Raw genomic sequence first — 72,089 nt, 5'->3', positions numbered from 1 at the left:
GGCCGCACGCCGCCTATGCTGCGGCCTACCTAGACGACATTGTCGTCCACAGTGACACCTGGCCGCAGCATGTGCGGAGGGTGGCTGCTGTTCTGCGGTCCCTGAGGCAGGCGGGGCTAACGGCCAACCCGAAAAAGTGCGTGATCGGGCGGAGGGAGATCCGGTATCTGGGGTACCACTTGGGACGGGGGGAGGTGCGACCGCAGATTGAAAAGACTGCGGCTATCGCCGCCTCTCCCCGGCCCAAGACAAAGAAGGAGGTGAGGGCCTTCCTGGGGCTGGCGGGATATTACCGCCAGTTCGTACCGGGGTTTTCAGAGCTGGCCAGTCCCTTGACGGACCTCACCCGGAAGGGGGCCCCGGATCCGGTCCAATGGTCGGGCCAGTGCCAGGGGTCGTTCGAGGCCCTTAAGGGGGCTCTTTGTGGAGAAACGGTCCTGTATGCGCCTGATTTTAACCTCCCTTTCTCCCTACAGACGGACGCGTCGGATAGAGGGCTGGGAGCAGTGCTGACCCAGCGCGTGGAGGGGGCCGACCGGCCGGTGCTGTACCTGAGCCGTAAGCTGTCGGAGAGAGAGGGCCGGTACAGCACCGTGGAGAAGGAGTGCCTGGCCATCAAGTGGGCGGTCGGCACCCTCCGCTACTACCTGCTGGGTCGCGCCTTCACCCTCTACTCCGACCATGCCCCCCTCCAGTGGCTCCACCGCATGAAGGATGTAAACGCGAGGATCACCCGGTGGTACCTCGCGTTGCAGCCCTTCAACTTTTCCGTCGTGCACAGACCGGGGGCGCAGATGGTCGTGGCAGACTTCCTCTCCCGGGCAGGGGGGGGGGAGTAGGTCGTCGGCCGTCGGGTCCCCGGCCTGTGTCGGGCGGTGGGGGTATGTGGGGGGACATGCAGCGTTCGGCCTGTAGAGGGAGCTACAGGACCGTGGCCGGGGTTGTGTCGGCGAGACTTTTGTTGCACACCTGCTGCGAATTAAGTCTCGCCGGCGAATGTTTAAGATGGGTGTGCTTCTGCCATTTCAGTAAGGGAGCTGAGCTGGAAACGGCGAGACAGGCGAGGAGAGCTGAGAGCGGAGTAGAGAGAAAGGGCGACTGGAAAGTCGCCGAGTGTGCTCAGAGACTGAAAAGTCGAACCACCGAACTTTATGAATAAACGGGAAAGTTGTTCCTTTAACCCAAACGCTGCGTCTGCCTCTGTGTACAACGGACATTGCTACAGTGACCTTTCTCTCCAGAGACCTGTTGACCTTGTGGTTATTGTTTCCCCCGTTGTTCACATTCTATCGCCCCCCCCCCCCCCCCCCCACACACACACACACACACACACTTTACATAAGAAAAAGCACCTGCCCTTATCAGTCTGTGCATGCCCCTGCCTGAGCATCTCAAACGTCTTGCAGTGGATAACTGTGATTCTAATCTTTGTAAGGATATATGATTTGAAGGTATTTTGTATGTGGTAATTGGTTTTATACTGTATCATTTAATTTAATCTAATACATTTTTAAAATTAAGAGTCAAGGATGAAAATGGTGTTTGTTTACAAGCCATTCATACGGAGGATTCCAAGATGTTTCCTAATACAGATTTACAGGTCAAAGATCAATTAACCTGAGCATCTCAAACATATTGCTGGTGGATAGCTGTTATTATATAAGCTTTCCAATGATATATGTTTTTTTTATATTTTGTATGTGTTAACTTGTTTTATAGGGACAATATGTTTCAAATGTATCAATTCCAGAGGCATAGACCTATGAGACATCTCCAAATGCTACTGACTGACCCCCCCTGGCTCATGGACTACTTGCTTGCTCTTCACATTCTCTTCAAAACGTACCCCTGTTCATGTGCACGAATATCAGCCCATTCTCTCTATCATTGTACAAGGATTTCCTATGACTAGATGGAGAGGCTAATGAGCCCATACTGTACATGTGGTATAGTACATACAAATAAGCATTTTGTTAAGGGGAAAGTCAAATTGCTCAGGACACCATATCATGGTATCCCAGTATGCGGTCCATTCATTCCCAGTTAGGTAATTTCAGTTATAAAATGTTCTCAGGCCCATATAGTTTAAGAAGCTGAGCAAAAGCAATAGGTTTACCACCTGGGGAGATGCTCTTAATAGATTTTGAAGCAAAGTATGATTTATGTCCCCCTTGGTAAGAGAGGAGAGTACGTGCTGTGTGGTAAAATGGTGCTGTCTCCCGTACAGCAACCACAGGTACAGAATAATCCTGAAGTGAGTGGTGTGCAAAGTGGGGGGAAGGGGGCACATTGTGTTGCCAGGGAACAGTCATGTCCCATTTTCAAATATAACATTAATGTAACATTTTCCTATCTTTTGTCACCATCTAGTGGACAATTAGAGACAGTAAGTAGACATATTTACATTGGGTAGAAAGTATTCTATTCAGAAAGTTGCTGAATGTCCTTTTCTACAGAATATTCTCATCGTTAACTCATTCATCACTGTAATTATTAATGCACAGTGAGGACAGTACAGATTTCATTGTCTCATTCATACAAGCATGCACACATCTTTTGATAAAAAAACTAAGTATATTTAACAATGCAAAAGGACAACCCTCTCCAAGGTCCTGAAATTGTGAGGCTTTGGTTATGGCTATGGCAAACAAATATATATAACAAAAAGATCAGTTAATTAAATTAAATTCAATATGACTTAATAAATTAACAAAGGGCAATTAGAGGGTCATAGTCAGTGCAGGCAAAATCCACAATAGTCCACAATACACCATAATACACATGATCCAACAATCCACAATAAAACAATAATCAAAAGAATAGCTACACTTAGCCCAGAACACTCAGATTTTTAGTCCAAAGACTTTTTGTCTTGCTTTCACATCACTTTTAAGAAAGGGGACAGGGAGAGGAGGCCACCTGAGAGGCCCGCCTTTTTGATCTACCTATTTAGCATAGAACCCCACTATTATCGCTATACCCCTCTTTAAACAAATATTAAAGGTCTTTTTTAGGAGTTAATCTACTGGACTATAACCTTTGACTATCTAGACCAGCAGTTCCAAAACATGGGGTCGGGAGCCCATGTGGGGTCCATTGATTTCAAATTGGGGTCCCTTGAGAAAATCAAACTAACCTCGATTTGATAAAAAAAAGACACAAACATTTTCATTTTGTCTGTGTATTGCACCTGTAGCCTATATTACAGTGTTTTGGGGTTCATATTCAACCAGTTAGAGCATATTTTAGGTGATTAGAATACACTTGATGCCATTATTATGTTTTGGCATAAACCGCAATTACGTTTTTTGGGGTCATAGGAAATGATTCATGTCAATTTGTGGTCGCGAGAATCTGTTTTCTCTGAACGACAATCACCGGCAGTTCCGACAATAAGACTTCCGGTTTCGTTTTCGCGATTTCTAAATAAAAGGGCGACGTAATAGATCGCTGTAAAGTGTATTCACAATATTTAATAATATTTTTCATGAATTAAGGAAATATTACGTAACGTATAGATTATACCATTTTATAAGCATTTTTGATCATTATAATGTACATATTCGTGTAATTACATGTAATTTTACATAGGGCACATATGACTGTTACACAAATAATTTTCCAAGGCTAAACATGATTTTTACTACCACTCTATTCAGCAGCAGAGTTTCAACCATGAGGCGTTGATTCATATTCTCGAAGTCCTGCTGAATAGTGTGGTAGTAAAAAATCATGTTTAGCCTAAGAAAAGTATTGGTGTAGAGTCCATTACACAGTCTTTCATCAGGGTAATTAGGTTATTAGAAGAATTACAACCCCTTAAAAACAACAATAATACATTGAGAGGATTCAATGTTTATTTCCAGATATAGTTTAATACAATGTGTTGCATAATGTTCCTTTTTCCATATTTACTATTTCTAAATGGTTCAAAAAGTTTATCGTGGGCGCTTTTATTTTGAAGAAATCCTCATTTACATGCACCCGAGATAGGTGGGCGGAGTTCCACTATTATCGATCACAGAACACAGATGTCGCGAGACAAAAAAGTTTGCGAACTCCTGATCTAGATCACTACAGGGGTTTCTTTCTCTATTGTGTACAGTTCTGTCTAGTGTTTAGGGGGGCGTGGTATGGCTGCTAACAACAACAATGTGGCGGGATCACAAAAAATGGGAGAACAATAGCTGGGTAAAGAACGGTAGATAGCTAATCATGATGTTATTCGGTTTCTGTCTGCCGTTTTTGTGTGAAATCATAGCTAGCTAGTTATGTGTAGCTAGCTAACGTCTGCTACTTAGCTAGCTAGCTATCATAGCTAACATTCGTTTGTCAACACAGCTAGCTAGCTATAGTAGCAGGAGCTATCTCACCTTGCATCACAAGATACTCTGTAGTGTAGTAGCCAGACACTATACACGTGGGCACATTTGATTATGTATCAACAACTGGCTAGGACTAGCTACCTTAATTGGTAGTTTATGTAGCTATGGCTATTTTGATACTGTGTCTAGCACTGACTTGCCATTGCTTGCTCCATCTTCTCAAGAGGATGTTCCAGAGCTGTGATAATGAACGGTAAAGTCATCCCCCATACTCCTCTGGCCGTGGACGTCTGGCAGGTGCGGAAGTGTCAGCATGTCCGCTTGTTCTTCCTCTCACACATGCACAGTGACCACACTGCGGGCTTGACATCCACCTGGACCAACCGGCCCATCTACTGCTCTCCAGTCACTGCTTCACTGCTGAAACTCAAATTACAGGTGAGAAATAAAGTGTGATATGCTTTAGGCAAAATAAGTGTAGACGTGATTGAAATAGTGTTTTGAATATTCTAGCTAGCAACATTTGATATGCACAGTGTTGTAGTACTCTATGCTTCAATGTATATGACACCCTCCTCTCTTACCACTCAGGTCAAGGAGAAATGGATCCATCCTCTGGAGGTGGGCGAACCATACATGCTGCCACTGGATGATATTGGCAAGGAGAGGTTGACAGTCACACTTATGGATGCTAATCATTGCCCTGGGGCTGTCATGTTTCTCTTCCAAGGCTACTTTGGCACCATATTTTACACTGGTTAGTCTGTCTGTACAATCTCTTTGTACAATCTCTTTGTACAATCTCTTTGTACAGCATGTATTGTTTTGAGGCAAGAGGTATAGGCGACCAGGCTCAGGGCTAACCATCTTTTAAAAATGTATTTCAGGGGACTTCAGATACACTCCATCCATGCTCCGTGAGCCGTGCCTGAGAACCAACATCACTATTGACATCCTGTACCTGGACAACACTAACTGTGACCCCACGCGTACCTTGCCCTCCCGACAACGCGCCACTCAGCAGATCAAAGAGATCATCCGCAGCCACCCTGGCCACAATGTTGTCATTGGTGAGGTGCTAATTTATATTTCTCAAAATATGCACTTCTCATATATGCACAGTAGTGTTGTGCATATATGCTTGTATGTACTCCAAATATCGCAGTGTCTCTTTGCAATGTAAATAGTTACATTCAGAGGAGTGATAGTCAATGTGCTTGTGGTGCAGGTTTGTACACTCTGGGGAAGGAGTCCCTGTTGGTGCAGCTGGCCATGGAGTTTAAGACCTGGGTGGAGGTTAGCTTCGAGAGGCTGGAGACCCTCCGAGCACTGGAGCTGCCGGATGTCTTCACAACCGAGCCAGGAGCCGGCCGGATCCGAGCTGTGAACCAGTCAGAGATCCATACCGCAAACCTGCACTTGTGGAACAGGGTGCACCCCACCCTGGCCATTCTGCCCACCAGCCGGCCACTTGTCTCCTTCCACCCCAACATGCATGTGGTGCCCTACTCTGACCACTCCTCCTACCAGGAGCTGGAGGACTTTGTATTGGCCTTGCGGCCCACCTCCCTGGTCCCCATCGTGGGGAAATGTGTCCCCTCCTTTTCCACCCTGCTGCCTCGCAGGAAGCACCATGACATACTGGTACCCGAGTCTGTCCAGAACTACATGTGCCAGTCTGCAGTTCAGCAGCCCACCGTACCTGGCTACAGCAGCTTGTCCTGGCGACATGGCCTGCCTCCCGCCCGGGGGGTGGTGTTTGAGTCCCCCTCCAGGAGCTCCAGGCCGTCCTCAGTGGACGCATGGGAGACAAGGTCCCTGGAGCAGAACACTCTGGAGGAGGAGGAAGATATGGACACTGAGATGGATGTAAATGATACAGACTGTATCCTAATGGATCTGAGTAAGGAGGCCACTCCCAGTAAGAAGAGAGGGGGGGCTCAGGACCTGTGGAGCCTGAAGGTGGTCCATAATGTCTCACAGGACCTGGTGGAGAATGTGCCATTCACCCAGAACAACTTTGCCCCCATGGAGATACTGAGAAAGACAGTTGTTTCACTGAAGCCCAGAAGGGTGAAAGAAGCACAGAATTTGCCCTATGACAGTGTTGCCGCCTTAAACCCTTGTGCAGAACTGAATGACACAAGTGCCCACAATGGAATCACAGGCCAAGAGGAAGACAGTGTGTCATTATTACAGATGAGCTCCAATGATGGTGCTTGTATGACTGCTAGTAGTTCCACTGAAACACAGCCCGAGCCTATAAGAGACTGTGAGAGGACCCTTATACTGCTGCTGACAGACTCCCTCCCTTTCTCAGATGAGGACATGTCTGGCAGGTGTGCCGTCCTCGACCAGAGCCTGTTGGACAAGTTCAGCCTCTCTCCTTCAAATGTCACCCGTCGACATAATAGTGCCCTCAAGTTCAACTCTGCCGTGGAGAACTTACTCACAAATGACAGACAGGAGCAACGTGAATACCAATGCTGTTGATATGCCTTCATTAAGAGGCCTCTTTTTGTATTGTATTTCTATTTTCAAAAGCACTTCAACTGTACTTAAAGTATGTTCAAGAAAGACCATGCACACAATGTTTGGATTGTTAACATTTTCAATACCATTATAACCATGTGAAACTTAGCATAAAATGCCATGTAGTGTTAACTGTGGTGCTTACCCCCATTGGCCTGCTGAGAGACTGTAATGTTGCTAGAGACACAATGATAGCATTGAAGCATACAAGCGAGTAAATAACAATAGCATTGATCTATCACCAGCATCTTGGTGCCTACTTATGTGTGAATTATACACTTACTGTAATAGCTATTTTTGTGTACACCTCATGTACACAAACACTTCATGGACTGTCTCATCTATTAAGGTGCAGTATTCACTCCTCAACACTTGGACATGCCAGATGGACTTATTTTATCTCCCAAAACGTTCGTGGTGAATAAATGTCACAGCAATGAGAGGATTGTGAAACTTTTATTTTCATAAGGTTTTGAGTTACGTTCCGTAAATCAGCACCTTGAGGGTTCTTTTATTCTTTTTATCTTAATATCTCCTACAATGTGTCATAGTGATCATAGAATCATGTCTTAAATGTGAACGGTCTGTGAAAGACAACATGCCTAAGCCTACATTATGTCATCTATACCGTTCAACACATAATCACAGTTACTGTTAAAAACAAAAACAACTAAAAAATGGTTCCTTGTTGATGTATATGGAGGCAAAATTAAATAGTTGAATAAAGTTTCAGATTTTGATGTGAAGTTGAAATATTGTACAAATGGCCCTTCTTTCTAAATTTGACCAGAAGATGGCAGCAGCTTGTTGATGACATTGTCGACAGAAAATATCAAATGTAGTTTCCGAAGAATGCATGTGTTACTTGTGAGAGTTCAGACCCAGCTTGATTCAGCATGTAGTGGACATGTATAACCAGCATTTGTGTATATATATATACTTGTAAATACATATTTTACCTTCAAGCTCTGCAATAGAGGCTGCATGTCTCCTGCTCCTGTCCTCCAGAGGTGTTATCCTAAACAGGATCTCATCAAATGGAGCTCCACTGCAACAGCTGACACTCATTAGTAATCAAGGCAAAAGGTTCCAACTTCCAGTGGTTACTCATACTGTAAGTGAATTTTACAGTAGACAATTTAACACACAAATGTATAGTGCAACACACAATACAGCACTGTTGTTGAACTTGCTCACACTTATTATAAAACCCCCTATGTTTTTCTTCTTTCCTTCATATGATCCATATGCTTATGATAAATGCTACCCCACCCTTATACTGTAAGGTGACAATTTTGGATTGGACTGTAGGTAGCATAATTACTTGCATCAGTATGTAGCTGTGTGCAGCAGCCTCCACCACAGGAACTTCACAGCCCTCCATGTTTCTCATGTGCCCTGGGGCACAATCCACAGAGAAACACATCCACCAACCACTAATGAAACATGTGACCTTTTCCTCTCAGAGCAGACAGCAGGAGGAGGTGTACTGAAGTACTCAAACTAGAGCGACCTGGAGAGTGTCTTTATCAGTGTCTCAGGATAGAATAATCATTGATGGGGCGCTCAGTGGCGTAGCACACTAAGGCGCATACCATATCATTGCAAGGTCCCTGGTTTGATTCCGGCCATTGACATATCCTGCATGTCATCCTTCCTGTCAATCTCTACTATCTCTATCCCAATAAAGCAGAAATGCCCTAAAAATATATATTTTTAAAAATAATTAAAAAAAAAAAGAATAATAATTGATTATGTGATACTAATATATACAGACACTGCACAGTAAATTTGCTCTATACTCAGTCAGTGATAAGCTTTTTATTCCTACCACTTTGAGAGTAACAGTGTTGTTCTGTTTCATTAATTCTGTGTCATCAGGGCAATAAACGTGGCTCTGTATGGCGCCTTCCCTCTCAGCTTAACAAATCTACACAACATCACGCAGAGGCATCATAAAGTCATCAGAACGTTGTCGGAATTATGTTTAATTTACATGCGGTGCTAGGAGGACTCTCTTGGCTTCATAAAGGGTGAATGACTGGCTCCACCACAGGGACGCTTTGCATGAGGATTGAGGCAGGGCTTCCTGCCTGCCTGTCTGCCTGCCTGCCTGCCTGCCTGCCTGCTTGCCTGCCTGCCTGGGATTAACAATCAGCTGGGGGCTCAGGGACCCCAGCACCCCATGGAATGCTGATGATGTTCCCTCGGCTGGCGTTGATGCCTGACGGTCAGGAAAACTGTGGGGCCAGAGATGTAGAACAGTTTCACAGCAAAGAGGATGGCCCTACACACATGTACAATATATTAGAACAGAACAGCTGCCACTGTATATTGCCCGAATCTAGGACTGTTGATTTAGAGTATGTTGCTGTATGTACTGACAGAGGCTACAACCCAGCTAAGATTGCTACAGTATTTATGCAGCAGAATTCCCTTTACATCTACATATACTGTATGTAATGCTAAAATTGCCATTTGACAATGCAGCCATACAGAGTGAGGTATTGAGCAATGTTCCTTCTAAAAGTGATATGAGTCTACCAAGGCTTTCTGGTGTGTATTAATCCTCAGTATAGCTAACTAAAAACTTGTTTTGAGGAAAATATCTTAAAGGATATAGGATTGTTGTAGCAGGGAAAGGCAGGGGAAGGAAATTAAATAGAGTATCACATCCCCCACTAACTGCCAGCGGGGTATAGTAATGCTCTCCTGGCTCAGTCCATTACTTCACTGTGGATACCATCTAGAGACAACCTGCAAGGCTAACCTTTTACACCAGAGGCTATGCTACATCTAAAAGAATAAGACCCCTATTTGAATTCAGTGGGCCGTCTCTCCAGCAGAGGCTAATATTTACGTAAGAGACAGTGATCTGATTAGCATGCTAATAGGTTATGATATATCTGATCACATTAAAATGTCACTGAGCACACAATGCTCCTCGGTGGACGTGTAAGCCCTCTCACATTCTGCTCAAGAACACCATCGGAAGGTACAGTGTCATCACCAGCTGCTATCCAATACATACTTGAATCATAGAATGCCATTTTGGAGGTTAGGATCATGAGAACTATTTTTAGTTCTGTTTGAGCGGTGGAATTCTACACATACCAGTACAATGTCTAATACTGGCACTCCACATATACAGGATCAACTTCTATACACTATAATTGTCAGTCCTTGTTTCGTAACAAGAACCGAAATACTACCTACTTCAGAACCTTGGACAGCACGATTACATGTTAAACCCTTTTGGATTCTATGTTGAACCATGTTTCCACATGGAACCCAATAGGGTCTACATGGAGCCAAAAATGGTTCTACATGGAACCTAAAAGGGTTCTTCCTACAGTGTGTAGGCCTATTGTCTGTGGGTCAGAGGCCCTCCAGACACAGCCAGTAGTTGTGAGGCTGAGCTGTGTCAAACCTAATGAGAAAGAAGCAGCAGCAGCAGCTCCTGTGTCTAGGAATGTGTCCACTGCCTGCTCTGCTGTGTGTGTGTGTGTGTGTGTGTGTGTGTGTGTGTGTGTGTGTGTGTGTGTGTGTGTGTGTGTGTGTGTGTGTGTGTGTGTGTGTGTGTGCAGGTGTGCAGGTGTGTGTCTGTCTGTCTGTCTGTCTGTCTGTCTTGTCTGCCTGTCTGTCTGTCTGTCTGTCTTGTCTGCCTGTCTGTGTCTGTCAGTCAGTCAGCCAATCAGTCATGGTAGACACAGAGGGATGAGCCAAAGTCAGAAGAATGAAAGAGCATAGCAGTCATAATACAACTAACTCTGTTGAGAGGGAGAGAACAGAAAGGGAGGATTTGAGGAACTGGGCTGAGGATTGCCAGCTTCAAGCATGATCATTTTTAGAAATGTGGCTTACAAATAACTCATTGTTTATATTTTCATGTCCCCAAAGAACATCATACAAAATGATCCAAGTCTTTGGATAATGTTTGACCTCGTTTTAGAAATACAATGAGTTGTTGATGATGTAAGATGTTTAAGATGTTATGCTATTGCAAACTTTTACAGTTAATGTTTGAAGGTTTCAAAAAGTTGTATGTTAACAGTGCAATAGCTAATTTTCAACATCATCTTTCATTATAGGCCTACAGTATCTATTGTAACATAGGGCTTACTTGTGTACGACACAATATATATAGGCATATCATAATGCTGAACATCCAGGTTTAACACAACATTTTCATCCACTTCACTTCGAAGAAATATTAATCAAAACAGTTTTGAATACAATATGAATGACAGCTATTTCTGTTAATGCACAGAGCAGTTATTCATCCCTTTCTCAGAGGAGGAATCCCACAAATCCTGAGGAGAGCAGCTCCTACTCAGACAGACCTCCTCCAGGAGGAGGATGAGTCATCACAGTGGTTCCCCCTGGGGGCTCCTCTCTCCCTTCTCTCCCTTGTCTCCGCTGTCTCCCCTCTGTTCTCTCCCTCCCCTTTCTCCCCTGTATCCCCTCTGTTCTCTCCCTCCCTTTCCTGTCTCCTCACTATCTACCCTTTCTCTCCTCTGTCGCCCCTCCTTTCTCTCCCCCCTCCCCTCCACTCTCTTCTCTCACCCTGTCTGTGATTACCTGGCGGCTCTGCAACAGATATCAGAGGCCTGGCTCTTAGCCGTTGGAGAGCAGGGGTAATCCGTGGTATATGATGGTTCCAGACAGGGAGCACAGCAGACAGAGCAATAGGCAGAACAACTGGCACTGCAGCACAGGCATTATCTGCTCAGAGTGGGAGCTGAACAAAGGCTGCTCAACTGTCTGTCACCTCAGTGCCACCTCCCTGTCTCACCATCCAAACCATGGCAGTCTGTTGCCCCAGCAAGCAGCTGGATGAGCAGTATGGGATTGGATTCTTTCTCTAAAATGACAAGCATGGAATAATTTACCCGCTATGAAATGTTTTATTTGACCGAAACATCAACATTAAATCTCTTGCAGAGGTTGTAAAGCATGTGTGTGGGAGTATGGATTTATTTTTACCTTACGTGTGTTGTCTGCACCAAACAGCCATTTGATTTGAGGTCTGGCCAGCTTATGTCACAGTAATTTATGTGAGCTACAGTACAGCACATGATCACATACTAACCAAAAGCTCCCTTCCTTCTTTGCTTGCTCTGCCTATCTAAGATTGCTGCCCTTACATACACATATTATTTTTACATAGCATAGCATGCAATCTCTCCCTTTCTGTTATGTAAAGAAATCTCAAGTTAGTATTCTAACCAGAACAGGCAATAAATTCAATTCCACTGTGTAATCTAGGTTATTTTCCTTCTCAATGTTTCTATTCCATTGTGGCAAGCAGAATCTAAATGAAATTGATGTTGTTTTTCTGTAATGGGAATTCATCACTATATAGAGCTATTCTTAAGCTGGCGTTGATGCCTGACTCTTTAGATCTTTTTGAAAAATAGAAAAATCTCTTCTTTGACATGCATATTTATTCATGATTTATATCCCCTCTCAGTGTAATAACAGCCATGTTGGTTCTTATAGCAGTTCTAAGTGAGTTTAAGTGGGTGTTTAACTGTTTGGCTCCAATGTAATAATTACCATGAACTTTGGGTTAAATTCAGGCTAATCATCAGTAATGTTTTATGAGTAGATGGCTAGCCCAGATAGAACAGACATGTTTCAAAACATCTTCTCATTTCTCTGGTAATGGAAACTCACCCTCTCCACTCTGGTCCCATCATTGTGTTTTGAATGCTTTGAAAATGCACTTTTGCTTGTATAGTGGTAGCCTAATGGTTCTTTATGGGCATTTTAAGGGACATTATTGAATTGCTGATAGATCCCGAGTCAGTGCATTTGTGTTCAGGACCTAAGCATGACCTGTAATACCACTGCCTGAAATGTTTGTGTAGTCCATTTAACAAGCAGAGTGGAAAGGCTGTGAGAGGCACCGTATTATAGTTAGTAGAGGGATATAGTGAACATTGACGGTGACATTCATTATATCAGATGTGGAGAAAATGGCAGAAAAGAGCATGTCCTCCTTATTGCTACCAAACTCTAGGACCAATTCAATAGATCAGAACACAGTGCTGAATTGACAGTGAGGCAGTCCTGGTTGACTGCCAGGTCAATATTGGGGCTGAAACAGATGCCCTACAGTGAGAGGAGACTGAAGAGTGCTCGGGGGATTTCATCGAATGGGTCAGATGGAGGTTTTTCTCCTGCCATATTAATGCAATATATTTTTATAAATGATAGACTATCCCCTGGCACATTGGTTTCATTGTCAATTGTGGTTGGGAGTGTTGGGCATCACTGGTGTGAGAGAGGTAGTATTTGAAATGTGAGAATGTATCTTTATTGTACATTATTGAATAACTTTGAAATGTGTTGTTTGTTTATCTAAATCTCATTATCTGTGAGTCTAAACGTGAGTAACTACCATATTCTAACAAAGCCTCAAGCAAAAATGACATCCAGGATGCTTTATTTTATATTTTTCACTAACCCTAACCCTAACCCCCCCCCCCCACACACACACACAGACACACAATTCTGAAGCAACACACACTCTAAGGGGACACAGAGCAGCTCACTGATTGGACAAGGAACTCCCAGCAGGATACAACTACAGAAACTACAAATCAATCTGTCTGGATAGGAAATGCCTCAAATAGAAGCCTGAAGATTTTATGACCGTGAGATATCTATGTTAGATATGACTAATGCCTGGTTTTATCTTGGCATGGCCAAGGGGCCAGACAATGGGAATTACCCACTCACTGTAAGATTCCATGTAGGCCTACAGTATGTTACATTTTGTTATTTTAAAGTGTAGTCTTCTCTTCTCAAATGACCATTGAAGCTAACATGTAATCAAAATAAAACTCCTCTTACATTCTGCAAAAGTTGTCATTGTTTTATTAATCTTCAATTAAGGCAATCCTTTACAAAGCATCTCACAAATCACAGTACGACGACATTCATGTCCAACGTCTGGTTTGGAAATTATTCTGCATGCAAATTGGAGACCAAGAGAGGTACGTAAACAACCTGGGTTAAAATATGAATAGTGACAAGCAGAACCCAAAATACCATGGAAGAAAATGAAAGAATAACAGTGGTGAAACATGCTGGGTGACGGCTGTTTCTAAATATCATCCTAAGCAACAAATGAATCACGTAGCAAATGCCTGTCACAGGACACAAGTCAGGTGACATGCGGAGAGATCACTCAACCTGCAGCCATTTTGGCACAAACATGCACATCATCTAGCTAAAGAGGTTAAGTTCAACTGAAAATTATATTTTGGCACTGGATACAAAGTCCACTCTTTATATGGGGCTTATGTACAGTACACAGTTAGTGTTATGTCTGCAAGAATAATAGGTAGTGAATGAGGGCAAGGCTGCAGGCCATTTACAATTTCCTCAAAGCACCACAACTGTTAGAATTATGATACTGTAATTCATTGGAACTATTTACTTGATAAAGTACAAAAGGTTATATTTACTTAATTCTAATGGGAAATTGATACAAATATTAACTTCAAAGCAGAAATTTGAGGCCCATACAGTATGCTCATTTTGGGGAGACTACACCAGAGTAATTGCTTGGGGGACCAACACCAGAGTAATTTTGAACTACTAATGTTTCCTAACACAGCTCTTTTACCAAACACATAATATCATACCAGAATTTGAGATAACAAAACAGCAGAATATCACAGTCCTCAACCACAATTACACAGCTCTTTCAAACCAATCTATGTACTTTGGAGTAATTCAATGGAGTTCCATTATCACAAACTCATATAGACTAAATGGAAAAATATCTATGCACAAGAATGAACAGACTCAAAAACAAACTAAAAACCAGCAGAAAAAAATTAACCTCCTTCCCATATTCACTCATGCCTCAAGGCAATGCAAATAGCTCCAGTTTAAATTGTAAACAAGTGTTGACTTTTTTGTTAAAATTGTATAACAAGGCCTTGTCATACTGCCTACTGCCACTACATTTGTAAAATAGATTTGTGGATCTTTGTTCTCAATTAATACAAAAGTAGCACACTTGTACAGTAGGAACACACAGGATCTGCTGTAGCCACAGTAATCCATGTTTCTGTTCAGTTGGCTGTTGACTGTACATTTGAAGCTGTCTAACATTTCAGACATTATGAATCAAATGTGTTTAATCATACAAGTGAGAACTGCTAACAAAAGAAAACCAGAGTAATTCAATTTGGATATGCAAAAAGGTATAATAGGCACATTTGGATAAAGATATCCGTTTTTTGCTATTTACTAACCTTATTGGAAATAATAGCCATTTTGAATGGTTCAATTAGGATGTATGGGACTGCACTGGCTGTTATTTTCAACAAAAGACACAATACACACTTTTACTGTAGAAAAATACTTGGCAATCAATTCTATGGACAGGTGTTGTCCATCTGGTGTTTGTTACTATGTGAATACAGCCGGTCAGCCTGGGCCGCTCTGCTGTGTGGTTAGGAAACAATAACTGTAATAAGATGCCAATACAGCAACAATTCAAACATAGCAGAATACATCCCTTGCATGCTGCCAGCAAGTTTGCAGGCATCTAAATTAATTGCAGAAAACTGGGCATCTTGTAAACTAGTTAAGTCAAATGAACAGTATGGAGAGGTAACATTTTCAACCATATAAAAACACTGAGATAACAAAGCATGCCTGTTTGTCACAGAACAGGGCAGCCATCTCTAACACAGCAAGTGAATGGGTAAGACAAATTATATATCAACTGCTCTTTGTGCAATTACTGTATTATCGATTCCCTTGAATTACATAGAAACACAATTAATAAAACAATCTCAAAAAGCAAAGGTTAACAGGCATTATCCAATTACTCTATGCTGTGCTGCAAGTTTATTTGATTGTTCAACGTTCCCCTGGGGAGAAATCTACCCAGGTAATGGATGTGCTGTAGTTGACATCAAACTTTGTAAAATATGCTTTTATCAACATTTGTGTGCGATATCACCCAGTTTATTTAATGTAAATTGCAATGTGAGCGAGCGTTAAAGAAGGACCATAAATAATCAACACCAACCACAAGAAATATAATGGAAAGGATCACATACTCTACTGTATATACCAAAACTGTGTAATATCAGCTACAGTACAGTATAGGACAAAGTTCTCTCTACTGTATGGAGGACTTTCAAGACTCTTAGTCTCTGATTATGCAACTATATATATGGCTTGGTGTAGAAACAATAATGTTGCAAGGAAAATGGATTTTAGACATACAGTAGATCTAGATTTAGATTTCACATACACTAACAGAAATAATGCTGTAGAACTGGAAGACATTTAATTTTGCAATCCTTTGCGAAGAATGATTGCATACTCCTTCCCGTTATCTTTGTTGTGGTTGCTGTTGGTTGTTGCTAATTAATTATATATTTCAGCTTATTTATGTATGATGTTTGTGCTTCTTATTTGGACTGTCATTAGTGCATTATTTCCATACGTACAGTACTGGGTGCTGGTACAGTAAATCAAGGTGAAGGTAAACTACTTACAGCTGGTCTTCTGCATAACTGCTACATTTACAAATGTCAATGTATATTTGATCAATGACAACTATTCCTAAACAAATGTTGGATAGGTTCTATACATGCTTTTCTATTACTCTTGAAAGTAAAAATGGATATTATTGTATATAAATGATCCAGAAAATAGGATGGAAAACCATGTGGAAAAAATAGGACTTTGGATCCCCAACATGAATAAATAGTTTGTACAATAAATAAATCAGCATACAGATGATTCCCTATTCCAACATACAGTACACTACTCCAAAAGGTATCATATCCACAAACATGATACTGACTGGCACACATCTAATATATTAATGTCTTCAAACACCCTGTCTAAGGGTATGCTATCCATTAAATCACCACTTTGACAGCTTTGACAGCGAACACCTAACATTCCTCTACAGCTCATCTCCTCTCCTCTCTTCTTCTCAGCCCTCTGCACTTCCATCAGGCGAAAACTCAAAAAGGAAAACTCCCTGATCTTTAGCTTTTCCCCCCCAAAGCCATCTAGCTCCAAACAAAATGGAGTCTTATATCAATTTGTTCAGCATGGCAACCAAATTAATATTTACGAAGGTGCCTTGAAGCGTTTCCATTTTTCAGTGGCTGGGGGGTGGGGTGGAGTGGATTGGTTGGGGTTCCAGACCCCCCTCACCGCCTCCCCCCCCACCTCTCCCTTCCACAGCCCAGTGGGCTCAGATGGGGGTGGTCTCGGTGTGGTCTTGAGGTGTATAGGCTGGTGGGGGGGGGCAGGGTTTGATGCCCCGGGTCTTCATGGAGGAGATGAGCTGGTCGGGGATCTCAGCCAGTACGTCCTTGGCCAGTCGGGCCATGCTCAGCACGTGGTTGCCCGTGCGGTCCATGTAGTCTCTGAATGGGACAAACTAGGGGAACAGAGAGTGGGGGAGCTCATGTTAGGAAGCTATTCCTAAAGACCTCTTCATCCCCACTACCCCCCTGTGCAAGTTTCTCTACTGTAAATAAAATAAATAAATTAAAAAAGGTAATTATTCCTTCTTCTAGCATTGTGACTGCCAATAGACTCTGGCCCTAGCATAGATTACTTTATATTATGATGACTGATGGATAGATGATTCACTTACTTAGACAAATGTATTTGTTGTAAGTTGCTTTGGATAAAGGCGTCTGCTAAATGCCATAAATGTAAATGTAAATGTATTCACTCACAAATATTACAATTATAAAACATAATGTGTCTCCTCCTGGACAATGCAGAGAACATTATTATATTGTAAGGGCATTCTAATTCATGGTCACCATGGCTCAGAGAATCTTACCCCACAAGTGATTATCAGTATTTTCCTCACTGCTGTGAAACCATAGTGTAATAATAGAGGGCAGCTCTTACTTGAACAATGTCTCTCTCTGCCAGCTTCCCTCGTGAGGAGATCCTGATGTCATCACCATCCAACTCCACCATGGCTGCCAAAGAAGAGGGTTTTTCAATATCATGGTGGGTTATGGTTCCTAAATAATTATAACTAGCTTATATATTTATTAGTGCATTTCAAACGCCATAATTAAATAACCAAAGCCAAACCGACACTAGCCATGAAAAGCACACCACAATTAGCGAGCATCAAAGTTGGAACCATATGTTGAAATATTCTAATTGTATGCAACAGCTGTGATCTTGGTGCAAACCTTGCTGGTTGACATCTGCTTATTAACTAGGGATTTCCACCAAACTTGCCAATTAAACAACATCACTCACACTGAAACTGCCCCATATGACCTCTTCCCAAATTGTGCTGCATTATTTGCATCCAATGCATGTGCAAGATGAAGTCTTGAAGCAGAACACTGGATATGTTTAAAAAATATAAACAAGAAGCGTGGGTTTACCCCCATACAAGTAGTCCTGACTACTGACATAAGATGTCCAAATCTTCAAATCACTAAATGATATTGGATTAGGTCTAAGACATTTCTTCTACAAGCACTTTGTATAAGTGGGACTGGTAGGGGATTGAATCTCACCGTCAAACTCAGCTTGGCCGACTCCAACTATGATGATAGACATTGGAAGCTTAGCAGCCTGAGGACAAACAGAGGAACAAGTGAATCTCATGTTATGTCAACATTGTGAAGAGGACAGATCTCAAAAACAAAAGTTGTGACCGTCACAGACAACCTTAATATCACTCTAAGTCAGTGGATAAACTAGGTCATCATTATACAAATACTCTGTATTCTATGATATTCAGTCAGTGACATGGCAGAACCATTCCTTGTTCATCCCATTCAACACTGATCTGCTAATCCACTCACAGGGCAACAGGAGACAAGGACACAGCTGGACAAGAGACAGATAAATATGCATGGCACAGACAAGATAACTATGCACTACACTTGTTGACTAACACCCTGCTTGCTTCTCCCACTCCAGCACATTGCAGTGTTTATTCAGTCCCTGTGCTGTATACAGTAGCCCATCTCTAGTTTGACAGCCAGGGGAAATACATTATAATGGCAAAGCAGAGGGGTTTGTCAATAAGCGGCAGGCTTCTCTGGAGGCTGGGAAATACTTTTATTTAACCGTTTGTGGATGCAAGCTGCCACAATACATGGACAAAACCAAAGCTATCTATGAGGATAACTAGTGATTTGCACCTTGCAGTGAAGCCTATGTAGTTTGTTTGGTGACGTATTCTGAGGATGGTACTCTCTGACACATTCACGCCTACCTCCTGGAGAGTGTTCCTGATCTGTGGGACAGTTGTTTTGGCTTAATTATGGTGAGCATTCTTATACAGTATAAGTCATGTTGCTAGACACTAATAGCAGACTCCATAGGCAAATGTAAAGCCTAGAATCAATACTAGATATTGACAGCTCTGTTATGCCTGCACAAATGAGGTGATGGAACACAACTGACTTACCAGAAACACCTGTCAAGCCAATTTTCCAATACTTTTGGTGCCCTGAAATAGGGAGACTATGTATAAAAGGGATTGTAATTTCTAAATGGTGAAACCAATCCAAAAAAACAACCACATGGAATTAAAGCTGAGAATCTCTATTTTAACCTCATAGTAATTGTTTGATTTCAAATCCAAACTGTTGTAGTATAGAGCTAAAAGAAGACTAAATGTTTCCTCTTTCCAATACTAATGGAGGCCACTGTATCTATGTATCCCACTACATAAATATAATTGACCAATCTATATGCCCCCCATCACCACCTCAATGCAGAGCTGAGGGGGCTGCTGGTGTGTCAGGGAGCCAGCATTAAGGCACTGGCATCAATGAATATATGCCTGTGGTAAAAACACATTATGAAGGGTAAAAGTAGGTCAGGTTTCCTGAAAAACCTCCCAAGGGGAAAGGCCTATCACAGATAAGAGTAAACAGAGGAGGACCCCTCTCTCTCTCTCTCGTTCTTTCGCTCTACGACTCTCTCCCTTTATATATCACTCTCCCTGGCCTCCGCTCTCTCTCGCAGGCACACACACACACACACACACACACACACACACACACACACACACACACACACACACACACACACACTCTCTCTCTCTCTTTCAAACACACATACCTATATCTATAAACAGTGCATCAAAAGTTTATGAAGAGTGAAGTGAACCACAAATGTACATTATTTAGTCTACACTGATAATACCTTTGCCTGTGGCATTGAGTAACCCAGGGGATACCTTACAACAGACTGCTGTTTAACGAACTCACATCATTTGACTCAAATGAAAGTGCACCTGCAGCAACTTTAATACATCTATCATTCTATCTGTACTTGTAATACGTTTTTTTCCTTCAGCAAACTTTAAACATTCATGAGTTTACTTTCAACCTCGCCATGACATATGGTATCAGTCTATAAAGATGTAGTTTCCCCCTCTGTCATGGGGATGAACTGCCAACCCCAAAAATGTTGGAAAAGTGCAGTGGCCCAATTTAATTGTGCTCCAGCTAATTAATTAATTAATTAATTAATTAATCATGCTCCAGCCAATCATGCCAGATGAAACCCTCCTGTATAATTCAGAGCCCCCTGAGTGGTGTGTTTAGGAGAGACGTGTGGAACATCAAAGAGAGGAGTTGAACAAATATTGATACCCAAAGGCTGTCCTGTTAAATAGATGTGTACAGTCGGGCTAGAGGGTTAGAGAGCGAGGAGAGTGCTCTGTAATACTGTAATATTCCATAAAAACAGTTAATGCAACATTCAAAACACATCTGTTGCTAGTGCTACATTAAGCTAAATTATAGTTGCAAGGAAGCATAGAATACACTTTAAAAAGTCCAGTTGACAGGTTAGCACCATAGGGTTGTGTGTGAAGGAAACAGCAGGGCACAGAGGAGGCTTGGCCAAGGCAGATTAGAGCAGCAGACAAGATCTTAAAAGGAAGGTGTGGCTGTTCTAATGGTTTGACTAACAGTCGCAAATTCCCTTTAAACCCAGTCTGCTGGGGGGGGTTCAGACCACCGTGCTGCTCCCATGGACCATTGGACTGGACAGACACACAGTCGTGACTAGGCCTCTGTGTTCCCATGGCGATGGACACACGTCAAAAAACTGGATACATGGGGCTTTTTTATCATGAAAAGCATTGGACAGAGCCATAAACAAAAACACACAGATATATATTTAGATCCACTATCTAAATAAAAAATAGGAAAAAACCTCAAATTAGTAAAACATACAGTAAAAGAACCTCAAAACATCTGTCAAGAACACACCTAGAGCAAAGAATATAACCTAAAAATCCTCAAATATAGTTACAATAGTACCAGTGACTTATATAAACCCTCCTAGCAACACAGACATTGATTTTGGCCTGGAGCGAGCTTAGTTAAAAGCAGAGGAGCTGTGGTGAGTTAAAAGCACCAGAGATGCCCTGCAGGGAGGGAGAGTTGGGAGAGACAGAGCAGAGAGGCAAAGTGCAACAGGACACCATCATTACAGGGTAATGGACATCCAGCGAACCCACTCACGTTCACTATGGCCTCCTTGGTCTGGGCCATGTCCGATATGACGCCGTCGGTGATGATGAGCAGGACGAAGTACTGAGAGCCGTCCTGTACGGCCGCAGCGTAGCTGGGGGACAACCGTGGGATTCAATTAAGGACAGCATTACCCCTGCCTTAACTGATGACAAACAGGTACTACTACTATCTGTAAAATCAAATAAAAAATATATAATAATAGTAATAGTAATATTATGGTACTGTACTGAGTGGAACCAGGTATGTGAATATGTGAATATTTGAAGCCATAGACATTTGACAATGTAAATTGTCAAAAAACATCGACTTCATCTAAAGGGATCTACGGTAAAGTGCCTTTCTACAGTTTACGAGTGAAGACATTAAAAGGCCTCTCTCCTTTCAAATACAAATTCCCTCTCAGCTGAGAGTATGTCACCAATGGCCTAATATAGACATAAAGTATAGTATGCTGCATGTTCTACTCTCAAAGGTCTATCTACCCACTGTTATGAAACACAGCTGAGCCTCCAGAGTGGATGTGGCCTAGATTCATACGCCCATCCGTGTAGAGGCCATGAATAATTTATTAACGTGTTTATGCAAGAAGTGCTGTATTTGTATTTTTAAATATTCTGTCACAGCCTTATTGATTGCTTGGCATTGCAATTGACCCGACCCTCTTGTGAGAGGAGAGAAAAGCGTACAACATGCTTATTATGTCAAAAGGACATCTAGTCTGAACCTACTGTATGGGTCACTGGTGGCTCCTTCCTCTTGCTTTTCAATTTTGCCTGTCAAATGTGGCTCTCTTGACCTTGCATTTTAATTAAATATGAGAGGGGGCCGTCGTGAGAAGGATGAGAGATTACTTGTATTTGAAAGATTAAATAGACATTTTGCTTCCTTATCAGACGACACAACAACAGCGTGAGCACACTCATTAGTGGTCCGGATACGTGACCTGCTGATCCATTCATCTTAGGATGACAGCTGATATTTATTTCCTCTTTATTAGTTCAAGAACATTCATAAAACAACTATGATTACTCTCTTAGTGGCACTAATGGATTGTCTTTGTAATGAAGTGTGGAGCTGAAGGTTTCATTGCGACTGAATAGCTGCCGAGGGTAAGAAAAGGTTGATAAACGTCCTGCTGCAGAGATGGGATTGTGTATCAGTGTCTCTCTCTCACTCTCACCTTGCCACATGATTGACAACTGGAGCAAAGTTGGTTGGTCCGTAGAGCTGCACTGTCTTAAGGCTTTGATGGTACGCTTCTAGAATCCCCTCCATTCCATTGCAATATGGGTTCTCAATGTTGCCATTCTGGAAGACAAAACAATCCGGACATATAGATACTTGAATAAGTTAGTCACACACAGTATAGACCAGCTGAGTTCCTAATGACTCCAAGGAGATACAGAGTTATTCGGGAAGGAAACTGACTACTGTATAACTTTACCGTACAACAAAGGAAGGAAAATACAGCTTAGCCTTAGATACTGTGAGGTTTCCATCGTTTTGTGAGACGCCTGAATCTTAATCAAAATGGTGAGGTTGCTAACAATTTGTGAGACGTGAATCTTAATCAAAACGGTGAGGATGCCATCATTTTGTAAGACATGTGAATCTGAATCACAACGGCGCATTGCATATGATACCCTGCCGATCAGCTCCTCATTAATTCTATTGTACAGCAGCCAGAGCACATTAGCTGGCTGAGAGAAGCCAAATTGATTTAAGAATCCTTCAGGCTTACAGAACCCAATTTGCACTATAAAAGGTAAAAAGGTTTAATTTATGCATGTGAATATCTGTCAAAGGCGCACAGTAACATAAAGTAACTGCACACACATTTACACTCAAATCCATATACACACTTAAATGCACATGGAAAAACCTGCACACAGGTTACAGATAGCATAAACACAATGCACAAACTGTACACATACACACACAAGAAAACTCCACTGGGAAAATAAATTGATATTCATGTACATTTTGTGCAATTACATTAAAAGAAGAGTCGACCCACGCAATAAGGGTTTGAATGTTTGAAGTGGGCTTTGAAGCAGACCAACTAGTATTCAGTAAATGTTCAGAAGCCTTAGTTAGTTACCAGGGGAAACTCATGGGACACCCTTCCATCGGGGGGTAGCTTAGCACCAAAGCCCAGGGCGGGGAACATCTTATCACTATCGTAGTCCTGAATGATCTCCCCCACGGACCTCAGCGCCATGGCGTAGGCGTTCATCTGGTAAGGGTTCATGTAGTGCAGCGAGGTGGACTGGGACGGATTGCCTTCAACACAGGAAGGGGAGGGGTCATGATGAGGCGGAGCAGGCAGCATACTGGACTGACTGATACCTCTCATAGAGAAACATACTAGACCATGGTCAGTCTGGGTAAGAGAGGAAGCCGATGAATTTTAATGTAGAGTTTATTCAAACAGTCTCTTCCATGGCTTTCATTGAGTATGTGAATTGCAAATATAACTTATGTATGGCAGCTGTAGGGGTGTAGAATCCAATCTTCTCATTATCTCTATCAGGTTTGCACTTAAAATTGACCCCAGTTACTTCCCCTAGGCTCCATTCATTCATCAGTTATGCCTCTTCAGTTATGAGCTAATAAGACATGCATTAAGTAGCCTACACCTATGTTAATTTAGTGAGTGAGTGACATTAATGGTAGTTATTAAATATAGATGGCTTCTCAGAAATATGGTTTACTAAATATACCTATCTGTTCTATATCTGTAAATCCTCATCTTGAATCTCTCTGAAGAGTACAGCCATATAGAAGGTAGCAAAGAGCAGTAGAGTGAAGTCAAGTGGAAGGTAAGTTGGAGCCCTTACCATTGGATGCAGTGAAATCAATGGCTACAGTGAAGTGGATCTGGGTTCTGAAAGTAAAAAAAAAAGGAAAGGAAAGAGGACAGGTTAAAAGGAAATCAAACCATCCACAGGACTAGAGCTTAATGAGGTTTCCTACTGTATAACCCCATAGAGAACTGCTAGCCATACTGTAGCATCGCAGCTTAATGAGGTTTCCTACTGTATAACCCCATAGAGAACTGCTAGCCATACTGTAGCATCGCAGCTTAATGAGGTTTCCTACTGTATAACCCCATAGAGAACTGCTAGCCATACTGTAGCATCGCAGCTTAATGAGGTTTCCTACTGTATAAACCCATAGAGAACTGCTAGCCATACTGTAGCATCGCAGCTTAATGAAGGGTGATAAGGTTGAGCTAGTGATGCCCACCTGACTAAAACACCCACTCTTTTCTCATAAAGTTATTGTTACGTCTCAGTGGTTCAGTTTAGAGGCCTAATCCTGCCCATCTGTCTGAGAGAGCACTGCAATTACCCTGGCTTCAGTTTGCTTTCTGCTCCAGCTCTCACCTGGGGAAGCATTGGGCCACTTTTCCTGCTCAAGTGTGGAGCCTCCAAAATACACTTTTTTATCCTCTCCCACCAGCGCAGAAGAAATGGTTTCACAGCTGCCTCCAAGCCTGGTTAGGCAAGTCATTCCAACTACATGCATGGGCAGACATCTGGAAGGCTTACTTCGCTTGGCAGCCACCAACTCATATGAGCTACTATGATTTTACTACAGTAGCAATTACTTGGAACAACATAGCTCCAAAAATCATACAATAGCTCCAATATCAGAAAGATAAGAAAGAGAACAAGTCTATAGATAAAACTTTAAAAAAAGCTAAATTAGGCAATCAGATTTAAAAATCACCTCACCTCACCTCACCTCACCTCTCAGGGGTGAAAGTCTGTGGCAAAAACATTGCTAATGAGAATAGCATTAATATGCAGAGCACATCCGTTCACGGCATAATAAATAACTGTAGTCAAGCTGATCAGAGGCACAACATGTTTGGATCTTGAAAATGAGCAACATATCCATCCAATCACTAAAAACATCTATCAACATGTGAGAATTGAAATCAATTGAGAGAAAAAGGCCGTAATGTGGTAATAAACAATGTACTTTCCATGTACTATAGTGGGTGAAAGTACTAACATTGTGTCAAAGCTGCACTAACAAAAACTCCTCTACAGTCCTCCTCATTATCAGTTGTCTACTTGGTTTCATAGTTTCACTTGGTTGCATGAGCCTCCACACTGTGTACCATCATCATCATCATCATCATCATCATCATCATCATCATCATCATCATCATCATCATTAAGATTCAGCACTGAACCAGGAGTCTGTAACCCAAAGTCCCTATTGTGTTTTGTCGATGGAGAATAATCATGGATTTCCATTCCATACAGTATTTTTACCAGCAATCTGCAAACAGCGTCACACACGCCTAACGAAACACTAAGTGCCATGTTTTATTCATGAGTGGTGCAAGGAAGAATGATAACCAAAGTCCTTGAAAAGGAACTGAATACAGAATAAAAAACACAACTTCCTCTTTCTTTCTACCCATTCCCTAAGGTTAGGGGGGGGGGGGGGCAGAGTTTCAGTAGTAAGAATGGAGTTCTTCCATTATGATGAATAGCGATCGCCTCTCATCACTTACTTCCATTCAGAAAATCCAGCCCACGTTGTATTTCAGATAATGGCTGATTTCTCCTGCGGGGAGCTGCTGACCCTGGCTCGTTAATCTGCATTGAGTTAGAGCTGTGCCTGCTCAGCTGTGAGAGGGAGAGTGCAGCAATGCCTTTCTCTTGAAATGTTCAGTTCATTTCCTTGGTTAGCTCACAAATGTGGCAATGTTTCACAGAGAAGAATGGTGGGGTGAATGGTGGAGATATTCTAAGAGTAACAGTATAGAAGTTGAATAATCTGACTTGATGGGTGGGATATTCATCTAAGCAAGAATGTGTGGTGCATTGAGCCACAAGTCATTCAAAACTAAACAACAACAATTATCTGACAGTATATCTGTCTACCGTAGCTTTCCTGAGGATTTCCTGGATGAGGAGTTAAGGAAATGAAGTGTCTTTAATGGGTGCCATATCGTATTAGACCAAACTGCATTAAAACAAACAGGTAGAGAAACTGACCTGGGGGGTTTTGTATTGGCTGGTGTGCTGTAGGCCATTTCCTCTAAAATAGGACTGATAAGGGAAGTCCAACAACCAACACAAGGTTTCTGTGGGGATTTCTTTCTATACTGTAGGAGGTTGTGAGTGACAGGAGTGGTACAGCACAGAATTGGTTAGAAAACAAAGACATCTCGTAACATGAGGTGTCTAAAAACAGGGACGTCAGTGCATGTCCCTGGTTATAAGACAAATGTGTCACTGGATCAACAAATTGAAGATTAATTTCTAGAAGCTAGAACGTTGTATTTTCTGTAGGACATCACTGACAGGCCTGTTGTTATTTTTTACAGACCCCTTCTTGCCAAATTGGTATTTTTACATTCCATGGCCATTTCCTTTAGCAATACATTTTCCATTTCCAAATCTAAGTGCCTCTGTTAGTTTCAAAAGTTTTTCTTATCAATTTGAGTTGATGGAATTGAGTTAGAACTGCTTAATTCCCTGGATGCAAACTACAGCAATCTAACAGAGATAAATGTTGCTGTTTCTGTGTTAGCTTGTACTGTACATAAACAGGAGCAGCACCAAAACATAAACTCCAGGGAACCACCCAGCACTCATTGGTTAATCATGCAATTTACAACATCCACCCTCCTCTCTGCTGTGGGTATCCAAATGAAATGAATAATAAACCAGTTGGTTATACAAGACAGCACATGCAGTCCCGTACAGTTACACTACAACACCGTAGCCTAGCAGAGCTTGACAGCATCAGTCACTGTGATGTCAGTTATACCACACTGTATTTTCATGTATCCTCTCTTCAAATAAATAAATAAACATTCTGATGACATTTAGGCGGCAACTCAGTCACATTAATTCAACATGAGATACATTACAGCATACAACCTCTTCCGTCTATAGGCTGGCATATTGTATTCTGAACATGGCCCAGATCAAATGAAAAATTACAACCATGAAAAACACCAATATCACATTTTCTCACTTACAGGATATTTTGGCTTGAACTATTAAACATTAATAATACATACAATAAAGGCCTTAAAAAAACCTTTACCCCAGGCAATCTCATTTTAGATTTAATTTAAAAAAACATTCAATATGGCATATGAATGAAAATATGATAAATCTTACATTAACCTCTCCGATTCAGAGAAAGTATCAGTGACTTTTGGCCCTTAATGACCTCTATTAAAATCTCCACCACACTTCAATATTAATGAAAAACCCATTCACTCTCAGACACTTCAGAAAGGGTCCATGCGCCGGGAAGATAAATCACTTTACATCCTCTAGAGTCAGAAATCATATAAAATTAATGTGCCTTTGATCGCCTATTGGAATGTGAGTTCTTGTAGGGCAAATACACTTGAGCAAGCAGTATTTTCATCAACATCAACTTTAACTGTCTGTTTTCCATAACACGGAGTCCTGGATCCTGGGTGGAAGAAAGGGCTGTCACTGAGGACTAGGTCTTTCTCACCCATATTGAATTGGATAACATTGGATTAGTGGTCACAGGGGACTTGAAAGTAAGTGGTCAGCAGATGAGGGGTATGTGGATGAGGAAGACACCAGGGTCAGTGACAGATCTGGGACACTTCCACACTAGGAATGACGCAGAAGGCTGAAACCAGGGCAGCCACAGATCCACGGGGAGGGAAACATTTACATGTGACAAGTTGGGTGTGTTAATTAATTTAACAAATTTAACAAAAAACACATATTTCATCATCATTCATTCATAGTGTGGAGCAGCTGAGAGTCAGACAAGTGTGTGTTTCCATTGGAGAGACTCTACACTGGCATGGGAAATTCCATTTCAGACTACTTAACTAAATGCAATTCTAAACATTCAAGCAAGCATGCTTTCAATGCAAGTTCAAAAACAGCTGGGGGCAGTTAGGAAAACATTTCAGAGAGGGTGCGGTTATAGCTAGCTATAATAATCTAAATCTGGGTCCTGAATGAAGGGGGTTGTGCAGGAGTGCTTGCTCTCTAATATAAATGTCAGTGTTTCTGCATCCAGCAAATCAGCGAGGCAGCAGCACAATACAGTGTGTTGTCATGTAGTCTGCCATCAGCACCTCAGAGCTAAAGTTCAGCCTCTCTACAGCGCTACAAGAACAAGAGAAAGCCCAAGCCTGTATAGCAATGCTGAAAACTGTGGCATTTTATACCTTGCATACAGTACTGTTTTGGGGTTTATTCAGTGAAATAGTGCTGTATTCTATTTTTCATCAGATTTCAGCTTGTTGTTTAGTGTGAACTGTATAGGGCCATCTGAACTCACCCTCCTTTGATGTAGTCCAGGAATGTGTACTCTGACTCCACAGAGAATGACAGCAACGTCACCTGGGTAAAGAAATCCAAACAGGCGGTTGTCCATCATCACCACCACCACCACCACATAGGTAATTAATGCAAACACATTTAACCAATCTAAACATTAACCATTGCCCCCGAGCATAACCACCCAGAAGTGATTCATCTGAGCAGAATGAGTTTGACACAGAGCTCCATATTAGTATTGCAATCACAGAAAGAATATCCATCTCACTGCCTCCTGATGGGGGCGCATGATGGATGGCTTCTCTTGGATTTTAATTATGTAGTCACAGTATTCAGGCCTGGCATCCAAAGTGCTTAGGCAATAACAATGCAGCGACTTTCTCATAAACATCAGTCAGAGACACCCACTAATAGGACATAGAAGAGTGCCTTCATGCATTTCTATGGACTCTCACCATTTAAACTTTTGTCCTCTACTGATGTCTGACCATAACACTTTATCAAAATGGTCTGAGAATGGATACAGGAGAAATAACAAACAGTTAAGGTAATTTAACCACTGCTCAATGCAATCCACTTACTAAAACTTTATTAATGAGCACAAAAACAATGGGGAAGAAATATATGGGAGTATATTCTATTGCAGAGTGCAGACGACTCACCGTCCCAGAGTTGATGTATCTTTTTTTCTTTATCTTCTTCTTGGCGTTCACCACCTAGAATCAACAAGCAGGAAAAAATATTGATATTCTAGAATTCCATCAAATCTCTTCAGCTTATTCTCCCTTAGGCTAAGAAAGAAATCCTCCTCCGCCACAGCATAGGTGGAGATAATAGAACACACAAATCCAATAACTGCAGTAGTTAAAGCTGAGATAACATTGATCAGACTCCTAGGCTAAGGACAGGCTTTTCATGAGATATTATGCTGTTTTTTACTATACATGTATAATGTTCAACCAAGCCTCACAGTAACAGTACTGTATCTACTACATCTATGAAAAGCACACACACACACACACACACACACACACACACACACACACACACACACACACACACACACACACACACACAGGTGAGAACTGACTGACAATGAGGGAGGGGAGGTGATGACAGATAACCATAACTTGTGATAACATTGTACACTCAATTCGAGGCTTGAGGCCACAGCCGAATATTAACTAAGCAGTAGCTGGTGAAAACCACTAATTATAAAGAGCCACATATTCAGTACACAAAGAGCCAGCCTTAGGTGAACTGTGCTGAGTATAAAGTCAAAGGTAGACCATGCCTTCTAGCCCATCTCCCTCAGGCTGTCTTCTTCTATCACTGTGCTGTGGTTCTCATGGCCTGTAAAAGCATTGGATCCCCCCTCTCATCTCCCCCACATAGATAATGCAAAGTGACAACCACACACACACACACACACACACACACACACACACACACACACACACACACACACAATCACTCAATTAGATACCACTCTACTTCTATTAGTAGTTCGTCTTGTATGTCTGATTCTGCATACAACACTATGCACTACGAATGCTAGTACAAACTGGTACCTACTGTATTCAAATGAACAAACCACAGTCATGACCTATTATGGCTGAGAGTCCACAGAGAATCTGTTTCTGTAAGTGTAGTTGAAGCTTGAGCTTGTGAAGGTTAACTAATGCACCTGCTTCTGTCAGCAGTTTGAAAGGCCATGTATCCATAGCTCCATCTTTCCCTCTCCTTCTCTCTTTCTCCCTCTCTCTCTCTCTCTCTCCCCTCTACTCCCACCTTCCTCAAGCCACCTCCATGACTAATACTTTGGCTAATAGAATGTGGCGTATGTTTTAATGAGCTGGGACCAGTGGGGGCCTCAGAGGGCCAGAGAGTAATATACCATCAGCCCCACCATGGAGCAGTGTGAGAGGAGTCTAATCAGGTCATGTAGCTCTTCCCTCTCCCTCTCGTACTAATCCTCTACCTCATCCAGTCTGCTGTACCGCCACCCCCACCCTCACACCTATCAGATGGGTATTAGCATAGCCAAACTCATTGGGTTATAGTGGGAGCAGTGGGGGTATTGCATTAATGACAATGCTAATTGAAGGTTGAGTAGACACTGGGACTTATGCCAATACAGCACTGTACAGAAAGTTTAGTCCTTCCCCTGACAGGACGTGTAGAGACTAGAGATGTCAGCCCAATTGTGATTGCACTACAGAACAAGGGTCATCTACAGTATTTTGATGCCTTAGGGCAGGGGTTTCAAAGATACGGCTAGATCAGCTTTGGAATGGGAAGATATCAATAAAGTTCTATCAGAAAGTATTTCTTGCATAATGTTTTCTCCTTTTTTAATTTATTGTTTTTTATCCCTACCACCCCTTCCTCTGATTGGAGGACATGAAAATAAAAAGTGACACTCCTACTTACAGCTATTTATTGTACTTGGTAAGGTAGATGTAATATTTGTAAAAAATGCTTGTAATGGACTTAAGTATGTTGGTTAATTAATTATTAATTATATTTTATAGCTCCAACCTTCAGATGCCCACAGATGAACCCATCTTGAAAATAAGGCATCGTCTGAGTAGTAGGCTACTGTATCACTGTGATATTGAGCTCTGTGGAAATGAGGCATTGAGTGTAGGCTGAGTGTAGGCAACTGTAATATATTGTAATAGTACCAGGAGCTGGTGCTCACAGCAGTGGACATTTGTTTAGTTTTACGAACAAACGTATTATTTTTTCCAGCGTGAGGTTGCATTTTGTCCAGTGCGGACCACGAGTAAAATGACTTTGACACTCCTGCCTTAGGGGGACAAAGCATTCTCTAGCTCCTTCTCGCCACCTCCACTCACCTCGTAGACATTGAACTGACTCTGGCCCCGGGACAGCTCTCGGTAGCTGGTGGTGAACTCACCAATGAAGTCATGGCTGGAAGGGAAAATAAACAAAGACATCTGGTTGTGTACAGATCAACAACTCAGGGTTATGGAATAGGGTGGATGAATTGTGAACTTCATTCAGTTTTGCTCTAAGATCCATGGAGTTCTTCAGTTAGAAAAACCCAAATCAGTACCTAATGGCTCTATCCATCATCATGAAAAGATATGGTGAATCATTTAAGATAAAGGTGAATGAAAGCTTTCAGGCTGAGGATGGGAAGATGCTTTATCTTGACATATGAGGGATATCGTACTTATAGCACAAATCACACCATGCAAAATAATTTGACCATGCATGCAAAAAATGGCACACAATGTATGTCTGTCTAAAGCATCCTTACCTGCCATCTCTATCCCAGTCATACACTTCTGCCTTGATCGTTCTGCAAAACACACCAAAGGGTGCGTGAGGAGAGAGAGAGAGAGAGAGAGTGCGTGCGTGCGTGCGTGCGTGCGTGCGTGCGTGCGTGCGTGCGTGCGTGCGTGCGTGCGTGCTAGACTCTTACTATGTGTTTTGACTTGCAGTGAAACTACCCATTAAAGCTCATTAAGCAGTAAGAACAGTCAGCATTAAATTGATCTTAGGCGGTGCACACCATTGAGTGTTTTATTCCACACGTAAGGACAGAAAAAAACGAATCAATTATCCCATCAAGCAAATGTTATTCACTACACAGGCTGGACCAATTTGAAACCACATTAGCTAATTTTAGACTTTGAAAATAGAAATCAAATAATCGCTGAAGCCTGAAACCACAAACATCATTGGCCGCTTTCAGTAATTACAATGGATGTGAAGTTTAAATGAACTTGAAATAAAAAATAAAGAAACACTGCTACAAATGCTGTCAACAAAATTGTCAATAAGTGCTTTTCACAAAAGCGAAGATGAATTCTAACCAGAACGGAGAGGAAACAGAATTATTGAGCAAAGATTAAGTTACCCTCCTCTCCATTAGATGAGAGAAGCAGTAGTAGACAGAGTTCTCTAAAGTTTGGTGTGAGTCTTTTATCCCTCTGCCTGCCAAAGGTAGACAATATCCCTGGGGAGGGAACACATGACATGAACTCCAAAAATATGCAGGAAGACAGGAAACCCAAAATAAGCATGGCTGAGAGGGATATTATCCACAGAGAGACACTGGCAGATACTTCTTCCTCACCATCACTGAGTGATAGATCAGATGTTTACCCCCAAGGTCCTGTCAATCAACTATCACTCCACCCAGAAGGGGAAATTATTCCTCCTGCCCTGACCTGCTATCCCGAACTGAACTCATCCTAACTACCATAAGTACATTGTGCACGTTCGCACAAGCGCATGCATTCACACACTGACACACTCATGCACACACACACACACTAGCTTGGATAGACAGAATGCCAAAGAGAGAGAGAGAGAGAGAGAGAGAGAGAGAGAGAGAGAGTCCCTAGTCTACAGTATGATTGATTCTATGATTGATTGACAGATCATGATAAAGAAACATTTATGACACAGGGGCCAGCAGGCAAAGATCATTTCCTACCAATGTGTCAATCAAAGGCAATTTGCTCTATGACCACATATACTAAAGACTGGGATCCTCCAAACTCACAACATCTTCATTGTGGTTACTTCTGTATGAGAAGTTGAGAAGAAACCATGAGTAGTATTTCATTCCCTGAAAGCCATAGAAACCAAGGCCCGGTGAAACAGACATGACAGAAACACACAGGACTGAATGACACACTTCTGGCCAATCACAAGGATCATTTCATGCATCTGAATCACAAGATAGGAAGGAACAAAGCGTCCAACGATGAAATAAAAAATCACCCAACACAAAGAAAACAAAGAGGGAACACCAAGAGGGAGAACGGCAGCCCGTCAGCTTTTGACAAAACAACAGTTCAGTGACCTGCAGTGTGGGATGCATACCACGGTATGAGGTTGTATGCCTGTGAGACTGCCGCACATTTAAGCCCCCTCCTAAAAAGATGGATTTAGCAGATACCACTTAGTCATAACCCACAATAGAGACCTTTCCTTCAGAGGCATATTGTACTGAAAAAGCACTGCCTCTCTAGAACATTTGGTTTAAGGGTACATACAGTGTCCTGCATAAGTAATGGGACAATGACGCACATTTTCTTCTTTTGGCTGTACACTGTACAGATCTTAAATCAAACAATTACTATGAGGTTGAAGTACCTTAACCTCATAGTAATTGTCTGATTTTAAAATCCAAACTTTTGGAGTATAGAGGCAAAAGAAGAAATAATTCTTTACTGTCCCATTACTTACGCAGGGCACTGTAATTTCTTCTCTTCAAACTCTTTGTGGAAAAACTGTACTAAGCTCTTCAATATAGCCATTACTGAGATGTTTAAGTATATCTTGGAAAAATCCACACAAAAATAACAATTTTCATGAAAAAAATGCAAATTACAAAACAATCAGAATCATCGTCCCATGTAAAATGTATTTCTCCAACTCAATACCTACAGGAAATCATTCCAGGTTGTGCTTTTCTCAGGTTTAGTTTCAACCCTACAGTCCACCTGTCTCGGCCAATTCGCTTCAGCAGTCAGGTGAACAGACAACCAAAGTGAGATGAGCCCCCAGTGAGCAGTTCTGATAGGCCAAGGTTTGACATGTGGGCTGTCCATCTCTGCATACACACACACACACACACACACACACACACACACACACACACACACACACACACACACACAGACACACACACACACACACACACACACACACACACACACACACACACACACACACAGACACAGACACACACACACACACACACACACACACACAGACACACACACACAGACACACACACACACACACACACACACACACACACCCACACACAGACAGTCTTTTTGTGTTATTGCTGAGACTCTTCCTGCTTGTCAGCACTCCTGCTAGGCCGCTTGGTCTCCAAAGATCCATATAAGATAAGAGAAGCCACAGAACCAGCCAATCAGAGACTAATCTGAAATGCTATTGCCAGCCCTGGACAAATCAATGTGTAGGCAGCCAAGTCCACCAGGCAGTTAGAGCTATAATAACTCTGTATTTGAGTCACAGAAATAACAGTAAAAAAAATCAATGGTGTCTAAATTTGCTGAGCCTGGCCCTTTTGAAATGATTACACCACATATCAAAATTGCGCACCATCTTGATTCTCACAGAAAAGTCACATGCAAGCCTGTGTGTGTGTGTGTGTGTGTGTGTGTGTGTGTGTGTGTTTGTGTGTGTGTGTGTGTGTGTGTGTGTGTGTGTATGTGTGTGTTACCTGTCGTAGTCCCCGTTGCACAGCCCTCTGACAGGGATGGAGAAGCCCTGCCACACAGGGTTCAGTGTATTCTTCACCACCTCAGTCTTGTGGCAGATGGTGAACCTGGAGACACAGAGGACTGAATTTAGTGTCCTGAAACCCCCCCCCCCACCACCACACACTTTACTTTCCTGTCGACGCCTCTGCATCAATTTATTTGTATGCAATTTTATCCTAAAAAACAACCATCCTATTCTACAGTGTCCTCTCCATTTCCTCCTCTGTAATCTCCTAGTTTAGCCCTCATACATATCTTTTGGTAGCTTAAAACCCTCACTCAGAAAACAAACTCAAAAGATGAACAAACTCACGTCCCGTCCTCATTACTCCTGTAGAAGACCATGAAGGGGTCGGACTTCCCGAAGAAATCTTTCTTGTCCAGCTTGTTGGCACAGAACTGCATGGTGGCACATTCCTGGGGCAGGAGAGAGACCACATTGTAAATCCTTGCAGGATTACAGCCACTCTGTTTGTTCGTTGTTGTTTTTTTATATACGCCTTGTGCCAAGATATAAAATCACTGAAGCACCGAATAAAAGCAAGCCATGGTCTGCATTCTAATAAGCCTAGAACAGATGCCCTGGTTTTGAAAACCTCACATGGAAAATAAAGCATTAATAATAATCACTTCAGTCATGTTCTGCCAGGAAAAATAGACTGGCACCCTAAAAAAATCTCACTTAATAAAAACCTTGTAGTGGTGGATATAAACAAATACACAGATTGTGTAGTGAAATGGATTTTGAAATGGCCCATATCTGTGTGTGTGGAGGGAACTACGAAGACTGGGAGTGCAGTTAATGATACAGTAGAAGGCCTGATATTACCATAATTATTCTCATTTTGGCAGCATTTCACTGTTCAATGGCCATTACAGACAATGAACACGCCTCATAATGCTTTTGCAGCCAAAGTGTCCCCAATGATGTCAAGGTGTTGGTCATTACTGTATAATGGGGATTGTGTATAATAAAGAAAGGATGATCATAAAACAACTAGGATATGGAATGCAGTGATGTAATTCATTCTGCACACACCTCAACAAGAGAGATAACATTCAGTGAAGTTTAAGGCAGCCTGGGTCTACCCAAAGCCTCTTTAGAGGAAGGAGGTTCACTCCTCCGCCATCTTGCCAACACCTCAAACGCTGTTTTTTCAGACAGGTCGCCTATGGGAGGGCAGGCCAAAAACTCCACAAAAGCTTCACTCACACCAAAATGAATGCTACGGATTAGCAACTTTTCCTTTCGGTTTCTCATATCATTCAAGTGTAGACACATTTTGTGCGCTCATTTGATCGTTAACAGTTGATGGAATGGCTTAAAAATACACTTTATTTGGCTCTGTCCTAGCCTTCCTAGACTCCTGCTCTAGTCTTACACACGCATTGCTAGGGAAATGCAGCGAGAAAGATATTATCCTAGCAACGCGAACCTAGCAACAACAACTGTCAGTAACACTAATCTATAACTGTTTGGTAATTGGTCAGAAATGTATCCCCATATGGGACTGGTGCCATCTTCCCTGTCTCTCACAAAACCAATAGTAAACCAAGGTAGTGGCATATGTCTAGTATACACAATCTCTGGTCTACCCCAGGATCTATCTCTATGTTCCAACCTCTCTCTCTGGAAACCTTTTAGCACTTTGAGCTTGGGGGGTGGAGGCACAGATGTAGGATGACTCTAAGCTAGAGGGTATGGTAAGTGCATCTGCATTATAGTTCAGAGAATGTGGCTGTGTTGGTATAGGGCATCATTCACCAGACATTTTCATTGAGTAAAGCCATCAGGTCTGAAGCAGACAGGCAGGCAGGCAGATGATGATGGGAGCTGTTAAGGCCTGAACACTGGTGTCCATCGATCGCTGTGACCCACATCAGTCTGGCCCTCCGTCTGACCTGCCCCTCAACCACCAACACAACAACACCGCTTTAGGCCTTGGCTAGCTGCCCAGAGCTCTCTATAGCTTCACACAGCAACAGCTGGGATAAAAAGGGCTGCTGGATATAATATAGAGTGAAAATAAACATTCTGCAAATTAAATAGTCTTCTTCTGCAAATTGGCCAGCTCTGATGAGTTCTGTTCAATCTAATCAAGGGATCAATCTAGGGAAAACAACATTGCTATTATGCTATGCTGATTAGAACAGTGGTGACTAAATTGGCCCAAGCTGTTGTATTTCTACTTTCAACCCAGACATAATCAATCTACCGGAGTTATTATCTTGGGCTCTGTCTCTGTCTCAAGCTTAGGCTGATTTTTGGTGTTTTCACCCCCATGTTAAGACAATGGTAGAATAAAGTGAGTTAGCAAAATGGATGTATCTTTTTTGTGTTAAACTAAATAATGACTTAGTTTGGTGTGAAACTCTACCTTGATAACATTTTAAAACAGTATCGTATTTGTGATAGCAGGACCCTGTAGTGACTCATACAGTACTAGAAGAGTCTTTGGTACATGAAATACATAATTTTAACTAATAAAGAAAGTGTATGGTAAATTGCAACCAGATATGCCTGCCAGTTAGAGGAAATTGCAACATATACAGTATGTACAGTATACTTAGGCCAAATACACTCTGGCATCAACCCTAAAAAGTATTCCCTAAAGTACACTGACAGGCTGATGAAGCTGACGTTAGGCATGGATAACACATCATCACACAGTCAGCCTGCAGTGTTCTATGTCTGGGAGGGGAAAATGGAGGCACCAGTGTGGGAATATTCATCCCCTCAGCCAATGGGGACCAGAGGAGAATAATGCAATGCAGTATATCACTCTGTCAGCTACCTGGGTCTAGCAGGATATCACTGCATAGGCTGAGTGGCAAAGTAATACCACAGTGAGGACTTTAAAGGCTGTGACTGGCCTCTCAAAGGAGACAGAGCAGGGAAACAAAGAATAACAACACAGTCTTTGCATGAAATAGCATGACATTCTATTCACATCATTTGGATTCAACTCACATCATGGCCTCCTCAGAGAGACATTTTGTATTGGTAAAGCAACAATAAACAGACGAATTAGATGCATCTGAAATGAATGCAATTCCTCTGAGTAACAAATAGTACATGAGGGTATTTTTAGTATAATATGAAAATGACTCGCAGTATTTCGTTTTTCGGCATTCTGCAATTCAAGACAAATATGGGGAAATTAAAAAAAGAGGAAAAAATGAAGAAGATAGGCACTGACTAAGTAGAGCTGCTGGCAATTGCTGGTGAACTTACAGCACACCTACATTAAGTTGAGCCTGGACTGTAACTGGGAGGGAGAGAGAGGGAGCTTCTGAAGACTTCTTACTGCTCAACTCCTCACATGGACCAAAGCTAACAGCACAGCAGCCAAGGGAGGCTCTTTGATCAGTGCAGGGCAGTTCTCTGTCTAATTATACCCAGTAGCTCAACTTTCTCTGCAGGTGAAAATCAACCTGTTCTCAGTCAACACGGTTAGTCCCTGCAGTTCTCGCTTACAGGGTCCCAATACAGCTCAGCTGCTAATTTGAGTTCCCAAAACAAGCAAAGTAATGTTTACCTCTGAGGCAGCTACTGTACTGTGCTTCAATTTGTTGCTCACAGGTGGTGGGGATGGTAAACAGAATCCAGATGGATAGAAGGATATTGTACTAGGCAGCTTTAGAACTGTTTTGATTCAGAAGCTTGGGATTTCCACTGACATTAGGATTCCCAGACATCCTCTCAATGTACTAATCCACCTTTTCTTGTACAGTACACTTTCATAACTACAGAAGTATTTTCTTTCATAGTGAATTCCGATGCAATCAGTGCAGGTTCAGGGTGCCTTCTAGAGCTTTGTCTCTCTAATCGACTCTCCGGGGATGCAGAGATGATCACTTGTGACGATAATGATCATTTGCATTTATATTACAAATCTGCTCTATAAGTGGTGCTTTGCCATGAAGCGCCTAACTCATATCATCAAAGATCCATACCACCTGGTGACTCACAACAGGCCTTGTGTAGTAGCTACTGTACACTATGACACATCAGTCAAAGAGGGCAAGTCTGTGAAGAATATTGTAGTAGTTCTAGGAGCTGTGTCGTAAAATATCTGTGTTGTAAGGTCAGTGATGCTAAACCTGAACATGGTTGAGGACATGGGCTATTTGCTCTGGGCTGACTTGTGAAGTAAGTATGCAGTGTCATTTGAGGAGGACATCTTCAACAAGCCAAAGAGAGCTAACAGCTCCCTCCATATTCTTGGTGTAGCATATCAGTGGGCCATGTCTGAATGCTCAAACTGCAATCTATTTAGTAGGCGTTTTCAGTATGTAAGATTAGAAAGTTTTGCAATATGAATATGTATAAAATGCCAGGATGTCATACTAGATTTTCCTTTCCATGTTGAATGAATTCACTGCACACTTCACAGGAAGTCCTTGGTCAATGGAGCAGATAAAGGAAGCGGGCAGTAGCGAAATTGAACCAATTACTATGAACAATATGGTTGTGTTACAGATGGTGAATTCTCAGTATGAATGAGATAGTAGTATGTTGAAATGTCACTTACTGCATACGTTTCACTAAACAGTATGGCCTAAATAGTATGTAGTATGCTTAGTATGCAGCATATACTTTTAGTAATCAGTAGGGAGTATGAACATTCAGACATGGCCCTAGTCACTACTACAATGTCTGAATTCATACACTGTATGTATTTTTGCAAAGCACTTTATGAAATGCAGACAAATAGGGTTAAAAAGGTTATCCACTACGGTATATGGCTGATGCATTGCAGACATGTACATTAGGATGCAATAAATCATTAATAAGTGGGCTCAATGGACTGGTTTGTAGTCATTGAAAGAGGACATTTGTTCTGGCCAATAAGTCTTGCCACTGCTATGCTCTAGCGGCAGTGCTATAATGTCACTATTTACTATTCTCTTTTAGTGTTGCAGATAGAAAGCCAATGAACATTTATTATTGGACACAGACTATTAATACTGATTCATAATTCAACACTTGTTCATAGGAGGAAATGCCTGTTATAGTTATTTGAGTGGGTCATTAAAGAACCATTAAAGAACCATGCACACAACAAGTGCATAGAGTACAGTATACATAGAGGTTTATGTCCTATTTCTTTGTGTTCTCCTCGTTCTTAAATTGATGCATTTTAAATTGGTGTGCTGGTATATTTGCATAGCTTTGATCATGCAACGGTAAAACCCAGAAAAGGGAAACTCTTACTTACTCTGCAGTTTCCCAGCTCCTCGGCAGAGAGAAGAATGGTGCCACATTTTTTCCCAGGTATACCACTACAAAAAAAGAATACCAATTATGTGAATCATATGTGTACAACTAATGCAATATTTGACATTGACAGACGTCACACCATCATTACAAAGGGTTAAGGGTAAACAACTGACTATACCTCAAGCGACATGACAGAATAATCTTTACAACAACTTTACAAGTGCAACAATTGGAGTTATGCATGCAATAAAAGTACTGTAGGTATTTGAAGCCACCTAGGAATACAAATGTGACACATTCCATAATATGAAAAGCGTTCTTTTTTTGTTTAAATAGATTTCTGTGTGGAAGTGCTGTATACAGTACATCATTTCCCCTGTTGCCTGCTAATCCAATAGCAAAGACAAGCAACAGCAGCAGACTAGATGCCATTTGAGTGGGACAAAATAAGGTTTGCACCACCCACTCTGCATTCAGATATGCCCTCTCCAGCTGCTGACCGACCTGTCATCATCCCAGATAAAGAAGGAAATTACATGTGAGTCCTGCCGTGCCCATAGCTGGAGGCCTATCATCAGAAGGTCATGCTTGTAGCAAAACCCCATCCAGCTGTGACAATTGATCTGAGTGACAGCTCAGTTTGAAGACAAGATGCAGCCTAACAGTAGCATTTGGGAAAGCATAGGTAGTGCTTCACTTGAAACGGTAGAAGCTCACATTTCAGGGACATTTCAAGAGAGCACACCTGATGAAATGAAAGAATGCCACGGACAGCCCAATCGGAAAAAAAAAAGTACTATACTTAAACATAGTATACTTGTATTTCAAGGATTTGTAATTCCATACTTCTATAAAAATTATTATTATAATTAAATTATAATTAATGATTCCATTATCTAACAAATGTAGCTGAGACTTGGTACAGAATATTAGGTAACCTGGCCCTTCAACTGCAATGCAGTTGCACCTCCAATGAAAAACACAGTTGTGGCAAGTAGGCTAGATCTCAGTTGTCCCTTTCAGCTACAGCTTCGAACAATAACATTGGTATCATAAGCTGAAAAAAAACAATAACAATTATACTGTTAATATACATTTACATATTACCCAGAAATCTTATCTGAAATATAAGTTTTGGTTTTCAATTAAACTTAAAGTTAGGTTATTAATTGGATTCAGTGCTCATTTTGAGATTGGATTATGCATTATCAGTTTTGTATACTTAGACTGCTGCTATCCCTCATTAAGGATTAAGTTGCTAACCATAACTTGGAATAATTAGGACCAAGATAAGGTATGCCATACATCCCTACAGTATGCACAAGTCAGAAGCCTGTCCTTGTTTGGCAGTTGACCTGCAGTTGGCAGTTGACCTGCTGCAAGAGTTACAGAGTTGCATGGTTACAGTTCCATGTCATGTCTCAACCTCAATGGGACTTCTTGAATTCATGAAACTCCACTTGTATTCCTCATCTGGCAGCATAGTATTCAAGTGAATTAAACTTCATGCCTAATTTAAAAGTGTAGCTGGAAGCCTCTCCATTAACCTTCACATATTTCTCCAGGATTTTCCAGGACTTTTTGCTCATTTAGTGTGCTATACATACAGTAGAAGTCCCCTATCCGTGTTGGGTGTGATACCTCATACAGTATAGTATTCTACAGGCCAAAGCATTAGGCAACCAGTGTTAGACCTGTATTCCAGTATTCCACTAACAAAAGACTAACCGTATCCAATATCTGTACCAGTAAAGTAAAGCTATAAGTACTGTATGTCCTAATATGGCTATGAGTCTCTTGACTATGTTATCCTCCCTCCTGCTAATCTCAAGGTGAATTAACTGTCCATGAATTATTGATGTGACCCTCCCAATCACGCCACCAAGGAGGTTGATGATGTTGTTCAATTGGCAGGTGATAAACCCCTTGCAGGGAAGGCTAGTGGGGGTAGAACAGAATTCCATGCATTACAATGAGCCCGTCCTTCGATTTCTACCTCCACCAGCCTCCCCTGACACCTTGGCATACTGTACTGTAGGAATACAGATGTGATACATTCTATAATCTAAAAAGTGTTTTATTGAGCGCACTGGTTAATTTCGTTGCAATGGCCAGATGAGTTAGACGGACTGTCTTCCATGTTGGGGATATTAGTCCCTCCTGACTGAACAGTGGAAGAAATATTTCACTTAAATACCAGCGTGTTTGCACAGCTTAGGTATGGGGAGGTGTGAGAGAGAGTTACCGTACTGTACTGTGAAGGCCTGTAAAAAGAGGCCTTCTTCACACAGCATTCCTTCCCTCTATTGGGTGCGCCAGCCCCTGATGATGAAACCATCTGAAATGTGCTGCTGCTGCCACTGTCCTATTCCCTATCTATTATGAACGAGGCCCTGTCTGATGCACACTGTGTCTGCTGGAGGCAATGCCTTGGCTGAATCAATTGGCCTCACTCTTTCCATGCCACACTCTATCGATTCTCTGCTGATTAAACATTTGAATATCCAAATAACTGGTTTCGACTCAGAGTAGGCCACTCTGTGATGTCTCAGTCTTGCATGGACGTGCCACGCGTGTTGGCGTCATGCTAGCTGCCACACTGTTACATTCACTTAAACCTGACTTCAAAGGGTGTGCTGAAACTGAAGTGAGTGGCTGCTAGGAAGAAACTAGAAAATGAAAAAAAAAAAAAAAAAAGATAAGTGAGCCAACATCATCTATAATTAAAGGATAGAAGGTTAATAATATCTTTATTACAATTCTTTATTCTCTCATGGAGCAAAACATATGCAATCAGCAAAAGAGAAGACACCGTCATAACAGTAAAGATGTTTATAATTATGCTTGGCTTGAAGGCCCTCAGGAATTCATATGGTTCCAGGCATATAATGAAGGAACTCTTTTACATCGTGGCATTTAGGTCCGTAGCTACAGCGCTAACCACATGCTACTGTACAGTAAGTGGCACTGATAATGCATGATATTCCAAAGCAGAGCGTAATTCAGCCAGTCACTGGGGTCGTCCTTGGCAGACATGCAGCCATGGTCCTAGGCAGACTGGTGCCAGTTTAATCCATGATACAGATTGATTTTCCCCAAAACCTCAGGTGGGTTTCATCCACACAGTACAGTCAGATTAACAGAATGTCAATGAAGCCCTATCCACTCTGGTCCTTACTACAGAAGCCCAGAGGATCAAACATGTCTTGACAAAGACAAGAAAATAAACAGAGAGCTTGAGAAAGATGAATCAGGGAATATTTGACACAATGTTGACACGATGCTGGCTCCACTTGACTGAGAGGGACTGTGTGTGTGTGTGTGTGTGTGTGTGTGTGTGTGTGTGTATGTGCATGTTTGCTAGGAGAGGATGACAGCCAGTTCCTGCAGATACCAAGACTGTCGTCTCATTAGCCACTTTGATTCACTGTCTCGTGCCAACTATACAGTAGAGAGACGATGGAAGATAACTGTGGGACAACATTAAAACCAAACTAGAATGTGGTAACACCATCAGACCATGTTGGTTTATGGATGTCACTTGATGGTCATCATCCCATGTTGTTACATTGTTTATCATGGGTTGAAAAAACAGGTTTTCTGAAAATCTGCATTTGATGGTCATCACACAACATTGTGACATGTGGCAATTATGGAGCAACGTAAAATGAAGAGCATCAAATGACAACCTTAAAAAAATAACCTTTACATAGCAACGTCTAATAAATTCCAACCAACATGTGACTAACCAACAATCATCAAAAAACAATGTCAATTCAACATTAAAAAAGCTACAGAGCTCCTGCATTTGCATTTTGACGTTTAAAATAGATAGATCAATAAGATAATCTCATCCTCTAGAGTCTAGACAGTTTATTTGACTACAGATGGGTTTTATAAACAATGGCATTGCAGTGCATTACTGAGCAAGGCGTGGATTATTTTCTCTCAGAGACCATTTAAGTCTGTGAATATAATAATGCATCAAATGAAATGCATGACACATTATATCCGTGCTTCACAGACGCTAAAGCCTTCCTTCATTTAGCTTCCTCTCCTCAGGCAGTTACCATTGTAAAATCGTCATAGAAAATTCCCATTGTCTCCATTACCTACAACTATAGAGGTAGGTGAATGAGGGCGGTGAGATTATAGGCAGGAGGGGGAGGATGAGGCAATTGTGGGAGCTGTTCACGTTTGGTCATTAGGATGAAGAATGGTGTTGGTATTTAACGACACAGCAACGTGTCAGACATATGAGAGTGGGGGAGGTCACTCAATAACACAAGCAAGAATGCAACAACAACACACGCGCCAATTGTGTTTCTCACAACACACAGCTTAGCACATTATTTTCCCATTTTCTGAGAACCTCATTGCTCTCACTACTAGGGGATATTTTTACAGTGATATTTACTGTAACAGGCAAGGAGCTATAAAGTCTTCATCTACCAGTCATTCTGAGACCTATAGTAAAACACAACAAGTGTACAGTAAACATGTTGTCCCCCATGAATGATGTAGCGCCCCTCTATAAAAGGAGAGTGATGGAATGAAGTCTGTGAATGAAGCAAGACGTCTATTCATAAACTTTTTACTATGACACTCTGGTTGTCTCTGTTTTATAGTAGTGCTTTGTCCCCGTTGCGCAAAGGGAGGGCTTTTCTCTTGGTGCGATCACCTTCTGCGACCAAAGAGAAAAATAATTTTGGCATAGTAGCCATTACTTACTAACTGTATATATAAGACTCCTTTACTTCAAACGCAAATTTCACCAATAGGCTAAGACAAAATGTTTGCACAGGCAAATGATTTGGTCACAAATGCGACTGGCTATAAACCTAGGTTTCACAACTCTTTCACAATGTTTCCATATTGATATAGACCAAGTGTCGGTATAAATGATCCTGAATAACAGACTTAACTCACAAAATATTATTCCCAAATTCGTTAGGCTATTATGTTGATTTCTCAAAAATAGTATTCCCAAATTTGGAAGGCTATATGCCTACTGCATTAGGTAACACTCCCATCTCTCCACTTTGCACCCTATTTTGACGTGTTTAATGATTAGTCGGCGAAACTCCTAAGCAATCTCTGTGGCAAGACACATCTTTCACCGTAGTTTTGTCGAAATTGGGCCACTCACTTTCGTAAATGTCCCACCTGTATGACAAGACTCATCATTCACCCAAGTTTCATCGAAATTGTCCCAGTGGTGTCCAAGAAAAGCTTGTGACATGCGAACGGACAGAGACTGAATCATAGTCCCCTCTCCAATTTTTTTGGTGGGGGACAACTAAGTCATACATACCCTGCAGAGGAACAAACCTACTAATTCCAGTGAGATACTGTAAGCTTTGTACCCAGGTCATTGAATCCACTGAGTCCCAATGGGTAACAAGGGGATTAGAGTAAGTGAGGATACACTTATTTGAGTTGAAACAAAGATAAATAGAGATTTCAGAGGAGAGAGATAAACTGGAGCTTTGCCATGGTAAACTTTGATCAGTGGCATACCATAGCTGAACCAAAATAGTTAAGGTGCCAAAACTCTGGGGGTTCAAATGGGATTATGCCAGATAATCCTCTTGATCTTCATAAATGCATGGGCAGCCGTAATCCTTCACCTCACCAGGATTAAAGAATCGGATGAAAAGAGCAGTAAGCTAATTCAAAAGGACACAGCAGTGACATCCAGTTCACAAAGAGGAGACGACAGCTGTCAAACCATGAGAGGGTCTCTTGGTTTTAGACTAAGCACGGGCCAAGTTCACGAAACTTGCAAAGAGGAAATAAAGCATTAAAGGTGAAGTACAACGAAAAGGTCAAATGAATAATGGGAGATAAGACCTGACATAAAGAGCCGCTCTGGGCATGTTGAATGGAAATGGCTTCATCCTGCAATGCGCCAGTCTCGTTTCTGTGGGCTCAGGCGGGCGCGACTCAACTGTATGGGCTCTTCAGGGCTTGGCTTGAGGGCCTTGGGGTGCTCGGGAAACTAGGAGACTGGCTCGGTGGGCTTGGGGTGCTCAGGAAACCAGTCTTGAGGTCCCCTCTTAGATCCCGAGCAGCTAACTCGTCCTTAATAGCAGAGGACAATCCATGGTGAAAGGCAGTGATCAATGCCTCCAGATTCCAACCGCTCTGCCGCGAGGGTCCGGAACTTGATGACTCAGTGCCTCTCGTCTGCCGACTGGGTGATCAAAGACACGCCGCAGCTTGGAGGTGAAAGCAGAGAGGGAGCTGCCAGATGGTGACTGTTCCCACATCGCTGTTGCCCACACCAAGGCTTTCCCTGAAAGCAGGGAGATGATGTAGACAACCTTGGCCCGGTCGGTGTGGAACGAGGAGGGCAGCAGCTTGAACACCAGGGAACACTGGGTGAGGAACCCCTTGCACTTCTCAGAGTGGCCGTCATACTATTCGGGGTCTGGGATCTTGGGTTCACTGGGCTGCTGGACAGAGTGGGTAAGTGCCTGGAGGATCTCCGCCATTTAGGAGAGTTGTTCTTGATGTCGCCCCAGAAGTACTCCTAGGTGGGAGGCAATGTTCCTGATCTGGTCAATCTCCTCTGGGTCCATGTTGAGGTCTTTGCTTGCTGTGATGTTGTGTGGTGTAGGACCCAGGAGCGGAGAGGAGGCCAGACGAGGCAACGCCGTTGAAGGCAAATTACTTCACTTGGTATTAACAAAGGCCTTTACTTGGTATTAACAAAGGCCTTTACTTGGTATTAACAAGGAAAATACAAAGAACACTAGAGAATACAAAACCACAGGAATACTTGTGACAGAGATCAAAAGATACAACCTATAAGAGATTCCAAGCAAAGACAAAGGAACAACAAAAAAACACACTTCTTATAGGGAAGTGTCCTAATTAATAAATAGCAACACCTGTGAGCCCTCTGATGGCCAGATGGAACCATGACAAATAAGTGTTCTTTACAAATGCATTATGTCCTCTGGGCCTTCTATCCTCTCATGCATCAGCAATGCCTTGATTGACCCATAACAAATCCATTATCTCTATCATGATGGTCTCTAACCTAAATAGCCTGAGTAACAACCCATTCATTCCTTTTATCTAATGGGGTTCATAACTGTATGTATCTCCACTTCTGTTTACTGATGCATAATGGCAGTTATCACCATTTATCGAAACCGTAATAAGACCTGTTACAGTGTGAAATGCTGGGCCTCTTACAAACCTACACAACACAACCCCTTACACTAAGTCACTTGCAATTCCAAGTGACATTTCAGTACTTAAATAAGATTGTTGTTGGAGTTTTGATTACTGTACATCAATTATGTTGCACAGCTTTGATGACTCAATCCATGGCTGCTTGATTACCTGTCAGCCTAAATAAACAAAGACTCCATCAACTACCTGCAGGCACTGAAACATTTGTTTGTTTGTGAGTAAGACATGGAACTGACTATTCAGAGGAGATTTACATTCTGAAACCCAGGCTATAGTGAGTCAAAATAGCCTGGAGTAATTTCCCTCCTTTTCTCTGCCTATAACTACGATTCCATTTCAATGGACTTAACTATCCAAACATCATCTCAATGTCCTCCCGGCAAGAACAGAACATCCCTTTCCATCAGAGGCCCAAGGAGAGACACCTCCTTCATCTTAATATTCACATCTAACAGACAGACAGACAGACACAAAGACTCTTTTCACAGAGGGACCACTTTTCTTCAGTGGCCATCACATCCATGGCAGGTTCTGTTTTCTCATATCCGTCCACTGTCAAGTGGCCACGAGGCTGCACCTCCTGGCCTCACCTGGCATTGTGAGTGATGGAATTCATATCTGTAATCATGTTACACAGGGTCAGGTTGACCTCTGGTGAGCTCATGCTACTGCCTGTGGAGTAGAGGTAGGATGGATGTGTTGTGACTACTCAGCAGATTAATAATAACACAGTGTTGAGTTGAGGGACCAACACTAGGTCGCAGGGGTGCTTTCTCACCTCCCGAGAAGTTGATGGCACAATGACGCTGTGTGAGGTTTGTGGCCCCAGAGGAAAAAGCAAACAGTCTGCTTTTAATGCAAAGCGAACCTGCAAGCTTATCTGGGAAAGTTAAAATGTCCACTATCCTTGCTTGCATTGGCACCTTAGGCCTCTATTATCAATCAGACAAAGAATGGCTGCTTTGCATGATTGTCTGCAGTTCTTTAACAATGGGTGTGTACATTAAAAGAGCAAATTATTTTCATAGCAAGCTGAGCCCCAGGAGATTTCCAGATAGGAAGAACAGGCACGTCCTCCCAGAATCACTAAAGGTCAACTTGTGAAGGGCAATGAATGGAAAACACATATATCACAATAAAAATGCTTTTGGAATTATAATTGCAACTAACAAAGCCCTTTGGGTACATGTAAAGTGAGATGAGGTTCTTGGTAACATCAGCAAGGTTTTACCGTTTCCCCACCCTAAGTAGAAGCATACATTATTATCACTTCGGAACCCTTGTTACCTCATGGGAAATTGTATGTCTAAATGACTATCGCCCTGTTGCACTCACATTTGTCATCATGAAGTGCTTTGAAAAGCTGGTCAAGGCCCACATCAACTCCACCCTACCAGACACCCTTGAGCTCCTCCAATTTGCATTCCGCACAAATAGATCCATGGATGACACCATCGCCATTGCACTGCACACTGCCTTATCCCACCTGGACAATACAGTAGGAGTACCTACTCTACTGTTCATTGTTCAGTTCAGCATTCAATACCATTGTTCTTTCCAAGCTCGTCATCAAGCGCAGGGCCCTGGGTCTGAACACCTCCCTCTGCAATTTCATCCTGGACTTGACGAGTAGACTCCAGGTGGTGAGGATACACAGCAACACCTCCTCCGCACTGACTATCAATGCGGGGGGCCCCCCAGGGCTGTGTGCTCCGTCCCCTCCTCTACTCACTGTTCTCCTAGGACTGCTTGGCCATGCACGACTCCAATACCATCATTACATTTGCTAACGACACCACTGATTACCAACAGCGATGAGACAGCCTACAGGGAGGAGGTAAAAGCCCTGGCAGCTGTACCCCCCTCGATCGCAAGGCTCTGCAGAGGGTGGTGAAGACAGCTCAGTCCATCACATGGGGCGAGCTCCTGGGCATCTACAACAGGTGGTGTCTGTGGAAGGCCCGGAAGACACCAAGGACCTCAGCCACCCCAGCCATGTACTGTTCTCTCTGCTAACGTCTGGCCGACAGCACCAGTGCATCTGGTCTCAGACCGACAGTTTCTCCAGGCCATAAGACTTTTGAACAGCTAACTCTAGCTGTAAGACAATTTGCACTGGCTCTCTGCACATCAACCACACGCAGACACACAGACACACAGACACACAGACACACACACACACACACACACACACACACACACACACACACACTTACATTCACAACCATCATGGCTGCTATTTATTACTGTATTGTATTCCTAAATGATGGAACACATATTGCCTTATTTATACTTATGCTCACTTATCTAACATTTATCGTTTATAGTGTTATTATTGTATTTTATTCTTACTTATTTGCAATGTTGAGAGGAAGCTGGCAAAGTACAGTATGCATTTCATTGACCAATAAACTTGACAAATAGGCATTTAGTGGAGCAGCAGCATGGTCTAATTGTGTGTGATGTCCCCAGGCACTGAGCTCTGATTACTGCAAGCCATCTCAAATGCTTCACCTCCAGTTAGGAAAAGCCTGCAATAAACATGGGGAGGAATCCTATATGCACACCCTCATCAACTTTGAGGGTGGATTCAGGGAATCAAGGATTTCAGTTGTTCCACTCATTATTTAAATCTGCAGAGCAGTCCTTCACATCTCTGAAGAGTAGCTACTATAGCCCCAAGTCAGGCAGCCAAATACATTAACCAAAGTCTCTGAAGTCAAGATGAGAAAAACAATGTTCACTGCTCCAGTTTTCTCTGAATAATACTTCTTCCTGAAGGACAGATGGTAATGTACCATCTGTCCTTGAAATGCAGAACTGGCATCCTTACAATCACTGCACTGTCCTATAGTATGGTATTATCAATCAGGTCACTTGGGTAAGCAATCATTAGCCTATCATCTACTGTTCTGTAGCTCTACTATTAAGGCTCTACTGTCCAATAGATAAATACACTTTATTTTCTATAGAATAAAGTGTAAGCCTGGATGGCTAGGGGATATCCCTGTAATAATGTAATTGAGTTATCTGATGGAAGGTTACCATGGTGGTACAGTAAGAAACACACTAAATGTATCTTAACATGATATTACATGCATGAGATATGCTTACATTAAATCCCCTAAAGAACATTAAAGAGACCTGACAGATAATTAATGAACAATGACATATCATAAACTCATTAGGATTCTCTTCCCACAGGCTATACAGACAAAATAACCTACTGTAAATGCCATGGTGGCTAAGTCAAAATTTGCATTTTCAATCAAAGATGTCATTCTGACACATGAACTTTTACTCTTTCATCTATACATTTCCTTTGCCCTTTTAAGACTTTGAAAACCTGACATACAGAACCACTCATTATGACCAGAATATATTGAACAGGAGACACAGCATACCCATGTTAACTATCCTAGCACAAGTAAAGCCAAAGCAACACAATTACTTGCCTTGACTTATTTTCATGAGAAGAACGGGAGAATAGATACTGCAGAACTGAACCAGGCACCAGAGTACAGTAACTACAAACCAGTTTCCTTGAATTTCAAGTACTCTATGTGAGGATGTGCATGCAACGATGGCTAAAGTAAATTATTGAGCTGTGCGTGTGTTTATGGAAGTGTGCATAAGTGCGGTTAAGGACAGCAGTAGAGAGAGAGGGGGGGGGGGGGGAGGGAAAGAGAGAGAGAGAGAGAGAGAAAAAGAGAGAGAGAGAAAAAGAGAGAGAGAGAAAAAGAGAGAAAGACAGAATATAAAGGAGATGGAGCGAGAGAGTGGAAAGTAGGGAAAGTGGGACTGATGTGGCTCTTAAGCAGGTCATTGGTTTCAGTATGCCTTGGGAAAGCTCATTTAACCATGGCTAACAGATTTCTTCACTCCCTGGAGTGGCCACTCCCCCAAGTCCCTCAGTGGAGCCTAGCAGAGAGAGGGCTCTGTGATGTAAGGATCTACAGCATAGGGGAGGAAGTAGAGCACTAGCCATTAAAAATCTCCAGCAGCACAATCTAGTGTGTGAGGAGCTCTACTGTATATCACAGGAGGGAGGAAAACCCATTAACAATGGATACTGTGGAACTGTTGAAAATGGGTACGATAGAAACAGCGCAGTCAGGATCCTTAGCTAAATGACTTCAGTATAACTGATTAGTTAAATCAGTAAGGGAATGGGGGAACAAAATAGGAACATTTAATTCCTAAAGATAATTCCAAGAATTATTTAGCCATATACCTCCATACCTACTGTACATATCCTTTACATAGCCAGTGACTATAAAGCTGACGATGTTTGTTTTGGAACCACTCTGCAAACGAATGCATTCTCTATAGTGTACTGTAGCCTCATATATTGTCCATCATCTTTAAAAAGACCACTTAAAAAAGCGTGGTTCTCTGTGGTTCAGTTGGTAGAGCATGGTGCTAACAATGCTATTGTGGGTTTGATTCCCGCTGGAACCATATATACTGAAAAATGTATGCACTGACTGCGATGTAAGTCACTTTGGATAAAAGTGTCAGCTAAATGGCATATATTATTATTATATTATAAAGGTCTCCAATCAGAGGTTTAGGGTAAGAATTTTCAGGCAACTCAGGTGTTGCTTATAATCCCACACAGTACAAAAAAAGACACATCTAACAAACCAATTCTTCTCATCATCGTCAGCTGTTTCTGGCATCTCACCACTACCATGTCTCCACCTCAATCAAAGTGCCCTGGAAACTGTGAAACTTTGTGAATTGTGTTAATCACAGCTGTTTTGGGCCCTTTGCCCCAGTCTCTAAGGCAGATACTGTACAGCATAAAGCCTAGTTTACAGCATATTGGTAAACAACCTCTCCAGATCCTCCTATTCAACACTGAAGGGCACCAAGTTCCAAGCTCTAATCCACTATCAGCGCTTTCTGGCAAGGCTCAGAGCAACACAGCTGAAGTTCTGTAGTTTTAGACAAACCCATCTGCTACATGGGGAGTACAGACAAACACACACACACACACACACACACACACACACTCACACACACACACACACAAACACACACACACACACACACACACACAAACTTCACAGAATCACACACAAAAAACTAACACACACAAACACACGCACATACACTTCACAGAGTCACACACACTCTTCACGGAGTCACTCTTGTGAGTGTGAAAGGCGTTGATGGTGCTGCTGTGCGTCTATGAGCGGGGGTATCCTGCCACTCTACATTGCATACTGCTTCTCTAATGACAGTAATTGCATTGAGGAAGCCCCCGGTCGTGTTCAATTACACATCTCCATCCAAGCACACTCGTCTAATCTGTCCACATAATGCACTCCACAGATGGTTGACATGTTTATCATTCCACAACTTGAACACATGAAATCCAACGCGCAGCCACATCATGTCTCAACTAGCAGTGCATATACAGCCTGTTAGTGTCAAAGGAACTGTCATTATCTACTGGGAGACATGGAGGAAGTCAAGCAACAACCATGAATAATTTGGCTACATGAGTGAACACTGTTCAAATCTATGGTAATGGACATTTCCTGTTCAAGCTTGAGTGTTATTTTGTCTAAATGTTCGGCCTATTAGGTCCATCTAACTGTGAGTATAAAGCAGTGAAATTAGGTTGGTTTACAGCTCCACTCACCCCAGAGGCTTCTCCAGTCGACTGCCAGGTGAGCCCACGATCTCGCCCAGCGTACAGAATACCTGACCCAGAAAGTCCTGTGTGGGAGGAAATGTGAAGAAAGGAGGGGTGGAAAGGAGTCAGGTGTGTGGGGGGGGGGGAGACGGGGGGGGGGGGGGGTAATAAGGAAAGTGGATGAGGAGCTAAGCAGCTTCTTAAGCATTATACAGTGAAAAAGTTGGAGTCAGAGGAGGAGGCAGACACGTACGTTGAGGTCGGGCTTCCAGACAGGAGGAGGAAGGGGAAACCAGGCAGCAGCATTGACATAACAGAGCACATCATGGAACAGAAGGCACAAGACTCAAATACAGGAACGTCATAAAACAAGATGCAAGAGAGATGGGGGGAGAGAGGGAGAGAAAGAAAGAAAGAGAGCGGTAGCAAGATACGTAGGGATAGTATAAAAACCATAAAACAAGATTAATCATGACAAATATAGAAATAATGATGAATATTCGAGCGATATGCAAATCATTGACTGCAAAAATATTGGCATTGTATGTGTGAGAATAACAGTTTTTTATCAAAGCATTCTCTGCAAAACAACATTTGTCTTCATTACATTACACCTGAGAGTACATTCCTCACAACTTTAGTAGTGAAATACATCATCCCTTGCAGTGTAGGAGCATCTCACAGGATGTGGAGAAAATGTACTTGTCAAAAACTTTGATCATGGTACAGTATGACAAATGACAGTGCTTCAGTTCATATTGAAATAAGTCATAAGTATGCACCAAACACAGATATTGTAATTCCATGGGAGCTACTCAATATCAATACATCTGTAATATGTACAGATGAGAGGGGCAAATATAATATTGACCACATGGAACATGGGAAATGAAGCACTACTTGTTATTTTCATCCAATATATGTCAGCATTTGGATGACACAAATTCTGATTTGCATAAAACCAAAATAGGGGTGGCATGCATTTGAACAGTAAATTATTCCATTCATAATGGTTGACGGGTGAAGTATAGTCAAGCACTTGATATAGTTTGGGCACATGAAGACTTTCTACTTACATGCTTTGCCAGATCTGGACTTTTTGAATCAACATCAAATCTGAAATTACAAGGAAACACAGATACAGAGAGCTGACAGTGGCAAAACAAAACAATGTGTGGCTTGGACTTTGTTGAATACAACCAGAGCAGTTTAGATTGACTCTTTGAGTGTGCAGTCTATAAAGTGGGCCAATGACTCAATTAAATACAGTATGGACGGCACAGCATAAGGTCAACTCCAGAAATTCATTGCTATTTAAGTGTAAAACGTTGTGTGTTTGAGCCTGGTCAAGCAAAGCTAATTAAAGTGAAACACACATAGACCAAAATTGAAATGAAAACAGACTTACCCTATATATGACCATTAACTAACTTAATCATTCTACAGTTCATGAATTGTGTCTACTCTTTTTACCGTTGTGTAAGCCCCTCTGTCACTCACTTGAAACAATGGAGTTCACAAACCAAACAATTTTGAGTGAAAGTAATTCAACCTGAATATGCCCTTGCTCCGAGCTTAGCTATAGAAACAATATGTAAATGTACCACACTAATTATGAGGAAGTACAGTAACACCTCCCCTATCTCAAAGTTAAAGAAGCCATGTCATGAGATGAACCAGATGAAGTCATTAAGTCGCTGTGAATCCTATGAGACATTCAGCAGGCTTCTGTCTATTTGTGCTAAAAAGATAAAAACATATTATATACTTTACACATTTTTAATCAGGCAGAGACTTTTTTTTTTTATAGAACGATATATTTCTCTCCTGTTGAGTTGGAGGGTGATGAGGGAGCTAAGGAAATGATCCTGTCTCTTTTCTTAAAGGGCTCTTAATGAAGTCTCACCTTTTTGCCCTGTGCAGTGACAGGGCCTTTCTGAAGAAGAGAGGGGCTATTCACTAGGAGAATGAGGGAGGAGGATGGTGGACAGTATAATTATTATGGCACTCGGCTTCAGACATTTGCTTTGCTTAGGAGTGTGCAGATTGAGGATAAAACCCCCATATGAAATATGTACAGTATCACCCTTATCCAACCAATCTTACTCCCAATAAATCAAGACAGTGCAGCAATGAATAATTACACAGGAGAGTGTGAAGTTGGTGGATGGGGAGGAGATGAGGAGGGGGAAGGGGGAGAGAGAGAGAGAATGGGAAGGGTTCCGAGTGTAGAGGTGTGGCACATCTGAAACACACACTCCGCTGTGTCCTCTGAGGACAGGATCAAACAGAATAACTTACACGTCAAATCGCAGGTTCTGCTTCTCCTCAAAAAAGTAGTCCAGGATGTACTTCCTGATAAAGTCTGGATTTAGTGTGTTGTCGATCACCTCTGTTCTTCCAAACTAGATCAGAACAGAGAGAGAGAGGAAAAGAGAGGAGAAAGATAAGGGATTAGAGAGAGAGAGAGATAGATAGATAGAGAGAGGGGGGGGGCGACAGGGAGAGAGGGAGAGAGAATCAGAAACTCAGTCACTGAGAAAACATACATTGCTCTCTCTCTCTCTCTCTCTCCTTTCCTCTCTCACTCTCTCCACAGCCCTGTGGTCACACAGCAGCAGATAAACATAGATTTGATTAGGGGAAGTCAATAATGACACATCCAGTGTAATGGCTGACGAAGTCCCTCTCTAAAGCTTCGCTGTTTGTTCTGAGGGTGCCTGTCTAATAAAGTGAGCAGGAAATCTAATTACGCCTTGTTAATTATTGCCACATTAACTTATATTGCCACACTAACTCCTGTGGCCTTCACTTCCTCTCAGAGTAGACAAAGAGACCACTACACCATTGTTATAACATAACAGCTACACTTGCTGGAACGCAAGGAACAGGAAGGTGTTTATAAAGACTGTGAGTGAGAGGACCTAGTGTGGGGTCACTGATGATAAGCAGATCAACAGAGAGAGAGAGAGAGAGAGAGAGAGAGAGAGAGATGGGGGGGACAGAGGGAGAGAGAGCTTTGTTCTAACAGCTAATTGTGTCCACAATGAATAATTCATAGTCAGAGGCCCAACTTTGAGATGCATGAATAAATGATCCGGGTAGAAAGCGTTACCATAAACTGACATAGTGAATTAATAATCGCGGAGTTAGGTCTTAATGAGGAGATGAAACAGCAGGATTACAGTGCTGTCTGATAAGAAAGACTAACATAGCTGTGATTCCATAAACAGTAGTGGGAAAACTTACACCGGCCCATGACAGTGGAAGTACAGTATGTGTCCCCAAGTCAGAATGGCAGTCATTTTTAGACGTTAGAGTAGATGCAAAAAAAAACATTGCATAAACATTTGAAAAGAAAAGCCACATAAGACATATATTCTGCATGACTGGGTTTGTTCATGCGTGTTGATTGTCATCAAATATGACAGGGTGAGATATTAGTATCCAAGACTATGAAACAAGTTTCTTCTCTTTATATTCTTTAACTATTTCTCCATTCTTTCTCTCTCTCTGTCTGACTGTGAGCTGCTTAACTGTACATTCAGGACCAGTGAGATCTTCTCAGAGCTGAGAGGAATACATATTTCAAAAAGAGGAGCTGGAGATCAGTGGTGGCAGGAGGCCTGTAGCACACTCACTTTGGTCTGAGCGAAGAGGCCAAACTTTGCAAAAGGAAAAAGAGTGTGCTCCAGAGCAAAGAATACCCTTATCTATGAGGAAATGACAGGCTCTCACATTCACACATTTTCCTGGGTGTGCACAGTAGGGTAGCTACAGTAAGCCAGGGGCAGCCAAGCACTACCATTGCCTGTCAACCCCAGGCAAAATCTGCCGCGGGAATCTTTAAGCACACACTTGGGCTGTGCATAGCCTCTGCCATACCTGAAACATTAACTAGAGTACATTGTGAGCAAGATGTGGTAGAATTCAAATAAAGATAATGTGATCTATATGTCTGAGGGAAAAATAGACTGGAGGTGAAAAGGTCAGATTTTGTGACCTTAAGGAGCCCATACTGAGGACATGATTTATTAAACTACAGTAGCTTCAACATGCAGTAGTCAATGGGATAGAGTGGGCCATTTAATAGAGGAAAGTAAATATATATCCACCTTCACGTATTAGGTCTCAAAGGAGGAGCATGACTTATAGCCCTACCATACATATTTGACAATGGGAAGGAGTGAAATACAAGGCATAGAGGCACTGTCTCACAATTAACTAAAGACGACACTTATTGCAATCAGGAGGTTAAATAAGAATGTAACCATTGGATTCTTCATTATTCACGGTAATTGCTGCAAAGGGTAACTAGACGGAGGAGGCGTGTGGAAGGCTAGGAGAGGCAGGCGATGGGAGAGTAGCTCCCACAGAAGAGTAATTGGATTACAGACAGTCGTCGGCACAGCGAGGAGTGCTCCGACCGTATCTACTCAGGGGAGGACAAAAACACATTACATGAGAGAAGGGCCAACACCACGCTTAGTTTTATCAATTCTGCACAGCTTGCTTCTCTCACTCACAAAGCCATCTACCTTGCACCAAATACACATCCCATATCATTTATATTTAAAATAGAGATTTACTGGCTGCTGCACCCTGGGCTTGTTGGGTGTTAGCAGGAGGCAGGTTACCTGATAGTCATAGGGAGAGGAAGCATCACAGCCATATGCTGCGAGAGGAGAGAGATACTTCACTCAGGTAAGTGGAAGAGATTTGCCTTCTCAGGTTCAAAGAAATCACTGACTTACAGTATTGAAGCAATTAATTCTGATTCCCAGTGTCAAATGTACATATATTGTTTGTGTGGTTATCCATTGTGACTATGGAGGCAATACATAAGTTAAGTCTAATGGAGGTATATCATCTACTTTATAATCTATATAATCTATAAATCTAATCTATAATCGATATCTAGTTTCTGGACAAAAAAAATCAACAAATCCGGAAACTAGAACAGATCGAAGTTGTGTGTCTAGGTATCCATTTGGTAAGGAAGTTCATGTTACATCAATATTACACTTTTAACGTCGTATTTATGTAAAATTAGGCAACATTTTCAAAACTGACCGTCTGACCGTCAACGGCCAATGTTAAGAAAACATTCATTTTCAACCCATGTGCAATCATGTAGCAAAGTTAGATGATGAGCATCAAATGACAACCTTAAGTCAACATTGAAAAAATAACAATCACATAAAAATGTCGAATAAACTGTTCATTCATTCCAGCCAACATGTGACTAACCAACACCATCAAATAACAATGTCAATCCAACATTTGCAAAAGCTACAGAGCTCCAGCGTTTGCTTTTTTTTAAATATTCCAAAATAATATTCTCACAACCGCTGTACAACATTAGTTTGGTTAGTTTTTGACTGTTGCACAACTGTGACACAATATGAAATGCCTATAGGGTAAAATTCAATAAAAATGGACTAGAAATTATGCAAGCAATGGTATATGATAGAACTTAACTTCTATTTACTAATTTCAAAGCTGATTGACTCCTAAAAAAAATCTTTAAAAATAAATTAATAAATAACAATAAAAAAATATATAAATCCTGTGGCCTGAAAGAGATCTCTGGCAGTAAGAGAGATTCTGAAGCTGATGCTAATCTTTATCGATACGTGTAGCAATTGCCTTAATGGCCAATCGCTCAAAGCTAATACATGCCCTGAGCCAACATATGAATATTCACATGGCAATCAATAGAGAGTGATTGACAGCCCCAGCGTTTACCTGCAGAGAACCGGGGACAGAGGGACAGGGACAGAGAACTGCTGACTACATTGTCTACATTGTGCTGATGGTGAGACTGTTGTGTTCTTACCTCTCTCCACTGTTTGGTCTCCACTCCCTGGGTGTACAGGACAACCACTGGAGAAAGAGAGAGAGAGAGAGAGAGAGAGAGAGAGAGAGTTACACAGAGAGAGAGAGAGAGGGGGGGGAAAGGAGGGAGAGAAAAATAGAGAGTAGAGTAAGAGAGGTACAATCTGAGTGGCCATGACATTTCTTCCATCATAAAACCAAATTAAGCATTTCACCTCAGCAAAATGCCTCACCATGAACGCACAATAAACTGTCATGGCTGCTCTCTGCACAGTATCAAACCTAGGTATTATCTCCATAGGTGAGAAATTACATACTAAGGATGATCGAAAGCTCCAAGTGTGCAATTGTGATTGCATAACCAAAATGATCATCTCCAAATAGTGGGATCCCCCAGATCCTTATTTGATTTCCTGACTTCAAAGAGAGCAGAGGCAGGTATGAGAGATGAGCGATGTGACCTGTCACATACTCCAAGGTTCATCTCATCTTGGGGGGAATACGTAATAAGAGGAACTATGATATCCTCGGTCATTTATACTGTACACACACAAAGCCTGAACCCTGTCCCTATTATGTTAAATGTCACCTCAATTCTCTATCCCTCAGGGGGGTTACCATAGAAATGCTTCTATAGTAGGAGCTTTCAGAGACCCAGGGTTGTTTCTGCAGTGGCTCACCAAAAGAAGCCATTTGTATTCAAAAGGCTGCATTTAGACCTTGCATGCATTATGGTATGAGTTTATGTAGCTGTGAGGAAAAGCTGTCACATTACTGTGCAAATGATATGCGGTTATTGAGGGAACATTTTGAAATAGCAGAGTAAACCAAATAACAGTTAAGCTCAGTGAAAGTAGAGAAAGTGGAGAAAAAGAAAGAGAAAAAGAAGAGTGTATGTGTTGTGAATGTCCCGTATTCTAAGTGGAGTCATTTTCTCCTTTTGTGTTTTTTGAAGATAAAGTGCATCGTGATCTTTACACATGCAAGATGTAAACAATCCAACACCTTTTAATTGAGTGTTTAATCCTAAAAGTGTGAAAAGTGTTATATACTTACATGGATCGGATTTGGAGAATGTGTCTCTGTCCAACAAATCTCTGAAAGAAAAGAGATCAATACAGTACAGAGGGAACAGGTTGTCAATCAGGCATAGGCGTCAATAAATAAATCATATTACTTTCCATGAATCATAAAACAAATATCTTAAAATCTTCTTTATTTTGTGTATACTGTAGAGTTTATTCTCTTGTAAATGCAGTCCATTATACACTGTTTAATCAAAATGTGTCATGTCTTCAATATTACAACATAATTGCTTTGTTCTTTATTATCAGGTGTGAACTATCTCATGAACCACATCCAATTGTCCCTGAGTTTTCATTGGCAACTTACAGCACACTAAATCTCCATAGCTCACTCACAGGACACAAGAGCAGCCAGTAAAAACCTGGGAACCACTTTGAGGCAAACAGACAGTTCTGAGAGAGTTGTGAGAGGGAGTTTGCTATATGTTTGTGGTTCTAAGGTAGATTGTGTGTCCAGTGCACCCCTGCTCCCCCTAGTGTGAGTGGGCCAGGCAGCCAGCACTGTACCACTCGTTCTGCCCCAGTGAGCCTTGGCAGTGGGCTCCAGGAAGGAGCAGGTGTGCGTGAGTCACTTGCAAACAGACCACAGCACAGCCACAATAGGAGCCCCTCAGATCAACAACAGCAATTATTGACCATCCACACTTCCAGTCCACATAATTATGAATTTGAAATTACGCAAGAGACTGTAAGTCCACCCTTAATTGCCTATTTCTGCTAGAAATAACACTTTGAGTGTGTGATAATGACTTTTTGATAACATTTGTCCCTGGTTATGGGAGTAAACGTATTAACAATTATGTACCATTAGAAGTATTGCCAGGTTTGTCAAATAAACCATGTTAAAAGCATTTTACCAGCTGTGACCCCCTTAGTACATGCACCACTCCAGCTGTTACTTCCTCATTAGCATACTATATAGGCCTATAAATCTGCCCTGTAATTTTCTTATTTCCTGTTCAGAGTATACAGTAGTCCATAAATAACTCACATACACAGTGACTATACCAAGACCTATAAGCAGTGGGATAATGTCAATGAATAAATATGAGTCACTATCTGCTTCAATGTGAAAGTCATTATTCATGAACAAATAATTCTATGGTGCTCAGTACAAAGTAATCGTTTACCAGGAATGTGTGTGGTGCTATTAGCCGCTGTTTAATTTGGGTTACTGTCACCATTTACCCTCAGGCTGACCTGACTACAGTTGGAACATTGTCACTGTAATTATCATTGGAGACAACAAAGCCAGCCGTGTCTAACTGCCCCTTTTCACCCACCTGTTACTGTCTGGCATCCATTACGCTCAACTAATTAGATGGTCCGTCACCTTTTCCCCATCTCTCCAAATGGAATGTACCAACAGTGAACAGAGCCCATGCTATTGGTGAGCTAAATCAACTAAATCTGGGTCCATAAATGTAATGTTATTGTTACCTTCTGTTCACTTCAATTGCACCTGTTTATTTGTATTCAAGTGAAAAGGTTCAACATACAGTAGGCTTCATGCATCTATAGCCTACAGAGGCACGCACACAAACAGACAAACAGGCCAACAAAAACATCTGTTTGAATCCATAAAGGGTTAGGGTTAGATGCATGATGAAATCTCTGTGAAATTAAGCTCCTGAAATATTGTCTCTTTTTCCTCACAACTCTAGTATTAAATAAGAGCATACGCCGTATCTCTGGTCTGTGGTTTGATTTTTTTATACTGTATGTGAGTGATGTACTGTAGGAGTAAAATGCTCAACATCAATGTTCTTATTCCTCTTGATCAAGATACCTCAATCAAAGACATTAAGTTAATTACTGAAAGTGCACATTGAATAAAGACAGCTCATGTAATCATTAAAACATTAAATATTCATGTAGAGCAGGCTGGTGTTCTAAAATCAGATCAAATGAATGTGGGAAATTACTATTAGATCCACAATTAGATGAAGGCAGTCTGATTAATCAATAAACTCTATGTTTTCCCTTCCCTAACATAGTAATGTTTGTTTATTAATCACTGGGTGAATCTTATCTGAGTAATTGAATATGCATGGTTTAATTCATAAGTAATGCAGCCATAGAGAGAGCTCTACTATAGAATAGACCCCCTGGTAAAGCTCTACAGGTCATCTGTACAACCTTAAATGTACTGTATGAGAAATGCTCTCTCAGGACTACTCTATGTGTATGCATAACCCTAACTCATTTGAGCTCATATGGTTAAAGCTCAATTTTTTTTTCTTAGCCTATTTGCTTGCCAATAAGCAGAGCCTTGAAAACCCTCTCCCACAAATCTGTGACTCAGAATTTCCCATAATAAAATATTCACAAAACTCTCTTCCTATCACAAGAGTAGTGGGAAACATAGGGATTCAGCCATCCCTGGAGACATTCAATGCAGTCACTGCATTCAATGACATGCACTCTTAATTTTGAAAATGTCATTAAGAATTCCAGTTGCTTTCGAAGTGGATCCTTAGACAAACACTCAACAACCTCTTAGTCCATAGGGTTGGTTGTTAATTTCAGTGATGTTACTGTCAACCAATGAGTTCAGATAATTCCTCAGCCTGCAGTGTTCTATTGTCAGCCTAGTGAACAGTCCATTCTCAGCGCTCTCCAGGAGTTGTCAGAATCATAATTGGCACCTTCAAGGTGGGAGCATCTATTTTGGTGAGAGGGTTTTAAATAGACCCTGGCCACCTCCCCAACTGATTCTCTCTCATTGGCCCTAGAAGTATAGGACAAAGGTGAGCTCAGAAGTCAAGAGTCACAGCATTAAAAGGAAAGGAGGTGGTAACAGAAGGAAAGGCCTGGAGAAAGTGAAGGATGCTGTGTTATAGGCATAGTATTTGCTCCAGCACATTCTTTCCTGGCCTGTGGCCCTCTCTAATCAGGACCCTGTTCTCTCTACTCAGCTCCTGTGGTGTGAGCAGGGCTGGGAGGCAGGAAGTGGCTGTCCTATATTGACATTTCCAGGGGTACATTGGAGTAGGGTTGTGCAATCAGACCTTGGTAGATAGAGCCTTTGCCTTTATCTCTACAGTCCCCCATTACACACATAAACAATCTGGTCCCTTTATTAGCGATGAGCCCATCCGCTGACCTTCAAGGTGTTTTTTTTTCTCCATCTGTTTAATTATTCAGTTGTGCTCATCCTGGGATCCCTCCACCGGCAGTGGAGCAGGTCCCATGGCGACCATGGAACAGGCACAGCCCCCAAACACACACATACACACACCTCCAACAATTCCCTGAGGTGCTCTTCACCACAGAGTTTAGTATGACTAATATCTAAACTAGGAATGATATCACTGCTAATTGCCTATTGTAACACCCCCGACTTTGTGCAGAGATAGACATCAATGCTGGAAGCAAGGGAGATCTCCAGACTGATACTCTGACTGTTCCAACCTCAATAGAGTACTTTCCACATCACTTAGCAAGAATTCACGCCAATTTCCCCACATCTCTCTCTCTCTGCTCCGTCTAAACACACAAACTGTCAAATCAGAAAAATATGTGCACAAATACACACAGGCGCACACACACATATACACACAAATACACACAAATACACACACTCACACACACACACACACACACACACACACACACACACACACACACACTCAATCTGACAAATATGTGTACAGATACAGTACACACCGTGTCTTTATGTCAATCTGACATACATTACGCACATTAAACTCACACCCATAACTTGAGTTAAGTTTTAAAAGTAATTCCAGGACAACCTCTTCTTACAGTTAGGCCTAGACCTGGGGCTGTGTCATTTTTAGTACAGAACGAATCACAGAAACAAGAGAAACAAACAGAACGTGTACAGTGTGTGGATTGAGCTGAGAGAGAGAGGTGTGTAATTGGTGGTGACACAGTGTGGGATCATGGACAGGGTAGATAGGTGAGAGGTGCAGAGAGGAGGTATAGGGTAGGTGGGGTTCAGTAACAAGCATGAACTCACACCCCCACTGAATAGCAATGAGAGCAGGGCTGACAGGAGAACACACACACACACACACACACACACACACACACACACACACACACACACACACACACACACACACACACACACACATACACATACACACACACACACGTCACTTGGCCCCAATACCATATTGTAGAAAGCCATACTGTTGCTGTATATGATAAGGTTAAGGTAAGGTAAAATACCCTTGCTCAAACAATGCACAATCAGGCAGGATTCAAATTGGTGCCCTGAAAATAGTGGACTGGACCATTTCTAACATTTCTGGGGAACCCACAGCAATCTCTCCAAGCTTAATGAGCTTTCCCTGATTTGTTATGAGAGAGCAACCCACCCCATATAGAATCTCCACCATGATATAGTGACATAGGAGTGACATAAACATGACATTAACATGACATCATGTTTAAGGGGCTGTTGGGATCCACCAAAGCCATCAGCAGTCCCTAGATGAGACTTTATTAATAATGCTGACACTTCCACAGGCCAAGTGTATCTGATCCATCAAAATTTCACTGTCTGGGGTTTATGCATAATTATTCGCTTCATCGACCTGTGAGACTCAGCTGCCGCAATCTTAACATCCCCAAAATTGGAAAAAGATCTGCTCTCTCTTGGCACCATGTCTCTCACAGGCTCACCCCAAAACAGATGCAGCACATCAGATAGGCTGCACACTGTCCTGAGAGATAAAGGCTGAGAGCCCCCTGGTCAATCAGGACCACATGGAATTAGATAACCTAGTCAAAAATAGCCTAGGCCTATTTTCTTCCCACCCACTGAAAGAAAGCAGTATAAATTGTGTTTTTTGTTCCTAATTAGGGGTCCACATCCCAAAGTTCATCGTTAAAATTAGTAGTAGTAGTAGTAGTAGTATTATTATACTTTATTATTCATATATTCATATTTATAATATTAATGTATTATATTATTATATTTGTGTGGAGAAAAAAAAAGGCTTCTGGCCTTACGCCCCGGCTATGAGCATTGATTACTTTGTCTTTTGATGACTGTTGGATAGATGATTCACTTACTTAAACAAATGTATTTGTTGTAAGTCGCTTTGGATAAAGGCATCTGCTAAATGCCATAAATGTAAATGTAAAATTATATTACACTTTCACCTTTTTCGGGAGATACATTATAGCTCTTAAATGGTAAGAGTTACGGAGCCCAAATGTGGTGACATGATGTAAATTGTTTGCCGAATACATCTGGTAGAAAGGGGTGTCACTATGCCTAATGGTGGTGCTATAAACAACATTTGACTTCAAAAAGCTCAGGCCTAGTTTGAGTTAGAGTATCAGAAATTGGTACAAAGATTCCTCTCCACCCATGGAACATGTTTGCCTCTGAGACTGATGACGTCACTATGATGGATCATCCGCCATTTTGAAAATTGGAAACATTTCAAGTCTTTCAAATACAAAATGGTTGACAATTTGCAAATTTACAAAACTTGGTAAAACAATTAGATAGTGTGCCAGCAGTGGAATATATGATGGTAATATAGGAGGCATATATTCTGCTATTCATCTTTGCTTTTCCATGGTATTTCGAGGCCCAAACATGCCAAGACGTGAGCATGGCGGAGAGGGTTAGTGCCCCTGTCTAGTACTACTTTCTGATTTTCAGAAAGCTTGGTATAACAATTACATAGAAGGCTAGGAGTTCACAACTGAGCCCAATGCAAAATATTCCTATGATGGTAATATAGGAAGCATATTCAGCAATTCATATATACATGTTTGGTCTTGCATGGTTTTCCAGCAACATGTTTGCAATGACCCCAGTGTGGCTCAGCAGGTTAATGGCCTTATCATGCAATACATGCCGAACTCCGGCTGGTCAGGTTCAAATCCTGCCACCGGCACATTGAATTGGCATCCCTTAACAGTATGGGATTTAAGGTGTGGTGCTTAGATCAAATTTGATTACTTCTAAAATAAGGCAAAGTAAAAGAGAGTGAATGGCTTTGACCCTAGATTATTGTTGCTTGAAGCAATATTTGTAAACAGAATAAATAATAATCTTTTAGTGGGCTGTAAAATGAATACAAGCACTTTTTCAGTGGAGAAAGAAAGATTTCAAACCAGGTTAAATGGTTTGATTAAATAGGGCCCTGATACTTACTTTGAGGTAACACACATGAGATATAGTGAGATATGAGATATGATTACAACTATACTGTAGATTTACATGTAGAGGTCAGAAAGCGACAACATGGTCAAATAACCACCAGGTTGTTTACCCAGATTGAATTCCAATTCTCCTGGTGACACAGTTGTTTTTGACAGATTGAGCTTTGGTAGCACACGTCTTAATCATCCTGATACTTTCATTACCACTCCTTTCCTCCCTCCCTCCTTCCTTTCCGTGCATTCATTGATTCCCTTGGGGCGGTTAGTCTGAGCAGCATACAGACAGGTCCCCAGATTGCCCCTGGAGAATAGCAATTTGTGGCCTCCCCTCCAACCAATTGCCATGGGATTCTGGATGTGATATGTGATGTGACCCCTGTGATCTCAGCCCTGTGTTTCATCAGGTAATAAATCCAGTTTTGCTGGATTTGCTACTCTTAAGCCCACAGTAACGGAATCCATTGATTGGTACAGTGCCTTCGGAAAGTATTCAGACCCCTTCACTTTTTCCACATTTTGTTGTGTTATAGACTCAATTTAAGCATACATCTCCCCAGGCCTCAGGGTCGCATTCCTGAGCAGTTTTGTTCCTCTCCATGTGCTCAGTTTGTAATGACAACCTGATCGACACAATGTGTAATTGATTCCTATGCAAATCAGAGACCCTATAAAAACAGACCCTATAAAATATTAATTCCAAAATTACATGAATATCCTTGCATTAAGTTGGACTGCAGTGGATTGACACCCCCCCCCCCCCCTAACCATAATAGAAACTGCCCATATGTACAATGACAGATGTATTCTTCATCATACCCCTGAGATGGTTTCCAGGTGTTGATGAATTTTCTCCATACTGAAGCTGCCTCTCAGACAGAAACAGTGGCAGCCAAGGTAGCAGGGAGGGACGCAAGTCAGCAGGAGGGGGTATGTCAGCAGCTGCTATGGCTGTTTCTTTAAAAACTTTGGATTTTTGTTTTATCTTGTATGCCCACAGCTCTATTTTTAGATCTACTAAGTATGTAAAATGTGCTTTCATTTCAAGTCAGCGCTTTCTTCTTTCCTTTAGCATTTAAAAAAGTATCTTCTCACTTCTCCTTCTACTATGGAGTGAAGTTAGAAGTGAGTAAGGTATCTACTGGTCTCTGGTCCCTGGCTACAGAGATGACGAATGTAGATACTGCCACCAAAGTTACAGATAATGACTTGTGCCCTGGGTTTTGGTCTTTCTAGGGAGTAAAAAAGGACAGAAATCTAATCATCAAATGAAGAAATACAAGCTTTTATCCTACAGGGGCTTTGTGACATTTGTCTGCACTGTTTTTTTGCCATCTCTCTGGTACTAGACAGACAACACAGGGACTGTGTTACTTAGTGGTTAGCTAAAGTCCCTGTTTCCCTTAGGTCATTTCAAATGGGAATCCCAAGACACTCTGGCAACTGAGGTACAGAGGAGAAATATCCAGAGTTGCCAATCATTACGCCTGATGCAACAAACCACATACAGGAAACCGATCAATTATTCAGCCGAAATGCTCAATTAACAACCACATACCAGTGGACCCTCCTCAGAGGTGGTAGGAGAGGACCATCCTACTTAGTGAATTTCAGAAAAAGAAAGAAGTAAAACTTTTCAAAGGTTATCCTCTTTGGATAAAACTATACTAAATATATTCACATGTCACCAAATACCTGATTAAAACGTACTGTTTTGCAATGAAGGTCTACAGTAGTCTCAACAGAACCCTGTAGGGTAGCACCATGGTGTAGCCGGAGGACAGAGTATGTTGCCCGGGCTGGGTATGTGCCTAAATCTATCTATGTTACATTGAGCTGGGTGAATGGAAGATGAATGACAGTGGTCCAATATGCTGTAATAGAAGGCCATACTTGTAAAAAAAATATACAATCTCTTATTTTACTAACAAGTGGCACCTAACCGATGACCTCACAAAGCCCCTCCCTTAGCCCAGCTAAACCACAATCATTTCCTGTCTAAATAGCCGTCTGAGCTGAAACAAAGATTGTTGTCTTCCACAATGAAATCAGGGAGGGGACTATGATTCGGCCCAACAAATTATTTGGGAATAATATGTTGTGAGTGAGTCTGTTATGCAGTATAATCTAATACCAACACTTGGTCTACATCAATATGGAAACCAGAGTTGTGTAACCTAGGTCGCATTTGTGAAGAAATCATTTTCCTGTGCAAATATTTTGTCTCAGCCCATTGGTGAAATTTGTGTTTGAGGTAAAGGAATCTTATATCAATAGAGTACGTAATGGTGCCCAAATACATTTTCTCTTTGGTCACAGAAGGTGATCACACCAAGAGAAAAGCCCTCCCTTTGTGCAACAGGGACACAGCACTGTCTAACAACTAGAGACAACTAGAGTGTCATAGTAAAAAGTTTATGAATAAATGTCTTGCTTCATTCACAGGCTTCTCCATCACTTTCATGGAGGGGAGCTACATCATACATGGGGGACAACATATTTAGTATTACACTTGTTTAGAATTAGAAGAGTGGCTCGAAATCCAATAGACTTTTACGAAATGACGTTCCACAGTGGCCACACCTTTCAACTGGGGTATGGAAGTGCAGTTTCCAATGTGATTTATTTCAGTGGGGTACAATTGTCTTTTAACTATAATGCAGGTCATTGATGGTGATGACTGCTAACTATTTTGATAATGACACCCCAAACCCATGAAAAGGTTTATTGAAACATATAAATAACAACAACAGCAAATGTCGTGAGAGTCAATGGGAAAACTTGACTTCCGTACCCCAGTAGAGGGGCATGGCTTAAAATGTCCGGGATTTGGAAGCTTCTGCTGTGAGTCCCTATGGTAGCTGTCCACCCCGGAAACTAGCAACGTAGCCACTGCAGGCATGCGCAGAGAAAGAGGTTTGTAAGTGATAGGTTTCATATTTCGAAATATACATTTGTGAAAGTAGCTGGATAACAAAGTGCAAGTAAGTGTGAATTGTGTCATAAATGTTTTGATTCATGCGTACCGGAAATTATTCACAAGGGCAGAGGATCTAGTCAGACTAACCATGTGAATAGCAGTCACTCTCCCTAAAAAACTTATTTTAACATAGATAGGCTAATGTTCGTCCTGTGTGGCAAAGAGATTGTAAGACCCTAGACATTACACACGTTACGCTAAAACCAATAAGGACGAGGTGCAAACATGAGTAAAAACACAAATGTTCACAGCCTTCCTATTGTTTTCCAGCATTGAAAAAAAAAAAAAACACCCCAGTCCTTATTTTTCCAGAGACTGAGGACAGAAATGGATGCTGAGCAAACCCTCTGGCTCCTCCTATCTCTGTGGCTGTTGGCCTACTCAAAACCATATCCCAAACCCTGGAACCAAGCAGAGAGTCAGACAGACCACTCAAGTCTCAAGAAGCACCTAATTTCTAAGTTTGAGTGCAGCCCCTTTTAGAGTAGAAGCCATGGCTCTCCTCTCCATCTGACCTATGAACAAAACCAATTGGAACCGGAGAGGGGAAACAATTTGCCATCACAGAGATATGTACTTGTTTTGATATCGGGTTATCTGAACAGTCCTTCTAGTTTGTCTGTGCTTTCTGCAATAATAGTGGTGGATTATGAGAATGCCTGTAGGGGTGCAGCAGAGCGCAATTCAATTCCACATGCTCTGCAATCTCAGGGCTCTCAGCCTTACTAAATCAATTACATAGTCGTGGTGCTGATGCCTCTCACCCACGCAGGCCCAGTGTTTCTGTCTCTGCTTATTGGCCAAGTACACATTCAAACTAATAGCATAGAACACTTCAACATCTGACTTTGGATATGTTTTATAAATCAATCAAATATGAGGCTAGTTACTGGCAGGGGAAAAAAGCAAGACTAGCCTATTAAAGCAGCCGTTGTTAGTCAAATAAAATGTCTGTAGCCTAATCCATCTTTTCTATTTCCCTTCAAGATAATTGAAAGACCAATGGCACGCGTGTTTATTTATAGGATGATGTGAAGGGGAGGGGCGGTGGCAGAGAGAGAGACCACATCTAACATGAAAGCTTCTAACAAATCTCTTCTTCCTATAGGTGACATCTTATTGATTTCTAATATCTCAGTGTTAATTGCTCCTTTTTTCAGAAAACTGTAGGCTAGCATATAACATAACTTACAATTAGAAATATAGCCTAAGATGGATTCTAGTAACCTAGACTATAGGACTGCAGCTTTGCTGTGTACAAAACTGATAGGACAGAATTCATATCCTCAGACTTAACATCAGCATTCACTTCTAAAGGGTTATTTGGCTTGTCACTGTATGAGAACCCTTTAAAGAACCCTTTTGGTTACATGTAGAATCCTTTCCACAAACAGGGTTTATATTGGAACAAAAAGCAGTGGCACCAAAAATAGTTCTTACTGTAGGTAGAACACTTTTTTTCCTAAAAGTGTAGCCTATCAGAATATGTCCAATTGGATTCAATATCAACCAGATATCCATGTTTAATGTTCACCTCTCTGACCCATTAGCCTATACATTTAAGCACAATGACGGCAGAAATCAATAGGCTACTGGAGAGCTGCAATTGTCGACCTAAATGATAGCGCCCATAGTCCAAAACCCCACCCCATCTCACATAGGCACTAACCTAATGTAGACTGTTGGGCGCAGAGGATGCGAGGTGTGCCTCATAGTGCAATTTCGCATGAGGCTGCTATTACAAACAACAACCGCCTCGCATCGGGGGACCTTCGCAACCGCGCGCCAACAACTCTCCAACGGTCGATATCAGCTGTGGAACGCCACAGTTTCAGCCCAGGCTCAAAACGCGTGAAGCGCTTTGAAATGTCACTGTTTTTAAAGGAAAATTGAAACACCCATGTCTCCCCTTTAAAGGAAAACTAGGCTATATGTCCGATCAACAGAACATACTAGAACAAAAAAACAAATCTCAGAGAGTGAAAATTATACAAAGCTGATAAAAAGACTAGCCTACATAAAAACGTAATGTTAATGGGAGGATATGTTCTGTCAAAACACAGACAGGTTCCATAAGCTTGTTTGCAATCGTCTGCCTCAAATAAGCACGCTATAATGACTAACTGACGATATGATAGTCCATAAACATGTAAAGGTAGGCGCATTGAACAATGCAAATTCAATTGCAACATTACAATAAGCCCTGTGCTCTTTTGAGCGCTGCCCCAGGTTTCTTTCCCAAGTGCATGCACTGAACCTATCCAAAGTCCTACATGACAGAGAGAGAGAGAGCTTACCTGCATGACACGGTGATCTCCACTTTGGTGGCCGGGATGCTTCCCGTGATGGGGTCGAAGTCACACACCGCAGCCATGGCCTCAAGTTTGTCCATAACGTCTCCCTCCATTCGCGCGGGAGACCCAGGCCAGCTACCCGGTTGGTACAGCCTGGCCACGAGTGAGTCCCTAGATCGTATCCCCTAATGTCACGCCCTCAGCCAGGCGCGGTGTGCAGCGGAGGACAGAGACTGGGACAAGTGGCAGTGTAGGAGTAGAGTTCAGTTAAATCCTTCTAAGTGCTGTCCATTGGACAGACAACACGAGACAGAAAGCCTGTGTGTGTTTAATGGGAACCTGCAACAATCATTGATTTAAGACGGTGGAGTTCCAGGCAAGTTACCGGTGTGTATTTCACTGTCTTCGGGCAAAGAATGATCTCTCTTGGCAATGGAGCGCTTGGAAAGTAAAAGCTCCGAACTCCACCCCCTTTCTGCATTCTTTCACATGCTAGCTTCGACTGCCACTCAGTGCGGATTCGCTCTATTGATTTATGGCCACAGATCCAAATTATTTCTCGGGGCTATTAACAACTACCCACCAAAGATGCAGCCTATATAGCCTATATATCGTAATCAAATGACATGCCAAAAGTTACCATGCCATCAGTCATTTCACTG

General features: G+C 41.8%; 2 protein-coding genes across 3 annotated transcripts; one reads left to right on the top strand and one right to left on the bottom strand.

Moving 5' to 3' along the window:
* The first annotated feature begins 4,087 nt into the window (after nucleotides 1–4,087).
* On the top strand, nucleotides 4,088–7,610 carry dclre1b (DNA cross-link repair 1B). Of its 2 annotated transcripts, none has more exons than XM_083675282.1 (5): nucleotides 4,088–4,191; nucleotides 4,550–4,763; nucleotides 4,917–5,082; nucleotides 5,213–5,395; nucleotides 5,554–7,610. In XM_083675282.1, exons 2-5 carry the CDS (start codon nucleotides 4,572–4,574, stop codon nucleotides 6,816–6,818), a joined length of 1,806 nt encoding a protein of 601 aa, XP_083531408.1. In that variant the 5' UTR covers nucleotides 4,088–4,191; nucleotides 4,550–4,571; the 3' UTR covers nucleotides 6,819–7,610. The 2 variants fall into 2 exon arrangements, with proteins under 2 accessions (XP_083531408.1, XP_083531409.1); XM_083675283.1 differs by having other exon boundaries at nucleotides 4,137–4,201; nucleotides 4,562–4,763.
* A 9,496-nt stretch (nucleotides 7,611–17,106) lies between these two features.
* cpne5a (copine Va) lies at nucleotides 17,107–71,540 on the bottom strand (the record flags this gene model as incomplete). The annotated part of the gene is made up of 20 exons (XM_083674410.1): nucleotides 17,107–17,295; nucleotides 17,781–17,854; nucleotides 18,413–18,470; nucleotides 21,389–21,491; nucleotides 22,581–22,708; nucleotides 23,502–23,683; nucleotides 24,241–24,287; nucleotides 28,718–28,779; nucleotides 29,379–29,432; nucleotides 31,578–31,653; nucleotides 32,006–32,047; nucleotides 34,961–35,065; nucleotides 35,314–35,417; nucleotides 40,223–40,286; nucleotides 53,084–53,160; nucleotides 54,154–54,193; nucleotides 55,379–55,482; nucleotides 58,917–58,963; nucleotides 59,972–60,012; nucleotides 71,431–71,540. 20 exons carry the CDS (start codon nucleotides 71,538–71,540, stop codon nucleotides 17,107–17,109), a joined length of 1,707 nt encoding a protein of 568 aa, XP_083530536.1.
* Nucleotides 71,541–72,089: the final 549 nt, after the last annotated feature.

This window comes from Argentina silus (genome assembly GCF_951799395.1).
Source record: "Argentina silus genome assembly, chromosome: 8".
In the NCBI taxonomy this organism is placed as follows: domain Eukaryota; kingdom Metazoa; phylum Chordata; class Actinopteri; order Argentiniformes; family Argentinidae; genus Argentina; species Argentina silus.
The sequence above is the reverse complement of the archived record's forward strand: the minus strand, read 5'-3'. Positions and strand labels throughout refer to the sequence as shown.

What these genes read in the sequence shown, in the direction of transcription:
- dclre1b (XM_083675282.1), top strand. Translation starts at nt 4,572, where the DNA reads ATGAACGGTAAAGTCATCCCCCATACTCCTCTGGCCGTGGACGTCTGG. An exon ending in TGCTGAAACTCAAATTACAG is followed by an intron (nt 4,764 to 4,916) that starts GTGAGAAATAAA and finishes CTTACCACTCAG; the next exon opens with GTCAAGGAGAAATGGATCCA. An exon ending in TGGCACCATATTTTACACTG is followed by an intron (nt 5,083 to 5,212) that starts GTTAGTCTGTCT and finishes AATGTATTTCAG; the next exon opens with GGGACTTCAGATACACTCCA.